General features: G+C 48.2%; 4 protein-coding genes and 1 pseudogene across 5 annotated transcripts; 1 reads left to right on the plus strand and 4 right to left on the minus strand.

Moving 5' to 3' along the window:
• Positions 1-12,882: 12,882 nt before the first annotated feature.
• LOC120661152 (peptidyl-prolyl cis-trans isomerase FKBP15-1-like) lies at positions 12,883-15,813 on the minus strand. Its single transcript, XM_039939876.1, has 6 exons — positions 15,636-15,813; positions 15,492-15,541; positions 14,519-14,581; positions 14,057-14,147; positions 13,865-13,969; positions 12,883-13,278 (listed from the first exon to the last, which is right to left on the minus strand). Exons 1-6 carry the CDS (start codon positions 15,694-15,696, stop codon positions 13,193-13,195), a joined length of 456 nt encoding a protein of 151 aa, XP_039795810.1. The 5' UTR covers positions 15,697-15,813; the 3' UTR covers positions 12,883-13,192.
• Positions 15,814-20,782: 4,969 nt separating this feature from the next.
• LOC120661153 lies at positions 20,783-26,426 on the minus strand. Its single transcript, XM_039939878.1, has 4 exons — positions 26,022-26,426; positions 25,786-25,905; positions 22,654-24,087; positions 20,783-22,095 (listed from the first exon to the last, which is right to left on the minus strand). The coding sequence occupies exons 1-4, from the start codon at positions 26,284-26,286 to the stop codon at positions 21,080-21,082; spliced, it is 2,835 nt and encodes a 944-aa protein (XP_039795812.1). The 5' UTR covers positions 26,287-26,426; the 3' UTR covers positions 20,783-21,079.
• Positions 26,427-35,238: 8,812 nt separating this feature from the next.
• LOC120661154 (probable glucan endo-1,3-beta-glucosidase A6) lies at positions 35,239-39,431 on the minus strand. Of its 2 annotated transcripts, none has more exons than XM_039939880.1 (3): positions 39,234-39,431; positions 37,862-39,106; positions 35,239-35,523 (listed from the first exon to the last, which is right to left on the minus strand). In XM_039939880.1, the coding sequence occupies exons 1-3, from the start codon at positions 39,295-39,297 to the stop codon at positions 35,432-35,434; spliced, it is 1,401 nt and encodes a 466-aa protein (XP_039795814.1). In that variant the 5' UTR covers positions 39,298-39,431; the 3' UTR covers positions 35,239-35,431. The 2 variants fall into 2 exon arrangements, with proteins under 2 accessions (XP_039795814.1, XP_039795813.1); XM_039939879.1 differs by having other exon boundaries at positions 35,239-35,519; positions 37,769-39,106.
• A 3,533-nt stretch (positions 39,432-42,964) lies between these two features.
• LOC120661156 (chloroplast envelope quinone oxidoreductase homolog) lies at positions 42,965-45,230 on the plus strand. Its single transcript, XM_039939881.1, has 4 exons — positions 42,965-43,371; positions 43,819-43,960; positions 44,097-44,185; positions 44,320-45,230. The coding sequence occupies exons 1-4, from the start codon at positions 43,300-43,302 to the stop codon at positions 45,034-45,036; spliced, it is 1,020 nt and encodes a 339-aa protein (XP_039795815.1). The 5' UTR covers positions 42,965-43,299; the 3' UTR covers positions 45,037-45,230.
• Positions 45,231-45,463: 233 nt separating this feature from the next.
• On the minus strand, positions 45,464-46,672 carry LOC120661155 (annotated as a pseudogene).
• Between the last annotated feature and the right edge of the window lie 14,276 nt (positions 46,673-60,948).

Here is a 60,948-nt window from a genome sequence, read left to right on the forward strand (position 1 = left end):
TGGACTCAAGATGTTGAAACCTGTTACTGAGGATTTTAGAACTGCAATTAATTTCTTGAACTCATCTAATCAAAGAATTGCAATGTTTAAAGAATATTGTAATGCTAAGGGTGTTAGACTTAGAAAGTTTGGCTTGGACATGGATGTTAGATGGAATTCCACTTATCAAAGAATGTGGAGATGCTCACCTGCATCAAGGACTGGGAGCTAGGAGCAAGAAAAGAACAATATGAAGCTGATGACACAAAGCTTGAGGAGGCCTTCAAGAATCTCTACCTTGATGAAGAAGAAGCCACTGGTGGTGGTGGAGAAGCTGTGAGCTGAGAGACTTGAGAGTTTGAGAGATGTGAGTGACCTTTTGGTTTTTGGGCTGGCTTTTGCTGTGAGATGTGAGTGACCATTTGAACTCATTTGGGTGGCCATTTGAATTATGTCACTGTGGGCTGTAATGATTAACTTAATTAAGACTTTGAGAGCTGGCTGCATTCTTTTTTCCTTTCTAGAGTTTCTAGAAAAGTTTTTAATGAGGCAGCATTGCACATTAGCTCCTTTTGAGTTATCTCTTTGTGTTGTCTTCTCTGTTTCAATGTTTCTTGATCTGTTCATTTGTAATATGTTCTTGAACTCTTTGAAACTTGGAGTCTTGAACTTGGAGTTGGAGTCCTACACTTATGTGTTTCTGTTTGTGAACTTTGAATGCCTGATTTATGAATTGGGAACTCAATTGTGAGTAGTTTGAGGTCTTTTTTGGGTACTGGGCCGTGGGCTGGCACGGCACGGCTAGTTGGCCGTGCTAAACGGGCTGGTCCGGCACGAAAAACGGCCCATAGGGCCGAAGGCCAGGCATGAAACCCGTAGCGGCACGGTAGGCCCGTCGGCCCATGGCGGCCCGTCCAGTACCGGGCCGTGCAGGCCCGAGGTCGTGCCGGGCCGGGCTGGCCCGTTGGCCATCTATAGTCGGCAAATGCGGCGCGTACAGGACTAGTACAGGAGTTTGTAGGAAAGGATCAAAGGAAAGTGCATGATAGAGTTTTCTTTTTCTCCTTTCTTTTCTTTCTCAGCTAAAAATTGAGTAGGGCAGCGGTGGTGATAAAATTGTTTATTGTGCCTCGCATGATTTGTGTATGGACTAACAGGAAAGAGGGCGCAGCATAGTGATTGGTAGCTTGTATATTTGCAGAGAATTCTCCGGACCAGATGGTTCGAGTCCTAGAGCCGACTCAGACGCCCATGCTCCTCTGTAGTGAATGCGGCACTCCCTTGCGATTTTCGATGGATTTAGTTTATATTGCTTGCGGTATTACTAGGTGACTCACGCCCTCCATACAGTTGAAGACACTAGGTGCAGGCATGAAAGCACCTCCCCCGGCTTCCAAGGATGCAGGCTCTTGCTTTTTTTTTAAAAAAAAAGGAACCCTTGCTTATTGGTTACATGTAGTACCTTTGTGAGTCTTGGTTCATAGGATGGGAAAAAAAAAAGGAGCTCTCGCCAAACCTCCACAAATATGTAAACTTTTCTATGGAGCCAGCCTCGCTGGATGCAGGCATTTACCTAGCTAATGCTATTTAACACACACGATTGTTATGTATCAAGAGCAATTAATGTATTTCAAAGAATATTAAGATACAATAAGATAAAATAAGGGCTATAATAGCGGTAACAAAAATAAATTTCATGGTGTTCATGTGTTATGAAACATATTTCTAGGTAGGCAACCTAACGTCATCTCTTCTCAGCCAAGCTAATTGGATACAGGCAATCTATCACTCTATCAGTGTGCTATTGTATGGACTCAGCTTGGAACCTGCTAAGGTGAGCCCCTAGAGTGGACTAACAGAGATGCAGTTGATCTTGCTCTATTGCCACGGGATGAGAGGTTTTTGTGGCAGCATGTCCGGTGTCCGGTTAACTTAATTTGCATCCATCTTACTCTAACCTTAGACCTCGAATTTGCTGCGCAGCAGCAACAGCCACATGCACCGTATCTTGACTAGCTTGACACTGCTATTACAAACAATTGGCAGGCTGCTACAGTGCTACTTATGATTGCTCCTTTGGGAAAAAAAATATATTTTCTATCCTTACTCGATGGCACATCACAGCCGCACAGGTGCTGCTGGCCTTGGCACCGTGAAGCTGCTGCAAAGAAAGAACAGGGCTGTGTTTAGTTTCCACGGAAAAAATACTGCAGCAAAGTGTAGCACTTTTCATTTGTTTGTGGTAAATATTGTCCTATCATAACCTAACTAGGCTCAAAAGATTCGTCTCGCAACGTACATCAAAACTATGCAATTAATTTTTTTTATTTATCTATATTTAGTACTTTATGTATGGGTCATTTGCTATATTTAATATTTCAATGTGATGAAAATGTGATGGAAAATTTGGAAAGTTTGTAAATTTTATGGAACTGAACACAGCCCAGGTCGCCTAGCTAGCCACGCGCTACTGCTTTCCCAGGCTAGGAAATAGGAATATAGTACCCAGGGTTAGGTGCTCTTTGTGGGATCTTTTTCGTACAAGATCAAATCATGTACTTGTTTAATCGGAATCCTCGGAAAAGTTTAGGGCGGGTTAGGTGAATTCGCCAATCATTTCGTGCTGCTTTCGGCTGTAAAAATCTCCAGTTTTGCCCCCCTGGCCCCTGCAGGCCAGGGGGCTGGGACTCCTTGCTTTCACAAATCATAAATTGCTCTCAGTGTAGCTAGGGGTGGTAAAGGGTTCAATATTTTGATCTAGAAAATCTAAGGACCGGATTCTAAAAGGGCCGGACTCTAATCTTATGTAATTTTGAACTAAAAATTTTAAGGACCTTATTGGGCTGTGAAGATGCCACTAGAGCCATGGCCCATTACCACCCCTAAGTGTAGCATCAGCTGCACAGTAAACTAGTTCAGCTCTAGGCAATTGCCCAATCGATGAGGGTTTTTTCTAAAAAAAAAGTTTTAAACACCTAGACGGTGTCCTTTTTTGCTTCCTTTCATATCTGGTCAGATTCAGCTTTACCATTGTCGTTGGCTCGGTGGTTGTTGGATCTGAGCTAACAGCACTACTGAGGTTTAGTTTGGTGGAGCTCACGCGAGATGACTGCCTCACATTTTCCTCTTGCAAACAGTTCCATGTATTCCATGGAGCGGTTCCCGGTCATGTCCCTCTCTGAAATCGTGCAGCTGTCTCTCACAAGCAAGGAGTCGGCAACTGACGCTAGAAGCTTGCAAATATTGACCTCTTCGGTCACGCTAGCACGCCAAAGGTAATGGCGAGATCGAGGTTAAGTTAAACGCTTCCTACGCACGGGTTTGGGGCTTTGGGCTGCTGATGGTCATGGAACAGAAGTGCAACTCTGGCAACACATGAATCGAGAGGGAAGGTTACTGTTCTTTGCAAACTACTCCATGACCTACCCTAGCGTCTTAACTCTATACAACACTACTCTCTGCTGAAAATGATGCGCAAACTCCGAACTTTCTTGATCACAAAGCGTGAAGCCACAACCGCCAAGTCCCAGCATATTCAGCTAATACCATGGGTCCTGTAATATGAGAACCAGACAGCTACACAACTGAATAGTCTGCAGAGTTGCTCTTCTTTTCCTTGCTTGTACTATTAGCTTCCTAGGCTTATAAAATTAAATGCACCTTACTGCATTGTCATTTTAGTTCTAGCTAACTAAAGTGGATGCCTGTGGGCCCGAATAGCATCGAAAATTTACCATCTGAAAGAGGGCTAGCCCCGAGCCCATCTGAAAGTTTGCTCAAAGGAGTACATATAGTTCTTCATCTCAAGGTGCTAGGAGCTATTTTGGTGTGTGTTTGAGGAACTATGTGAATTTCACCTTTTTGTATGTATGGTTTAAAATTTCGGTGAAATATCGCCAAAATTTCCGAAATATCGCTTTTTTCGCCAAGGACCGAAATTTTATTTATATCAGTATTACCATGGCTCGACGTATTACCGTGACCCTACTTCTATGAGATATTATGTTATTTCATCGGTGTTATATAAATTTGTGATGGATAACTCATTAGAGAGTTTTTCTTGGGAAATGATGCCAAATTTTTTTAAACATCAATTTATTTTTAAAAATAATTGACCCGATATTGCCGAAATTTCCATATTTTCGTATTTATCGTCAGGGACCGACTTTTTTTTACCAGTATTGAATGGGCTTTCCGACCCTGAATTTACACCATTCCTTGTTCTCTTGCTCTGAACATTTAAATTCTTTAGAGGAGTGATGAGAAGCAAGCTGAGTTGATTGAGGAATGGGATCGGTGGACGCAAGTGAAATCTTTCACCCTCGTATATCCTATCCCAGGATGCAGATTAGTGGAGAGAAATGCCCCCATTTCTACTTCATTTGGAAAGTAGGGGATCGCCTACTTGCTTCTGCTGGTGAAATAGAACTTTTGGTACTGGTTCATTGATCTTTTTTTGTTCATAACAGCATTTCTGGCCATGTCTAAGTAGATTCTTCCACCTGCTGTCAGATTGTGCTGTTGGAAACACTAAGCACAATTAGATCTTGTACGATTCTAAAATGAACCATTTAGATCACGTTTCATGTCAGGCGATGTGGGACTCTGGTAAGAACGGTGTGCCAATATATGCTGATGGGGATAGTATAGACTGTTCTTATTGGAATGATCCCATACAAGCCAAGTCCTTGCACCATACTTCTAAGCAATCTTTTTTATGGTTAAAGAACGTACCTGTTGTGTTACATAATTTACAAGTAACCGTGTGAATCTGTAATTTGATTCTCCTCCGATATTAGCAATCTAACTAATCTCTAATTTCATATGCTGGACAGCTCAGTTGTTGTATAACTATTTTGTGTGTTTTTTATTTTCTGTCTTCTGTTGAAATGCAGAGAACATTCAGATTCAGACACTTGCCACATCGCCCCACCTCCAGAAAGACAGTATTTGGGACGCTACTCTGCCCTCAATATCTTCCTGCCCCTGCCTGCCGCACTGAACGGCACCGTATTGCCACTACCATCAGAGCAGCTTAATGCTGGCCCATGTGGCCATTCGGGCTGGCGTTGCAGCTTCTGCTTCATGACATCAAGGAGTTAGCTTTCAAGATGGAAGCATACAACCACGCAGACCGGGTGAATGTGATACAGAAAAGCTTCCTACAGAACCCACAAGATCATATGCAATGGGCAGGCCATGTTTCAGATGCTACCTGAGGATCACACATCAGGGACCTCTTCAAGAAGATGGGGGCCATACTGAAGAGACCAGCCTAGATCAGAGATGTATTTTTGTTAGTCAACATTATTTCTTTCAGCTGTAGTGATGTTGTTTAAGCGAAAATGGCCATTTCTGTTTGACACGAAATAACATTCTTTCTGGATAGCTAAATATTTGTTGTGTGGGAACAGTACGTAAAAAGGTAGAAACTTGTTGGTTCAATCTGATGATCATTCCTTTGCAAATAGAAAAACTGTTTGCTGTGTGCGAACAGTATGTAGAACCTTCATAAACAGGAGGAAAAGGCATAGGTCAACTGTGTTCTGATAGCTTGAGATTCCTGATTTGTAAGGTCTAACATTTATATATCCTGATGAGAAATTTATGTTTTGATAGTTGCATATATGAATATTAATGACAGCTCGCGAGACACAGTGAATATATGGCGAGTTAACTTGTAAGAGTAACTCCAACAATGGTCCATACTCAAACCCCTACCCAAAAAATAGAGGCTGAGAGCAAAAAAAAAAATGCAGTCCAACAGGCCCCCTATTCGGATCCCTATAGTAGCGAGGACCTCAAATTCTCCTCCCGAGCCCCTTCTCCCAGGGGATCTCAAGGGAGGCCCCTACTTTTCTTCGTGGTCGTTTCTTGCCCGCGCTTGCTCTTTGCCCCTTCCTCCGATGGTGTAGCGCCGCCTGCAAGCTCGCCCATTCTCCTTCCTCCGATGGCGTGCAAGCTCGGGGCCGCCAGGAGCGTGCCAAGGAGGAGCCCTACTGGGCCGAGGCAGAGGGCCCCAAGTCCCACGCCGCTCGCCGCCAGGACGACGCCGAGGCTGCAGCGCGCAAGGCCGAGAACCGCTGCCTGGCCGAGGCAGAGGCCGCAGCCGTCGCAGCGTCCGCGCCATACAAGGCCGCCCAAGGTCCCCGAGGCCAAGCTCGCTTGCGAGGAGAGGCTTCCCCTCGAGCAGGAGGCCGAAGCAGCCAAGCAAAATCCCCGTGAAAACAAAGGAATCAAATCCCCTCCCCCGGAACTGCAGCCGCCCAATTCAACACCATAGTAGTCTGATTTGACGTTGCCATGGGCGGATTTGACATCTTGGAGGTCCAATTTGATGTCATGGCCAGTGGATTTGATGCGCCATGGCTCTCGCACAGCATCTGCTCAACTCTCCGGGGCAAGGTCCGTAATTTACGGAGCGACAGTTTTGGCGACCTGGGAGGCGATCGCGAGCCCGACCTTGACCTAGCCCACCACCGTCGGTGATCTAGGCCTGCCAACGCCGCCGGCCACCCCGGCCCAGCGTCCACGCCCCACCGCCAACCTGTTGTTGGTGTCGGCCACCTGCAAACCGCCGGTTAGCCGCTCCGGGCGCCGCCGGCCACAGATTTTCTCTAGGGTTTTGCCGCTTAGGTTTTTCCTAGGTTGGGTTTTGGTGTGGTGGTTGTGCTGGTGAAGCACAGCGCATCTGTTGGTGTTTTCCTGCTTGGATCGCCATGGCGGAGACAGGAGGGAACAACGATGGCAAGGGGGGTTCGTCCCCAAAACTGCCGTCTGTGGAGGTGATGCTCCGGAACCTCAACCTTACGGAAGAGGAAGGGGCGATCATGGACTTCATTGACGACGATGAGGAAGAAGCCCTAGCGCCTGTGGAGTGGGCGCTGGTCGGAAAGATTCTTTCGCCATCGACGGTTTCTGTTGACTCGATCCGATCTGCGATGAAACCAGCGTGGGGCAACCCGGTGGGTCTGAAGATCCGTTCGATAGGGGAGAAGGGAGATAACATGTTCGTGGCGGAGTTTGGGAGTGGCCGCGACATGGAAAGGATCTTGTCTAGTACTCCATGGCTTTTTGGGAAGTATGCTGTCCTGTTGAAGGAGTATGACGAGACTTTGTGTGCATCAGACATCGTCTTTGATCGGCTGGAGCTATGGGTTCGTGTTCTCAATCTCCCTCTTGGGGGGATGAACCGGACCAAGGGAGCAAAGGTCATGGGTCTAATCGGAGATGTGATCAAGATGGATGTGGACGCTGAAGGAAAAGCTAGCGGGGCCTTCCTTCGGGCCCGTGTTGCAATTGATGTGGATAAACCTATTCGGCGGGGAGTTCTGCTACGGATGAACAAGAAGGATGACCCAAAGTGGTTCCAGGCTCAATTTGAGAAACTTCCCTATATTTGTTTTGCGTGTGGAAAAATGGGGCATTCGGAGCTGGATTGTCCAACTCCAGTGGAGCGTGATGCAGAGGGGAAACTCCCTTATGATATGCAGCTTAGGGCTCCAGAAGAACGTCGCCGTCGTGTTCCGTCTTTCCAGAGCGCGGTGGCAGACTCCTTGGGCAGTGGATCATCTTCGGCCAATCAGGCAAGGCACCCCAATCGCTCAGGCGCCAGGGGGTCTAAAGCGGAGTCCCACCGCACTGATGACTATGTTGATGAGTCCGACGAACCAGAGGTGCAATCACCATTGAAGCAAAAGAGCCAATATGAGGATATGAATTATGAGCTGGTGAATGAAACGGGAGCCAGTAGGCGGCTTAATCTGAATGATGAGGCCGCAGGTTCACGCCTACAGCCTAAGAAACGGAAGTCGAAGAGTTCTACCCCGGCTACTCAGCCCCCCGATCTAAATATTCCGGTGGGCATATCAAATGCGATTGTGCCTGTTGGTTTGGGGAATGAGAACGCAGGGCAGTTGGAGGGGGGGACGGAGAGTAGTGGAAGCAGTATGATTGAATTGTTGAAGAAACAGAAGCGTAGCAACCTTCAACTTGATGGATCGGCGGCGGCTGCAAAGGGCAGCCCCCGCCGGGCGCCATGAATCTCTTAAGTGTGAACTGCCGGGGCTGTGGGCGGTCCGAGGCAGTTCAAGAGCTTCGCCACTTGGTGGCGGAGAGGAGACCCGCAGTGGTGTTCTTGATGGAAACGCGGATGGGGGAGGAAAGAGCTCTCGGCTTGAAGCTTGACCTTGGCTTTCCTAATGCCATTGTTGTCAAAGCTGAGGGCTTAAGTGGTGGTTTGATGCTACTGTGGCGGCATGATGTCACGGTAGCTGGACTGAGTAAGTTGAGATCGCATATTGACGTCTTTTTGTCGTGCGATCGGTTGAGGATTTCTCAGTGGAGGCTCACAGGCTTCTATGGTGAGCCAAGGCGAGAAAGAAGAAAGAATAGCTGGTTTCTGATGCGTTTTCTCTATGCTCAGTCGGATGATCCTTGGTTGTGTGTGGGGGATTTTAACGAAGTGCTAGCAGCATACGAGCAGATAGGTGGGAACGAGAGAGAACAATGGCAAATCTCTGCGTTTCAGGATGCTGTCAACGATTGTGACTTGACGGATCTAGGCTTCCACGGCCTTCCCTACACTTGGGATAATCGTCAGGAAGCGGATCGGAATGTGAAGGTCCGGCTAGACCGGGCGCTGGGAGATAATAAGTTTATGACCGAGTTGGGGGCCTCGGAGGTGTACCATTTACCGCTGGTGGAGTCTGATCATGCTGGTCTCCTAGTTGAGGTGAGACAGTGGGATTTGGCCACGCGAGGTGGTCGTAAGCGGCGTAAACCATTCAGGTATGAAAACATGTGGCAAAATCATGGGGAGTATATGGAGTTTGTGAATAGAACTTGGGAGCTGGGGTCGGGTCCAGCTGATCTCTCCTCAATGGCAAATGCTCTCTCATCCCTGCAAACATCGCTGAAATCATGGGATAGAGAGGTTTTTGGTTCAGTCAAGAAGAAAATCAACGAGTTGAGGGCTGATCTAGAGGTGGAGAGAGGGAGCACCCTGTATAGGGGGCCTACGGACAGGGAGAAGGGGCTTATGGCACGGCTGTCCGAGGTCCTATCTCGAGAAGAAATTATGGAGAAACAAAGGTCCCGAATTTCCTGGCTTAGTGAAGGGGATCGGAACACTGAGTTTTTTCAAGCTAAGGCTCGAACAAGGGGGAGAACAAATCGGATCAAACAACTCACAGCTGATGACGGCCGGGTATTCACTGAGCAGGAAGATTTGGAGAGGCTAGCTTGTGAGTTCTATCAGAATTTGTTCTCGGCGCAGGATGAGTTGCAGCCGGATTTAATCTGTACTCATGTTCCACGAAAAATCACACCAGAGATGAGTGACTTCCTAGAGAAACCTTTCATTGAAAAAGAAGTGGAGGCCGCTCTCTTTCAAATGGCTCCTAGCAAGGCTCCTGGTGTTGATGGTTTCAATGCCGGCTTTTTCCAAACGCATTGGCAACTACTGAAGGCAAGTGTTGTGTCGGCGGTGTTGGGATTTCTGAACGGAGGTGAGCTTCCAGAGGAGGTGAATAAAACCCTTCTTGTCCTCATTCCGAAGGTGAGCAATCCTCAAGAGTTATCCCAATACCGTCCGATATCTTTATGTAATGTCCTCTACAAGGTCTGTTCCAAGACCATGGCAAACCGTTTACGACTGATCTTAGAAGAGGTGATTTCGAAGGAGCAAAGTGCATTTGTGCCTGGTCGGTTGATCACTGACAACATACTGATCGCGTACGAGTGCATACATTATCTGAGAAATAAGAAGGGCAAGACTGGAAGCTGTGCAGTCAAGTTGGATATGACCAAAGCCTACGACCGTGTGGAATGGAGATATCTAGAAAAAATTATGCGGACGTTGGGTTTCCCTGATCGATGGTGTGCTTTGGTGATGAAGTGTGTCACGTCCGTTTCCTTCTCGGTCCGGGTTAATCGTGTTTTTTCTGATGTTTTCAAACCCTCGCGGGGAATACGGCAAGGGGATCCTATTTCACCGTATTTGTTTCTGCTTTGCTCGGAGGGTTTATCATGCATGCTCAAGAACATCGGACCATTATATGTGTCGAGGGGTATAAGAGTCAGTAGAAATGCACCTTGGATATCACATCTGTTATTCGCTGATGACAGCTTGATCTTCACTCAGGCGTCGAAGAAAGGTGTGGACAGAATTGCTGCTATCCTTGAAGATTATAACAGGGGGTCGGGACAGCTTGTGAATAAAAGCAAATCAGCGGTCTTTTTTAGCCCCAACTGCGACCAGGCATGTAAGGAGGTGGTTCATAACAGTCTGGGTATTCTCACTGAAGCATTGGGGGAACGCTATCTAGGCCTACCCACCGCGACTGAGCGGGGGGCGGCTGATGTTTTCAAATATGTACCGGCTAAAGTGAGAGGAATGGTCGGGGGCTGGGCTGAGAAAAGCTTAAGTTGTGCAGCTCGGGAGGTACTTTTGAAAGCAAACGCACAAGCTGTGCCAACGTACGCGATGTCATGCTTCAAATTGCCACCCGGTATTTGTCAAAAACTTACCTCAGCTGTGTCTAACTACTGGTGGGGAAGCTCCCTTGATAACCACAAGATTCATTGGTTAAGATGGGAGAAATTAACAAGATCGAAGAAGGAGGGTGGAATCGGATTCCGAGATTTCGCTCTCTTCAATAAAGCAATGCTTGGGAAGCAAGGATGGAGGTTGATCACTCGCCCGGACTCGCTGTGTGCTCAGGTGCTGAAGGGGAAATACTATCCAAATTGCGACTTCCTCTCGGCTACCAAAAAACGACGGAGTTCGGCAACATGGAGGTCAATCTTATATGGGAGGGATGTGTTGACTCGGGGCCTGATCAGAAGGGTAGGCCCGGGGGAGATCAGGGTTTGGGAGGACAATTGGATACCTGGAATCCGATCACTCAAACCGCTATTCAGGATGCCGCAAGCATCTGCCGTGCAGGTGCATGATTTATTCGTGCCAGGAACTCGCATTTGGAATGAGAGCCTGGTGCGCAAATCCTTTATGGCGATTGAGGCTGAAGAGGTACTCAAGATCAAGCCCAGCACACGGATGGAAACTGATGTCTTGGCATGGGCTTTCGAGAAGCATGGTAGGTACTCAGTGAGATCGGCATATCGTTTGTTGAAACAAGATCAAATGGAGAAGGCGATGGAGAAGGATAGGGAGGCCTCGGGCTCTGGTGCTTATACAGCCTGGCCGGCCCTATGGAAGCTTGATGTTCCACCCAAGATCCGTGTGTTCTGTGGCGGGTGTTACACAAGTCGCTGCCCTCGAAAGCGGAGATGAAGAGGAGACACGTTGCGGGGGAGAGCCACTGTGAGATGTGTGGAGAAGATGAAGAATCATTGTTTCATGTGTTCTTCGCTTGCCCTTTAGCAAGGCGTTTCTGGGGTGAAGTAAAAAAGCTGATGGGCATCACTGTTCCCAGACTACATCCAGGCTCGTGGGAATTGGATGTGCTGCAGCCTGGGGTGTGCTCGGTGGCGACAGCTAGAGTGGTGATCTGTGGCGCCTGGGCGCTGTGGACGGGTCGTAATGGCAGGCGACATGGAAGGAAAACCTGGGAGCCGGGAGCCACTGCCAGGTACATCTCCACTCTCTTGGAGGATCTTGAGTCGCTGAAACAACCGGCGCGCTCAAAACCTCCTGTGCCGAGAGCGAGGTGGGAGAAACCTGATCAAGGGTGGGTCAAGGTTAACTCGGATGCCAGCTATGACCAAGACATGTGTTCGAGCAGTGCTGGAGCGGTTATTCGTGATCATGCTGGTATTGTGAAGGGAGGTGTAGCAAGATGGTTTGACGATGTGGGCGATGTGCTGACGGGGGAGGCGTTGGCAGCGAAGGAAGGACTGGAGCTGGCTGCTGAGCTGGGCTTCGACCGGGTCATTCTCGAGGTTGATTGCCAAGAACTGTCCAAGCTTCTGCAGAGTCCTTACTCGTGTACGTCCTCCATTGGCGGCTTATGTTTCGACATAATAGAGCTAGGCAAGAGTTTTTCTGAATTTTCAGTTAGATGGGTGCGTAGAGAGGCGAATTCGGTGGCGCACTTCTGTGCTTCCATTGTTTCGGCCACCGATCGCTGTTCATTTTGGTTTGACTGTATCCCGGATTGGCTAGAGGATCTAGCTATCTCTGATTGTACTCTTGCATCGAATTAATGAAAGCTCTATTACCTCAAAAAAAAAACTCTCCGGGGCAAAGGTCCTCCGCGGGACTCGAACCCGTCCGCCAGGCAACGATCTTGGGCGGGGAGTGGGATGAGCTCGAGGCGGCAAGAATCGCGGTGTATCGCAGGCGGCGCCGTCTCGCTCGGAGAGAGCTTCACGGGAGGGAGAGAAGATTGCAGTAAATACTTTTCGCTGACAAGGGCCCACCTGTCATATAGGAGTAGGGGATCTAAAGTAGGGACTCTTGCTGGAATTGGAGGTAAAAATCAGAGCCCCAGAAAGTAAGGACGACCCTTACTTAAATAAGTAGGGACTCAAAGTAGAGTCCATTGCTGGAGATGCTCTAATGATATACTCACTCCATTTTAAATTATAGGTCGTTTGACTTTTTCAACCCTAAGTTTGACCACTCGTCTTATTCAAAAAATTGTGCAAAACATCACTTCTTTTGTTGTGGCTTGCTTTATTAGTACAAGTTCTTGAAGAATGGTTTAAATTTGACTATATTTGCATAAAATTTTTAAATAAAACAAGTGGTCAAATTTGGTGTCAAAAAAATCAAACGACCTATAATTTGAAACGGAGGGAGTAAGTAGCACGCTTAAGTCTCAGTTGGGACCTGGGTCAATCCATGGTGTAGAAGGACCCCCTCCCGGAGTTTGTAATCCGATTTGTAACTAGCGATTTGGCTGAGTCCATGGTGAAATAAAGTTAGAACCCAAAGTATCAAAAAAAATTACCTTGTAATGGCATGCCTCTATAAAATAACCCGTTCATAAGTTCAATATGAATCTTGTCATCCAAATGAAGCCACAAGACTAGCGATTCCAAAAAAGAAGTCACAAGATCAGGAGTTTACTCCAGAAAGACTAGTTGTTCTTGTGGAATAGCAAAACGAAGTCACAGGGAACGAATGCTCATTTCTCTAAGTGCATTACATTTGCCGAGTTCTGAGTAAAATGGTTTCTGCATTCATCTATCTGATCTGATAATTGTTTGATCTGGATTCTGGAAGCCGATTCTACCCTCCCGCTATCTAAAGCTCACTGTCCTCATCAGATTTGCTGGATGGCTCCCCATTGACAGCAACAAGCTCAGTGTCAAATATGAGAGTTGCACCACCTGCAAGCAGAAAGATAAATGGCTCGGATCAGAGATACTGTAATGAACACACACCTGACAAGAAACTGAAGGAACCCTCCCTCCCTCTTTCACAGCATTGAATGATTGAAGGAATACATTCAGCTGGCAGTGTCAGTAGCATAATGGCATTAAACCACTAGGGGTGTGTTTAGATGCCCCCAACCCCCCCCCCCCCCCAAATCCAAACTTTCCATCACATCTCCATCACATCGAAACATTAAATATAGCAAATGACCCATGCATAGAGTACTAAATGTAGGTAAATAAAAAAACTAATTGCATAGTTTTGATGTACGTTGCGAGACGAATCTTTTGAGCCTAGTTAGGTCATGGTAGGACAATATTTACCACAAACAAACGAAAAGTGCTACAATGTGCTACAGTGTCCGATGTGACTTTTCGCATCCCTTTTCACTCCATCTAAACACAGCTTAGATGTTGTTGCCGTGCACAGTAGTGTGATAATTACCCAGGCCGAATTTATATTGAGTAAGCAGAATGTGACTATCGGAATCGCAACCATGTGCTCATAAGACAAGGAGCAGAATATATCAAAATAGCATACCCGGAATAGTGGGCGGTGATCCTTGAGGGCCATAGCCAAGTTTTGATGGAATCTTCAGCTTCCGCTTCTCACTAACACACATTCCCAGGAGACCCTGATCCCAGCCTATAGTATATAGTAAAGAAATTCAGACGTAGTAACAGAGCACAAGCAAAACAGACAGTAGCCAACGGGTCCATTGCCAATAATTACCTTTGATCACTTGGCCAGTGCCCAATTCAAATTCAATAGGGTCACCCCTTTCATAGCTTGAATCAAAAACTGTTCCATCAGTAAGTTTTCCCTGTCAGAAAAATGACAGAAAGTGAGCATAACCCAGAAGGTAATTATTGTAAGCAGTATAAGAACTTTATGCAGAGGAGGCTGGGTGAATTAACAGTTCTGCTCAATGGTAATACCATCAATAGATTACAATGCTCTATTGTATATGTCCCACTTTTCCAACTCAAACAAAGGTTATTTTAAATGAAATTGGCAAAAAAAAAGAATTGACAAAGGTTATGACAAGCAAGTCGTGCTGAATGGGTGAAATGAAACAATATAGTTGCTACAATTATTCAAAGAAAGCACTACATTAGTTCTATGTAGAACAACTGCCATTATTAATCTATTGCAACATAAGGAAACAGATGAGAAGGCAGACATTAAACTTACACGGTAGTGAACTTTAACTCTGTCACCTTTGTGAGCTTGAATGCTGCAGGATTCAGGCTTGTACTGAATTTACAAATAGAGGCATAACATCAATATAAGAATCTTGCAATCCATCAAGTCTTATGCGGCATAAAAAAAGTGTTAGAGCATGGTTAATGGTTTTAGTAAGAACAGTTGTTCGCTTCTGCTTGTCCAGCTAGATATTCTGTTGTTTCAAAAAAACACTAGATATTCAGTTTTTTAAGAGAAAAGCAGAAACGATTTCTCACAGCATAATGCTTTGGAGTTATGAGTTGTATGAAAACTTAATTCGCTTTCCTGTAGAACTTGAAAAGAGATTTGGGAACATCTCATGTTGATTTGTAGCCGAATCAAAGAGGTTTTAAGGTTCGAACTCAGCTTATACTTTCTATAGGATACATAACCTAATTCAATAAGAAACAAATAAGAAACTAGAACTGCGCATTAACAAATTAAATTAAATGTGAACACAGAATTACACTGACTTGTTGCGCTTGAAAAAACAATAGAATGTTGAGTTTCATTAGACGTCTCTTCTCAGATCATGATCTCTACGTGTTCTTGAATAAAAACACAATATCAGTACTGAAAAAACCTTGGTTTCTTTTAGCCAATAGCCCAGTTAATCCTACCACAAAAATTCGATTCCCGTGCACATTTCTGCTTTCACCATAATATATGAGGGCATTACTCCCATAACATTTTTCCCCCTCAATCTCTATCTTTTCCTTACACTACTCTAGGGGTTAAATCTATTCCCTGTAAACTAAACATCCAATCTGATCAAAATAACATTTTTTATACTACCAAACTACCATCAATCTGCCATCAGTCTATGAGTCCTATCCGAAATCCTAATCAGGGGGGAGGGGGCGGGGTACGGAACATAACAATTCATACACGAAGCAGGCAGAACAACCTAGACCTAGTATGGGGAACCGAAAGCGGTTACCTTGACGCCGATCTGGAGCTCAGTCACGTCGCCGGATTTCTTGGCCGCGGCTGCGAGACACAAAAGTCAGATCAGATCAGATCAAAAGTCGCTGCGTAGGGTGCATCCCCCAGGAAATCGAAGCCGTGGTGGGGGTCTACTCACCGACGAGTAGCAGCGCGGCGGCGGCGATTAGGAGGCAGAGAAGAACCTGCGGCTTCGCCATGACTTGTGCGAGAGAAGACGGGAAGAGAGAGCAATTCGCCGACCTCGGGGTGCAGACGGGATGTGCGTTATAACAGAGCGGCAGGAGTGTGAGTGGCTGTTTGGCCGTTTGGGTTTGCTTGGGTTGTGTGCAAGTACATATAAACCCGTTTTATCCTATCAAAGTTTGATTAAAAAAGAATTGTACAATAGTTTACAATATATGTTTCACTCTTGGTTAAATTTAATATAGTTTGATTTAGACAAAATTAGAATGACTTGGTTTTTTTTGGAGGCCAGATGCTAGGTTAACTTTCAGTTTCATTGAAATCCTAAGAAAGGGAGTCATGTTCTCTCTCCGACACGCTTAACCGGTAACGCCCTTGCTTCGAGCCAGGAGTGTTATCTAGGATTCGAACACCGGCCCTTCTTGTGTGGAGGTTGGCATCTAAGCCACTAGCCAGCCGGACTACCCTCCGTCCCTCCCTCCCAATGACTTGTTTCTTAGATAGAGTAACTTAGAATAATTTATTACTATATTTTTTTCTAATCAAGTTTAAGATGGTTTTGACTTACTCCTAAACTTAAAGAGCATTCCTTCTATGATAGGAGAAGTCCATAATATAGAGGTAAAATTGTTAATAATGATATTGCCAACTTTAATCAAGTATAACATAGGAAATTAATAATAACATAATGTGATAAAAATCAGCTATAAGTTATAGCTCAACTTTAGGTTTGTTTGTAAAACATTTTTCAAATAGGTTCAACTCCCAGTGCGGTGATAAACCTTCACCCTCAATAATATAAGGCATCAAACATCAACACAAACACATTCAATGCAATCCGATCAATCAACAGATGCCTTTACTTTGGAGCTCCAGGCTAGGAGGTCGACCTCTAATGATGCATACACTCTGATGGCATCTGATCCGGTGAGAGCTTCAATGATCTTTGTCAGATTCATTATAATTATAATTTATATAAAACTTGAAACAATTGAAAATAATTTTCACCAAAATTAGGCCCACCTTACCTCTTACGGAGAAACCACTTGTCAGATCCAAAGTTTTGACGAAAGGGGTGGAGACCCATTTTTTGATAGAAGCAAAATGTTTCTACCAAAATCCTAATACTTTTTACACCAAACACTTTCATCTACCCACCCTTGTACCCACTTATTACTTTCCATTATTTGTATACCAGGCGACAATAATATTTTGGTAAAACTTATTACTTTCCATTGTTTGTATACCAGGCGATAATGATATTTTGGTAAAACTTGTTTGACATCCTAAAATCTCTATATTTCTTTCCTTTTGGTTTTGAGGTGATTATCCTTCCTTTTATATTTAACATCCTTTCAATATTTGCCTCATCAATTAAGGGAACATATTAGCAAGGGATTGGCCGGCTATGTAGGAATAAGAGGTCAGATTTGTGTTAACCTTCCAATATTTGTCCCATCAATTAAGAAAACAGATTAGCCAACCATGTTTTCTATCCTTATACTTGCCATTGATACGGGTGGCTCCCTGTGCATATATATCCAGGTAATAGCATTCATGTGTCACACATAGTGCAGGCGCATTCCTTTCAACTCCAAAAATTATTGGTAGTAGTAGTAGTAGAACATGGTTGATGCCCTTGAGATGCCACATGGTTCACGAGTCGGCTTGATCGTGGTTGTTGCTTCTATCGGCCCTGCGACCCCGAGGTGTTCGTTTGATCCGTTCTTCACAAGGGAGATATATCTTATGGATTTCTAAGTTTGAATTTTAAATTTTTCTATGAATTATTATTGATTTGGGTATTAGGTATGTAAATAGTTTTTTTAAAAGTCGTATTAGATTCCTACGCATTGTAACGGATTTTGACCAAACAATAGGTGCCAAACTCATTGATGCTGAACTCCGCAATAACTTCATGAAGGTCATCGGAGTACTTGCCAATTGTGATAGAGGTGAATCAAATCATCACATTGCTGGCATTCAGTTCGTGTAATTTATATTTTATGAACTTTCCTTTTGCACACATATACTTTCCTTTACACATAAATTGACCCACAATTCACGTCATTTTCTCTTCTGAAAGGATAATAATTGACATCATTGTTTATGAAAGAAAAATAAAAATATGTATTAACGTATTACTTTCCTTTAGTATACACATATTTTCCTTTGCACATGCGTTCACCCATAATTCACGATATTTTTTCTTTTAGAAAGATAATAATTGTCATCATTGTTTATGGAAGGAAGACGTGTATTATTTTTAGAAGAAAAATAAATGGCATCATTGCTTAATAGTTTTGGAAGGATATTAATTGACATCATTGTTTTATAGAAGGAAAAAAGATGTGTATTATTTTTGAAAAAAATAAATAATATCATTGCTTGATGGAAGAAAAATTAAAGGCACGTACATCTTTCCTATAATTTATAAACTATTTTCATTGCTACTAAGCAGGATAGCTGTCTTTTGCTGGTCTGCTAGGGAACTAATCATCCATCACCGCGAAAGCATGATAGTAACTCCTGGAGCGAAACCCGAGAATGCTGGATCATCTGAAAATTAGAGGCTCCGGTTTCCGTAGAAGGCACGGCGAGGTGTGCCACTATGGGCTGCATGGGGTGTGATCAATGTTTGGCATATTTTTTTATCAACTTATGTGTGTAGGTTTATGTGAAAATGACCGGAGCATTCTCTAAGACAATACCATCTTGCATGATCCAAACACCGTACAAACTACCTTTATTTAATACAGTAATTAGCGGTGTTACTATTCCTAGAATTCTAGAAAACCAAACAAGCACATCAATGCAAGTGGTGACAATGCACCTTCCAGAACGAGACCCAAAAGGCAGAAAGAGGTTCTGAAGAGGACCCCGGGGAAGAGTGGCAAGCCTACCACCTAATTAGGCTGCCTCAGGCAACTCATGACTAGACGTTGAAACGCCTCGATCGTATGAAGCAATAATATACTGCCTTCGCCTTCTGCATCTCTCCAGATCATGGCCACGGTCCTCGTCATGGTGTGGCCTGTAGGGTTTCAGCACATTCCGCACCTGAAAGACTGCAAAACCATGAGGATATTGCCACAGCGTCATATGATACGGCAGCTCTGGTTGACGGATGAGGCAATGGATCGTCTTCCATCTCACCATCTCGATCACCTGTTCTATGCTTTCATCTCTACGCTTGTCGACCTCAAGTCTATAATTCTGTGCCAGGTCTTCCCACATTCCATGGGGCACGAATCCTGCTGTGACCTTCAGAGGTGGCGACCAATCTAGCATGGCGTTTCTGCCCTCTCCATCAACTGATCTACGAAAGTTGTGCTCTTGCGCTGAAGTGTAGTACTGAAAATTGATAGAGATAACCTGCTCTCCGGTTTTGCTCGACAGTTCTGAAGAGACGGTGTTGTTAGGACAGCTCTCATGCCCATTTGATTTGCAGCATGTTGGATCCGGCCGGCAGATTCGAGTGAGCCGGGTGTATCAGTCCTGAATCCCAAGCCACGGAGCACCATATGAGAGGGAAATGTCATGTAGATCAGGGAGTAGGGTCAGCTCGCCAATCGCACATTCAGCAGCAAGCATGAACTGCAGTGCCAAATGCTGCAGGCATTTAACAGCAGCCCCAACTATGTCAGTGCTTTCTGAGAGTCGCAGCCAGAGCCGCAGATGGAAATTTCTATCTGGCATCTTGCAGTTCTCGTACTGATATGATAGTTCTGCCTCTACGCCACGGTTTTCCAAGCATAGGGGCCATATGTAAATGTCGCGTAGATGGCTTCCTTGAACCATCTCATACCTCAGAGTTCTCCCTTCAAGAAGATGCCTGACAAGAGGGTTGCAAAAGGTGTACTGCCTGAGTGAACAGCCGTGTTCTACATCTCTCACAAACTTTCCTGCACAATCTGCAAACCATTCAAACCTTCGGACGTCGGAGCAACTCAGGTAATCTTTCTTCGCGGGAAGAAAATAGGCAATGGATGATTTGGCAGCACAGGCAATCCGTTTAGGGAGAGAGGAATGCCTTACTGCTCGGCCTTGCTGCGTCTCTTGGTCCTGCAGTGCCCGTAGCTTGCACCTGTGCAGGATATCACTGCACTCCTCGAGGGCGCGCTTCAGGATCTTCCTGCGACGAAGCAAGGATACGTCTGTGATCGGCAACTTGCCGGATCTCTCGATCGCGAGCTCCAGCTCGGTGTTGGCCATCTCCAGCCTCTCGATGTTGTGCTCTCTGGACTCCTCCTCCCGCTTTCTGGAGATGAACGAGGACACTCTGCTGATGGCCTCCTGAACAACAGGTGAACCCAGCATTCTTGCCAAGTGATTCAGTGATGGTAGTCGCTTCGGGGAGTTCTCCTGAACTGTGTATCAGAAAGCACCAGATGTGCCACCTGCAAGACAGTATACAGTTGGAGCTTATTGCCATCAGTTACTGATATGACTATAAAGTTGCTTTGCTTCTTTCTCAGGGGCCTAACCTTTCCTGGTATTTTGTCAATTACTCCATCAGTTACAATGTGGCGGATACTACAAAGTTGTCATGAGTTTTTTATTCATCACTTTTTTGTTGCATTTTAACGTGGACACCAAACACCTCGTAGCAGTGCTCTCCAAAGAAGAGGCAAGATGTTCGTTCTCCACATGTCATTCGAAAGAAATGTTCTTCATGTTGAATAGTCAGAACGTACAACCAGGCCAAACCAAATGAATGAAAGGGGATCGGCAATAACTTGTATTTTCTGTAGTCTGCCTATCTGGAATAACCATACGCATGTGTTCTTGGCCGTTAAGTAGTAACCGAGCCATTTGTCGGGCTTAGCTAGAAGATGAGCTCGGATCACACAGCCTTGTAATCGCACTAGGAAGCACAAAACGGAACCCAAGCCAAGCCACGCCAAGGACTCCTCCCACATGCTGCACTCCCCACGACACATGAGGTAACAAACACCAGCGTTAACAGTGGCAGAACTCCTTCCAGCGAAACTCATTCACCCTTCGCGTCGAAAGAGTATATGCACGCAATCGTTCAGCTGTTTTCACTTTGCATAGTTGATAGTTTGTTGGAGCAGAATTCCCAGGACCAGGAGGCTATTATGCGCTCAATCCGTATTAGATACGAGGCCTGTTCAGTCCAAGCAAACACCATCTGAATCTGAACATCAAGACAGATTCGTGCACAAATGGCTAACGACGACATCAAAATTGCACCAATTCAAAAATAGACCTGATACTACGACAGTGTATCAAACCCATCTTGATTGCACAGACTATCTGCACTGGGACAGACAGCGTTAGTTACAGCAGCACATGTAAGAGTAGTTGTCGACAAAGGCAAATATAACTCAAGGTCGCGAACGGCGTTTCCGTTTCACAGGAAAGGCAGCGCCGTCAGTGCACGGAGTGGCAGCAGATGAACGGCATCCACGGCTGCTTCCTTCCTTTGGAACTCTTGCCAACATCCTTGCGTGGCAGCTTGGCAGGGGAGCTCCAGTGTTGGTCGTCAGAGACAGATTTGGGAGACCCAGATTTCGCCGACGAGTTGCCGTCCTTGGACACCCCGCGCCGGAACGACAGCACCCTCTCCTTGGTGCTGGGCTTCTTCACTTGGTTCTTCGCGCTTGCCTCGGCAAGGAGGACCTTCAGAGGGACGTGGGCTCTTCCTGAATTCAGCCGCGCGCCTGAAGCGGCAATCTCTTCGTTCTGCTTGGCGTTGTTCCCTTGGCGGACCGTGCCGTTTGGCTGCTGCTTCTCTTTGACACTATCTGTGCTTTGTGCTGCAATCATCTCCTTTGCGGTGTCTTCAGCAAGCATATTTTCTTCAGAATCCTCTGTGCCTCCTGCTGCATTCGTCTTCTCTGCACTGGTGTCATCAGTCTCTGTTTTGTCTTCAACATCATCAGCACTAAACCGTGCGTTCATCCCCTTTGCATTTGTGTCTTCAGTCTGCTTGTTTTCTTCAAGATTTCCCATGCTCTGTACTGAATTCACCTCTGTACCACCAGCCTGCTTCTCTTTCTCAACATGATCTGAGTGTTGTTGTACCTCATTCTCAACGGTGTCTTCAGTCAGCTTCTGTTCTTCAACATTAGCTGCATATGCATCATTAACGATAGTACTAGTAGCCTGTTCCATTACAATACCATCTATGTTTCGTACTGCAGTCATCTCCTTTGCACTAGCATCGTTGGCTTGTATATTTTCTTCAACTTCTGAACAGACTGCAGTGCTATCCTGCATAGATACTGTACTAAACTCCACGGAGGTTGCCTGAGATGGCACCAAAATGACACCACTTGTATGTCCATCTTCCTGCAGGCCATGGTCATTCAAGCAAGTCTGCTTCACAAGTTCAGAATTACAGCTGGCAGGCATGCCTTCCATAGCACTTGACGAGGATAATTCATCTGTAGAAATGTTTTCAGCATATAGCCTTGTTTAATTCGAAGTTAAAGGTTTGATTTAGAAAACATACGTTAATAATGTGCCTAAAGAGTAAAGATTCGAAATATCCTATCATATGCAAATACTAAAAAATGAGACTATGATAAAAAGCTCAGGATAAATTCAACTTTTGAGGTGCATTGTCAACTTGCAAGGCAGTGGATTAGATACACTGCATCAATACTGCAGTATTGTGTATTTAATCAACCACAACAACGCCTTTTGTCCCAATCAAGTTGGGGTACTTAATCAACCACAATAGGGGTTAAAAAATCTTAAGCGTTCATCTCCAGCTAAGCACTGACTGATGCTTTACAAAACCCATCAATTAAATTGGCACAGAATTTAGGGGGGGGGGGGGGGGGGAGGCCAATGCAGAGATAATGTTGAATGCATTCCCTACATGATAAGGTTTTGACCTCACAGAAAGCAAAAAGGTATAAAATATGGAGTATACAACAGAGTTCGCAAGTGCAAATTTATATCAAACAATGCGCAATATAAGTGTCAGAAATTCTTACTTGAGTTATGGCATTGTTGCGCTTCAGCCATCCTTGTTGGGTTAGAGACTGTTGGTTGATCCACCATCAGGGATGTAGAGTCAACTTGCTGTCTCAATTCAACAGGATTTGGTACCTCCAAATAGCAGCTGTCAGTGGGAAGTTCAAACAAATCATCATTCCTGTCATCATCTAGATTAAATGGATTCTTGACAGAAAGTGCTTGATCTGTTAGTAAAATGCCATGTTTCTGACTCGGAGAAAATTGATCTTCAGTACAGATCTCGGTGTCAATCTGTTTGTTGCAGACTTCCTCTTTAGCGAATCCATTAGTCTTCTGTACAGAAAGATTTTCGTCAACAATATCTGGTTGTGGCTTCTCCTCAAAGGTGAATTCTGGATCATTCACAATAGTCATAGGAATATTGCCCACAAGATCATACTGAAAACCAACTGCAGGACATTCTGAACTTTTCTTGCAAGAATTCTCAGCAGACTGAAGATCATCTGATATATCAGCAACAGTCCAGTTCTGTGTGAGGAGCTCCATGGAGAAATCTTTGGAAGTATTATCAGTACAAACGACCTTCAGGTCACTCCTAATTGGCATGGCGTCAGTGCTAGGATTGATTATTGTTTCCAACTGAACACTATCTGATCCTACTACTGGTCTTGATGATGCTTCAGACATGGTACACAAAACATGCGATCTATCTTTCATAAAACCTTGCACCTTTTCTGAGCTTGTAGATTCTGATTCTGGTTCCAAAATAAGTGAATGGACTTCCTCAAGGGATGAAGCATTTGAATTACCAGTCACATCACCTTGGCCAGATGTTTTACCAGATTTACTGTTAACCATATCAGCATAAGTGTTGCCAACATTCATAGAGTGTTCACGTGTACCCCCAAGCTTCAGGTTTACTTCAGGCTCAGTCAATCTAAGAGCTCCATCCTCCAAATCATATCCAACTTTGGAGTCAGAAGTTAAATCTCTCATATTGGTTTCTCCAGGAAATTGATCTTTGCATAATCCATTTGTTTCAAAAGAAGTTTCATTTGCAGAGAAACTTGATTCTGATGAAACAGTATTCAAATTATTGATTTCTGTAGAAAGTGCTGCAGTTGGTGCTGCACCATCTTCAGAATCTGATTGATGAAGAAACGGAGATGCATCCTGGTACTCATCAAAACTGTCTTCTCTCTCAGGTGGATGCCCCACTCTAGTTTGACTTCCATTAGGGCAAGCAATCTGTGATTCAGTTTCATCACCTTCATTTACTGTAGAATTGTCACTGCAATTGACAAAGCCATTTTCACTTAATTTACTTGTGATGCTTTGAGTACCAGCATCTTCACGAGAAGCGCTTTCATTGTCACCACAACTAATCAGGGGGTTGTTTTCACTTATTTCAGTGGTGATGACTTGAGCTCCAGCACGAGTAGAAGCATGTGCTATCAAAACAATAAATCAACAAATCAAGACACACCCACTGTGATTTGAATAAAAAGGTAAAAGGTTTCAATATTACTTGAAACAAATGCTGGTGACACATAGAAACATCCAGAAACAAGTTAAATGCTGGCAAAATAAATAGTTTTACAACCATATCTTCGCTGGAAACTTTAGCGAATATCATGAGGCATCTTAAGATATGCAAGGAACAAGTATAAAAGAATAGAGGGATTTTGAGGCACGAAAAATGAATTGAACATATCCACTAGATACTTGCAGTTCACATGGAAGGTAATAAGAGTAAAGTCATATGAGCAAGTGCAACCGTGAAAATCGTAACAACACTTTGAATAGGTGGAAACACAAGAATGGGTCCATAAAGTAAAATAGGACCAACAAATCATACAAGTGAGCTACAGGCTAACAGTTGGTACAGGACTGATACCCTTCAACAAGGGCACATCATGCCATTATTTGATATATTAGCCATTGCAAAAGCTTAGCAAAGAATGAAGTTCTAGTAGAGGACTAAACCCAAAAGCAACACAAACAGTAGCCTGCTGGTAAATTCGAATTGCAGCAGTATACTAAACTTAAAAGACTTAGCAATACAGTAACTTTACAATTGATCGACAAAGCACAGACAACATGGCTGTAAGTCATAACAATTAGGAAATAAATTATAGCAAAAACATGTCAACACCCCAAACGACGGGATCTGTCCTAGTAGATGCAAGAAAACAATATATACTAAAAAAAGATATAAGAAATTATGATGAGATACACATGCAGAGTTGCAGACACAACGAAAGTATTAATCATTTTGTATTTTGCAAATAAACAAAATGCTCATGTGACAAGGACACATGTGGTGGAGGACCACGACGAGCTAGCAGACCCAATAAAACAAGTGTTAAACGACAAGCTCAAAGAAATCCTACCAACCTGCGCAAGTAACGACGGATATGTCTGATTTTTAGGGAGAAAGGCGGTTTACGAAGAAACCAACAAATTCGGTCTGGCTGACTAGAGCGAATCCAATGTATCCATAGACAGGCAGCTAATTCTTACCACTGACCAGTATCAAGCGACCAACTTGCCACAAGACACGCAGAGATAAACAGCTAAGATAAGAAATGGTGGAATCACACATGGATCTAAAGTGTCCGGAGCCTTAATTTACTACTGGCGCGTACGTAGTCACTTCAACAAAGATCAGATCTACAGTTCGGAAGCTACAAATACGAAGGCACTCCAACTGTTCTACATCGTTATCACAAAAGTATCGCCCCAACTCCAAGGAAAACGAGAAAGTACCCACGCTTTCACCTTTAATGCTAACCGAGAACCACGCAGACTTTATTCCAGGCTCCCACGGCCACGGGGGTACCATCTCACTATGCCCATGTGAGTTTTGCACCCCCCCTTCAAACCGGGGATAAGTGAAAAGACAGCCAAACCTTTTGCCTTTTCAATCTCTAGCGAAATGCAGTACGTGCAAAACAACAAAAAGCACAATCTATGCAGATTAGATCGCATAAAATCGTGTTAATCTAACTCCCATTCCGATTTGTAACATCCCGAAACGCAGATGCAAATCAAGAGAGTAACGGCACGCCCCTGAAAGAAGGCTTGGATGAATTTTAACCAGGGAATAAGATTGAACAGCGGACAAGAAGAGAAAGATCAACGATTACCTGGGGCCACCTTGTCCTCCGCCGAAGTGTCAATTCCTCCCGCAGATCCGCGCAACGCAGCGCCTCCTCCATTCGCCTCGCTCGCGCCGATCCCCTCTCGCTGTCCTCCTCCTCCCCCACCTACAGCCGCCGCACGCGCCAGACACGGCCATCGGAATCAACGAACGGAAAATAAACGGAAACCAGAATCCAAACAAAACCAGGCGAGAAGCGGCCGCGAAACCCCGCGCACGTACCGATCGCCGTCCTCCCGTCCGCATTGCGCGCCCCGGCGCCGCCCTCTCCCCGCGCGCCCACGCCAACGGCCACCCGCACGGCGGCGGCTTCCCCGGCACCCGCCACGGCCACCGGCGCCGGCGCCTTGCCGCAGTGCTTGCGGTGGCTGCGGCGGAGCTTGGCGCTGGGGTTCGGGTTGGGGTACTGGTACCCGCAGACGTGGCAGAGGTGCCCCCCGCTCAGCGCCGCCGGGTCCTTCCCCCGCCGGCTCTCGTCGGCCTCCATGCCCGCGCCCCGCCCCGCCCCGTGCCGCGGCAACGATGATGGGATGGGAACGGGACGGCGAGTCGGCGCGGGCGGAAAGGCCTTGCCGCGACTCCGTTTCGGTCCGCGGCAACGGCGGGGTTTGGGTTTGGGTTTGAGAGCCCCCGCTGCGGGTTGCGGCGTGGGGGGGCGAGGGCTTTGGCTTTAACTAGCCACGTGCGTGGCGGGATGACGAGTGGGCCCATGGAAGGGTGGGTCCCAGGCGTCGGTGAGAGTGGGTCGCCATAATGCGGGCCATGTGCGCGGCGGGGCCGGGGGTAGAGCTGGATATCAAGCCAGCTCGGCTCGTTATGGCTCGGCTCGTTATAGCTCGGCTCGTTAACATATTGGCTCGGCTCGGCTCGTTATACTAACGAGCCAGCAGGCTAGCTCGGCTCGGCTTATTAGCGAGCTCGAGCTAGCTCGTTTGGCTCGCGAGCCAATGTAGAGAGACAATATGAACACACATCATCACAGAGTATGTCTCGTTTGGCTCGTTATAGCTCGTTTGGCTCGTTCCAATTCTTGCTTCTTATGCTGCTCTTCTTACCCATTTTCCAGCATTGTTCCAATTCTTGCTTCTTATACAACTATTCTAACTCATTTTTTTATATAAGCAACCTCTTGTTCATACCTTGAGGAGTCATAAAGCTGACTAAAATAGAACTGAATATATATCATTTTGAACTTAGGGTCAAGGATTGTAGCAATAACCATGACATTGTTCTTCTCTTCCAAATATTTATCAAATTTGTTTAACATTGCAGCACTCATTTTCTTCAAATATGAGTCATTAGAATTTTTTGTCTTTAACAATGCACCCATTTAAATTTGCTGGCTTCATAATTAACTGGCTCGTTATGGCTCGCGAGCGGCTCGCGAGCCAGCTCGAGCTGGCTCGTTATAAAACGAGCTGGCTTGTTATAAAACGAGCTGGCTCATTATAAAACGAGTCGAGCTCGAGCCGAGCCATTAACGAGCGAGTCGAGCGAGCTAGCGAGTTACGAGTTTTTCGTCCAGCCCTACCGGGGGCGGGGAGGGAAGAGACTTCCGCTCGGTTTTTTCTAGGGTACTGGCGGAGGACGGAGGAGGGAAAGGTTTGTTAAGAAGAGGGTGGCCCACCTGTAAGCGGCGCAGTGCCGGGCCGGTCGGCGTGGCGCAGGATCTGGCCGTTGCGCGGGCGATGGACGGCCGAGGTTGGGATATGGACTCTGTTCGGCTGGCCATGATCGGTGGTTGGTGCTAATGAAACAACAGTAGTGCTGGCTGATGACTAATACTATTTTATAATTGAAAGAGTACTATTAGTTGATGATTGATGCTAATTTTATGTGAAAAAAATATGGCTGAAAAAAAACCATACGAAGAGAGTGATGATCATGTCGCGAGCTCGTGGGAAAGGTTGGTGGCACGTGAGTACGTGACAGGGAAGAGTCGTGGTATCTGACGGGCCCCACCGGGACTGGCGAACGTGGGACGTGGCAATGCTTCGCTCCTTTTCGCCCCTGGCCAAGGCCAATAGGCCATGCCGTGCGCATCCGGCTCACGTTTCGTCCTTCAGCCTGGTTCCGTGACTTCCTCTCTTTTGGGGGTTTTGAGCAAGATTCTATGGAGTTCATGGATGCTGAACGGAGATTTTTAGCGAAGTTTGCCGTTTACCTGGACGGGGACGCAAACGCCCTCACGGGGACGCAAAGCGAGCTCGCCATTTTTTCAACTGAATGCGTGCTGTACAGCAGTATAGGCATTCACCCTACTAATGGTTTGGGTTGAAATAGATTTAATGGATTGAGTTTTGATATAGAATAGATTTAATGGATTGAGTTTTGATATAGATTGTGTTTGGGTGGATTCAAATGGATTATATTATCTAATGGGGTGGGGTGGAGTGGGTTCTATATAAATATGGATTGGAGTGGATTGTGGTGAGCTGAAATGGATTCTTTATGCAAAACAGTATAATTATATATAAATGTCGGTCCCGTAAAACCCGGACCTTAAAAATAAAACATCGCGTTCACATTATAAATTTTTATCGAAATTGACTGAAATTTATTGGAGATGGCTCAGTATGACTAGCAGCTACTTTATGTAAAATAGTGTGGCTAGAATTACAAGTGGGTCCCACGTCAAGAGCCGGACCCTAGAAATAAAACCTCGCGTTAACACTATAAAATTTTATCGAACTTAACTAAAATTTGTTGGAGATGACTTAGTATGACTAGGAGTTACTCTGTGCAAAGCTGCGTGGCATGAATTACACGTGAGTCCCACGTCAAGAGTCGGACCCTAAAAATAAAACCTTGTGTTCACACTATAAAAATTTATCGAAATTGACTGAAATTTATTGGAGATGGCTCGGTATGACTAGCAGCTACTCTGTGCAAAGCAGCGTGGCTAGAATTACACGTGGATCCCACGTCAAGAGCCGGACTCTAGAAATAAAACCTCGCGTTCATACTATAAAATTTTATCAAAATTGACTAAAACTTGTTGGAGATGACTCGATATGACTAGCAACTACTTTGTGCAAAATAGTGTGACTAGAATTATATGTGGGTCCCACGTCAAGAGTCGGACCGTAGAAATAAAACATCACATTCACACTATAAAATTTTATTGAAATTGACTGAAATTTGTTGGAGATGACTCGGTATAACTGACAGCTACTCTGTGCAAAATGGTGTGGCAAAATCTACACTATAATTTGTTTTTTGAAAAATAGGTTTTTATTGAGTTGTAATCATAGTTTGGCTAATAGTTTATTATATTATGAGCTGAAATGTTTGTGTTGGATTAGTTTGTGGTGGTGGTGGTAGGGATGGCAACGGGTACGAAATATCTGCGTACCCGCGGATACCAAACCCGACGAGCGCGGATACGGGTTTGAGTTTGTGCCCGCGGGTACGGGCGCGGGTACAACTCTAAACCCAATGGATATCTTCAAACGGGTTTGAAAAATTGATACCCGAATCCGCAAACCCGCAAATAATGACTTTTGTGATGTATTATGTATGAGACTAGTTTATTATTTGCTAAAATTTATTTGTTTCCTCAAATAAATGGTGTTGACGTGTTGATTATTAGGTTATAATTTATTAATATTAAGATATAGAGGTGCATATTAATATTTACATGCTATTAAAATGTGTTTGTGTGCTTGATTTTCTAAAACTTGCGGGTATGCGGGTATCCGCGGATAGCGGGTACGGGTATCATTTTCTACCCGTTGCGGGTTGCGGGCGCGGGCGCGGGCACGGATTTTAGCACACGGGTACGGGTTTATGAAGTTGATATCCGCGCGAATTTTACCCCTTGCCATCTTTAGGTGATGGTTTGGAGTGATGTGAGTAATATTAATTTCTCTAATAAAAATAGATTGGTATAGATTTAAACGTATAGTTTGGTTTCCAATCCATTTGCAGGATGAACAGGCATCTAGCTCAATCAGCTCCACTGGCACTGAGAACGGTCACTGCGTCCTACGGAGATGAAAACGTCTGAACAGCCAGGCTTTAACGCGTCGTTTGACGAATGGCGGCTTCCATGATTGCATCGCATGTTAGAGTTGCTGCGTCCTACGGAGATGAAAACGTCTGAACAGCCAGGCTTTAACGCGTCGTTTGACGAATGGCGGCTTCCATGATTGCATCGCATGTTAGAGAGAGTTGGGACTGGCTGGGTGCCTGGGTCCAGGGTTCCCAAAACCGGTGGGAACCCATCCGGTTTGATCGGTTACCGGTCAAATTGGTCCGGCCCGGTTTCGGTTTGGACCGGTACCAAACCGGTCCAAATTCAAAATTTAAATTTAAATTCAAAAAATTGAAAAATTCTCAAAAAATTTCTAAAAATATTTCAAGTAGCGACGAATCTAATGGTGTCAAATTTTCTCAAAAATTCGATTTGAAGTTAAAAAAACGTGCATACAAAAATGTACAAATACAATGTAAAAGTAGTAAAAAAAGAATTGGAGAGTTCATTTAGACTAAAAACATGTTATACAAACATTCATTTAGTATACTTTGCGGGCATTTGAATTTAAACCAAAAAAGAAAAGAAAAAATTGAATTTGGCCGGTTACCAGTCAAACCGACCGGTAAACCGGTCAAACCGGCCGGTATACCGGTCTAACCGGCCGGTATACCGGTACGAACCGGTTGTACTGCGAAATTTGAATTCAAATTAGAATTCCACCGGCACCGACCGGTTTCCGGCCAAACCGGACCGGTATACCGGTACCGGACCGCACCGATTTGGCCGGACCGGTCGGTAAGTAAAACCCTGCCAGGGTCCGGCCAGGCCCGGCCACCGGCCGGAGGTACACGGAGGCCACCATCTACCTTGTCATGACCTCCCAGTCTCCCTCCCCTGACCCAACGCCAACGGATAGGTCAAGGAGCCATCATGCACGGCGCTCGCGTTCCTTTTTGCAATCCCCTCACATCTTTTTTCAGAAGGGAATGGCCCGCGTATGTACTCTGCTGCCACTGCCACCGGTGATAGCTGCTGCTTCGTGATTGATCTCCTAGCTTGTTGTCTGCACGGCTGTTCGTGCTGGAAAAAACGCCGATCGCCGTCTGATTCGACCATCATCATTCGGATCAGATCGGGAAGGGATGGGGTCGCCAGGCACGGTTTCTCTTTCTCTTGTCCGGCGCAATCAGTGTGCCATGTGTGCGGGAAAAGGTCGGAGAGAGAGTCGGAGAAGGAAAGCTCTGCACCTTTCAGTTTCAGCTATAGATGCACACTGACACTGTTCACTGCCATTTCAGTTTCAGCCGGGGAGATGGAGATGCATAACTAAAACGGCAGATGCGACGTCCTCCGAAAGTAGCTCGTCACCGCACTAATCGGCGCACTAACGAGTGTGGAGGGGTTCAGTAGTGATGCCAATGCCAATGCCCATCTAGCTAGCTGCTTGCTGGCCGGGTGACGCTTGGTCGACCGATTTACTTGGATTGGAAGTGATTTCTCGGCGGGGATAAGCGGCCGGCCGGGGTGGTTAAAGATGGCGAAGCGGTTGGAAGTGGGGGTGGTTACTGCCTTACCCGCGCGGGACGGGAAATGAAACAAACCGGTGACGCACTAGGTGGCGGCGGCGAGCCGGCGAGGCGAGGGTCGAACGTCAAGTGGTTAACCGTGCTCGACCGACCGAGGCCATGATGCCGGCCACTCGCCCGGAGCCGGAGGAGGAATCTTGTCGAGCAAAGCCCTCCCCCCTCCGTAGCGCCCACGCCAAGCAAAGCCCCCCCACCCCCACGCCTTTCCGCAAAAGCTCCCTCCTCCCCCCGTGCAGGTGCAATGCAACCAACAGTAGCTGCTGCTGCTGCTCCGCCTCGACTCTGACGGGGCACGACGCACGACCACGGGCATTTATCGCGACGCGCGAGGGCGGCGAGCGGTTGTCGGGTAACCCAGCACGGGGGGGCTGTACGCGCGCGGACGTGCGTCCGGGGGCGAGGCGGCGGCGCCGGCGGCGGGGAAGTCTTTGGGCGGCGATGATGTGCCGTGCTTGTGCGGCAGGGTGGCGCATGGGCAGAGGCCGTGCGCACGGGGCCACGGCGGGCGTCTGCTCGCCCCGTGCTAGATGCCAAGGATCGTTCAAAACAAAATGCCAAGCTTTTCAAAAAAAAAATGCCAAGGATAGTAGCAACAAGTCAAGGACATGTTCATCCCAGTGTGCAGTGCGTGTGCTCCTGGCGAGGTGTCGTCATGTGAGGGGCTAGGGAGAGTAGGGAGTGAGACAGTGAGTGATGACTGATGAGACTGCCTTCTTCAAGGCCTTGCAGCTCCTCTGTCCTCGGCTCCTCCGCAGACAACCGCGGCGGAGCGCGGCAAGTTCTCGGTGACGCGGCCAAGCCGGCCCACGGATGTGTTTTGGCCTGCCTGAAACGCTCTAGCCCACCCACGCAGTCGCGCGATCTGCAACTCAAATAAAACTGGGTTATTTTGATACGTGACATTACAATTCTTCAATTTTGGAGATCTGTCATTACTATTTATGTATTTGGACTCACGCCATTACAATTCTCCTTCTACTAAAGATATGCCACTGTGTACACATCCGATACACTCGGGCCCACGTGCAGCGTATGTATAGAAGCATTGTCTCCGTATTTACAAAAATGCCACCACCATCTCTCTCGCTTACAGCATGGGCCCATACGTCATATTCTTCTTCTTCCTCCTCCCTTCCTTGTTACGGTCTCGCCGGGCACATCAGCTCCGCCGCCTGGATCTCGCAGCTGCACGTGGATCTCGCCTCCGCGCGGGCCTCCTGCTCGCCGCCGGAGAGGAGAATCGGCCAGCGAGGAGGCGCGGAGGTGGAGGCGCCACCGCAAGCCGCTAGGACGCCGCGCCATGGCCGCCGCCGCCGCGCAATGGGGTGGAGGTAGAAGGTGTGGCTCCTCGGCCGCAGAGGAGCAGCTCGTCGTTGCGGTTGCCAGAGCCGCATGTGTCGCAGAGGACGACGTCGTAGATGGCCTCGCGCGCGCGGGCGGCGGGGGTGGTGCGTCGACGGGGCGCGAGCGGTGCGTGACGTCGTCCATGGAGCAGAAGCGACGCGGCGTCGGGGGCTCCGTGGGCGACGCCGCCGTGCGCTTCCATCGCAGCTTTGGCGAGCTCGTCGACGGCGGCGCGTTGCGGCCCATGGCGGCGGAGGGGAGGGGTGGGGTGCAAGGGGAGGTGCGGGCTCCGTCCACAGCCACGCCGGGGCTCGCACAGGCTGCTGCGCCAGGCTCCGGCTCGCCGCGCGCTGCGCCTCCGCTTCGTCCATGGGCGTCGTGGCCGCCTCGGCCAGGAGCGGCGAGCGGAGGCCGGCGAGCCCGGCCACAAGGAGCGGGACGGCGCGGAGGCTGAGTCGGCCAAGCGCGAGCCGCTCCAGCGAGCTCCTGGCGACCGGAGGAGGTGCTGGCGGCGACCGGAGTAGGGAGATGCGGAGGAGGAGCGGCAGGGGCCGAGGACCAGAGGAGGATGGAGATACGGAGGAGGAGCGGCGGCGACCGAGGACCAGAGGAGGAGGAGGGAGATGGGAGGAGGAGCGGCGGCGTACGAGCTTCTCCACGCCGCGGTGCACAGACAAGGAAGGGAGGAGGAAGAAGAAGAATCTGACGTATGGGCCCATGCTATAAGCGAGAGAGATGGTGGTGGCATTTTTGTAAATACGGAGACAACGCTTCTATACATACGCTGCACGTGGGCCCGAGTGTATCGGATGTGTACATAGTGACATATCTTCAGTAGAAGGAGAATTGTAATGGCCTGAGTCCAAATACATGAATAGTAATGGCAGATCTCCAAACTTGAAGAATTGTAATGGCACGGATCAAAATAACCCAATAAACTAGGCTAACATAAGAGCACCTCCAACAGTCTGCCAAATCAGATTGGCATCTTTGAGTTTTGACAAAAATAACAAAAAATACCTCTCCAATAGTTTGACAAAGGACTTGACATTTTTTGGCAACTTGAAAAAAAACTACCTCGAGCGTGCAAATATACGCGAGTGTTTAGTTTCCAAACTTTTTTGCACAGTATCCATCATATCGAGTTTTCGAACACATGAATGGAGTATTAAATACAATTAAAAAAATAATTAATTACACAGTCTAGCTGATTCATATGAGATGAATCTAATGATGTTAAGACCATCTCCAAGAGTTTACCAAATTTTACTTGGCAAATCTTGTGTTTTGCCAACTTCTAAAAAGATATGCCAAGTAAAAAAAGAGTCCATCTCCAATAGTTTGGCATAATTCACTTGCCAAACCCAGATATAACTTACATCAGGAACCTGAGAGTGAAACAAAATTATGTTTATGCCCTTTCATCTCATGAAAACTTACATAAGGAACCCTGAGACAGAAACAAAATTATTTTTATGTCCTTCCACCTCTTCTGATACGGACGGATGCGCCGCGGATACGAGCGCGCATATATATGCGCGCGGAGGCTCTTTTTCCGAACTTGGCATAAATGGCAACTTGGGATGTGAAACTGTTGGAGAAGATTTTTTCTGTTTTTGCCAAAAAAAAATAAAAATGGCAACTTGGGATGGGGAACTGTTGGAGAAGGTTTTTTCTATTTTTGCCAAAAAAATAAGAATGACAACCTGGGATGGGGAACACTTGGAGATGCTCTTAATTAATCCATGATTGGACATCAATTGTCAGGTAACAACGAAATGTGCAAGAGTATTCAAATCCAAACTTTTTCACTAACTAAATACCCCCTTAGAATCCACCTTCTCTAAAGCCATAGCTCGCAATGAAGCAGTTTCTTTAGCGCTAGGGTTTTTCTTGAGGGGCTAAAGTTGAGTGCTAAACTTTAGCACCTATTAGCATTTTATATTTTTGCTAATTTTTTGATCTTGGCTAAACTTTAGCCCATCCTATTAACACTCCTGTTTAGATATATCAATACTAAAGTATATCACTTTCACCCATTAGCACTTAGATGCAAAACAGAACTCTAAACATGGGTGTGCAGAAATATGTCAGAGCTTCATACTGCTTGGAAGTGATTGTCAACATTCATTAGCAGAACTTGTATGCATACTCCATTACTCCTCGATCCTAAGGGAGATTAAAGCAAGGAGTGGTTTGTTTCAAGAAGTAAATTTCAAGCATGAGAAGCTCTAATAGTGAGGCACATGTAGGGGTGGTAATGGGCCATGGCCCTAGTGGCCTCCTCACAGCCTAACAAAGCCTTTAAATTTTTTAGTTCAAAATTGTATAAAATTAGAGCCCGGTCCTTTTAGAATCCGGCCCTTAGATTTTCTAGTTTAAAATGTTGGACCCTTTACCACCCCTAGGCACATGTTCATGTTCTTGATGAAAGTGTTTAACCTCGAGTGTCCAGAAATGATGCATGTACCTCAAAATATTATCAAGTAAATAAAAGCCTACTTTCCTCTGAGAAACAAACAAACAAACACAAGCATGGCAAATTGGCAAGCGAACTTCCACCTCCCGTTTCTGATTCTGAAGTGAGCACCGAGCAACCGAGCAAAGTCTCCGCTGTTACAGCCGAAGTCCGAGTAAGAAGTGAGGGAACATCTATGGTGGCCAGAAGCACGTCCCCTCCCCTAGCTCCCAACCAAACCCGTCTAAACTAGGATTACACAAAATCAGGAATCACATGTTTCTATCCCACTCCGTTCTCCCAGGCAGTCAGTCAGGAGCCCAACGAGCTGCGGAACTTGCAGGATCCATGGCCTGAAACAACACAAGGGGGAAAAAAGTCATCAACGAGCCGTGAACCGTGGTAACTAATGCTATGGCCTATATGTCAAAACATTATATAGTTACTTGAGCAAGCAGGAACAAAGGAATGTAATTAAGGTGAGCTTCTGGCACTATCATCGTCTTGTCAGTATTGTACTGTTCAGAGATGGCAATGTAAGCGCACTGACATTTTTTTTGAATGAGCATAAGCGCACTGGTATTTTTTTTAATAGATGATCGCAGCATGCATTTTCTCCAAAAAGCAATTCCATGAAGAACTTGATTTGGTGATCAAAGTAGCACCGACTGAAACCCTCTTTTACCAATTCAAGCAACCAAGCTAGGAGAGGAACCAAAGAACTGAAGAATGAGATGCACAAGCAAGCAATCAAGGATGTGGCTAGATCTGATGGGAAACCTTGCATAGACCTCTCGCGTAAGGCTGTCTATGTAGAGAATGCTGGTGCAAATACAAGTCACAACAATTTCAGTTTACTAAATGCCTATTACAGGTATGCGCAGCATCAACGACATTGAAATCAGTATAAACACTGCTCGACTGCAGCTTCTTTTTTAAAAAATCAAGCATATTGTTCCCATAAGATTTCTTTTTAACAAAGACACTGTACTCAGTTCCACTAAATCTGCAAAAGCTAACATACACGCAGAAGTTCTTTATGCATTCGCCTACTACCAGCTGGTCAAATGCATCAATTACCAGATAAGTAGGTAATAAGAAACTCATATAGGGAGTAGCAGGTTGTACGTGCAGGCTTGGAGTTACTGACTTCACCGCAACAATCCAAAGATCATGTGAAATGTGCAGTTGGGCTTTCATCCAGTCGTAAATGGGCCACAAATGACTAGTCATGCCCTACCATATCACTGCAAAGTACAGTTACTATGGAGTTATGGGCCTTATGGCAGCAAGAGCTATCTGCATTATTACTGCATCAGTCTCTTAGACCAAATGCAAATGCAAGCCTGCAACCTGATCATTTTGGCCCACTCAAAAAAAAAACTGATCATTTTGGCGCATCTTTTCACAGCGAGCCCAGCAACAGACTGACACCATAAATGTAGACAGTGGCATTGTGGGAATCTCTATAGAATCCTAAGAAAGACCTCTGTTGTAATATAAAATTATAAATAATGCCTTTCAGGTAAATCTGATAGCCACATCATCTCATTGGCTTGAATACGCACATATGCAGTGCTATGCTAGAGAATAGCTCTTCAGTTTTACTTCTAGGATAGGGAAAAGTCCGCTTTACACCCTTGGATATGACTCGCAATATAGACAACAATAGCAAAGTGGTCAAATTTACAATTTGGTCCACTTTAGGAGCCTTCCTATTATGTTAAATGATTTCAGGTACCACATACTCCTAATTAAATCCTACAAGGAAAACTATTTTCACATACTTTTCATCCCATTTCAAATATGAAACTTGTCAGCAAACAATGGCCTTTCTGCATATGTTCAAAAAATATTCAGGGTAGTATTTGATCAACCGGATTGCTACTATTTGACGCATGACCTCATCGTCCACATTTTGTGAAAATTGATATCTGTTATGATCCTATCCCTCAAGTGTCAATTGTCAAGTGGCTGGTGCAACTCATTTTGACAGATGGAATGAGCATCTCAATGACAGTACATTACCAGTTATAATCATATACTATACTAGTAATATTAATAGAATCGATCAACATGAGCAACACAAAGTTGGAAGTTTCCACGCAAGATGCAAACTTCTTGGGATCAGTAAGCATGTGCAAAGATCTACACAAGAAATATTTTAGATTGATCTAAACAAGCTTACTTCACTGGATGGGCCGCAAATCATTCATAAAAAATGCAGTTATTTAATGTTTTTCGGCTCTCCTGGTTGACAAGGGGCAATAGCCTCCAGAGATTTGATCCTCTCGATATTCCAATATAATCCTTGCGAAGACCCAAGACTATCTGATCTGATGACACTAATCATCATAAAAGACACTAGAGGTTAGAGTTGACCTGGTACTGTACTGTATCCAAGATGCTCACAATATTCATTACTCCTCTACTCACATTTGGTGAAATGTTCCATCAACTTTTCTCCAAAACTTTTTAGATCAGCCTAGTTACTTGAATGAATTACAGATGACCAATCAAGAACTAACCACTCCAAACAAGTACGAAATGGTCTGTAATTTCAGAGGAGCTGAAGGGGGGGGGGGGGGGGGGGGGGGCGTACTTGGGTCTTCGATAGTCTGCTCCGCGAGGTTGTTGAAGTAGCACGTCGCTCCAATCTTCCTGAACTGCTGCCAGTACGAATTGAACGCGTAGCTGGCGTGAGCCACCGTCGTGTTCGGCAGGTAGCACTGCTTCCCGGGTTGAATGGCGTCGCAGGTCCCATTTCCTTGCCCGCACGCGTAGGATAGCGCGTTCCCCACCGCCGTCTCGTTCCGCTTCTTGCTGGCGGCGGCCGACACGACGCACCATATTGGCCCCTTGTACGGTGTGTTGTTCTCCGGCGCCGGCAGTGGCGGGTACGACCACAGCGGCCGCCGACCGGTGAGGTCGATCTCGTAGACTGCCGTACCGTTGGCGTAGTACAGACCCCAATGCCGCTCGGTGCCGGGCCCGCCCTTGAGGTCCTCGTTGTAGAGAGAGAACACGAACACCGGCATCTTCGCTCCCGGCCGGAGCGGCGTGCCAGGGTTCTTGGCCATCCGTGCCGCGAGATTCCTGTTGTAGATGGCGGCATTGTGGACGTTGCCGCCAATCTGGTCGAAGTCGCAGCCGTTGGGCCACCCAGTCTCCGCGACGGCTAGCTTGACGCCGCCGTACCCGAGCTTCGCCATCGCTATGGCCACCGCGTCAAGCATTTCGTCGAGCATGTTGGTGTATGTCAGCCCGGTGCCCGGGTCAACGTAGCGGGTGCGTCCGCCCTGGAAGAGCGCGTAGTCGAGCGAGACGGTGAGGTTGTTGCCCGCCCAGACGAAGTAGGGGTAGGCGTCGACGAAGTAGTAGGAGTTGGTCCCGTTCAGGAAGTGCAGCAGCGGGCGCACGACGGACTCGGCGATGTCGGGGCGGAAGGCCGCGGCGGACGGCGGGCGCGGGAAGGCGCCGTCGGCGAGAGCGTCCATGGCGAGCGTGGTGCCGATCTTGACGCTGCTGATGCCCCGCTTGCGGAGGCTGAGGTGGATGTTCTCCATCGCCGGGACGAGGCGCGTCCAGGTGGAGTTGACGATGGAGTAGTCGGAGAGGATCTCGTTCCCCACAAGCAGGAACTTGACCCGCGTCGCCGGGTAGTACGGGACCAGGTTGTCGGCGACCCAGCGGCCCGCGGCGGCGGGCGAGGCGGCGATGTCCGGGATGATCTCGTTGGGCACCATGATGGAGACGGGCCAGCGCGTGCCCGCCAGCGCGCGGAGCACGCCCGGGTTGGCGTCGTAGATCTTGACGGACCCGGCGCCCGCCGCGCGGAGCAGCTCCACGGACCGCCGCGGCGAGGGGATGTCGTCCGCCACCCGGCCGTAGTTGACGCCGAGCCCGTGGCCGCCGGCGCTCGCCCCGTGCGCCGCTGCCACTGCAAGGGGAAAAAACAAGAAAAACACGAGCTTTAAGCTCTGCTCGGTTCGCCGTAGCTCAAGCCTTCCGCCGGCGAGACGACATGGCGGCGGAGGACAGAGGTGGCTCGCGTCGCGCGCGCTTACTGTGGACGGAGAAGGCGGTGCAGAGCAGCAGGAGGAGAGCCCGGAGCGGCGGGGCGGCGGCCATGGATGCTGCCACGGCTCCCTCTGGCGTCTGCTCTGTTGGAGGCTGCCTGGCGTTGGTGTTCTCGCCTTCTCGGAGCCCGGGTCAACCGTTGCTGTCTCGGGGATGGGAAGCGGCGTCCTCTCGTAGAAGAGCGGTTGTGGCGCCGTTTCGTTTGCAGCGTAAAGTGAAAGTTTGACCACTAATTACGAGGCAGTTTACAAAATCAACTTCAGAATCCTGCGCTAGTGATTTGAAGAATCTAATAATGTCTTTGATCGCACGATTAGAGAATGGTTACTGTAGTTTAACTGTAGCGAATCAGCAATTAATTAACGTTATTAGATTCGTCACGAAAAATTACACTCATCAATAAAAAAATTTTACAAATAGACTTCATTCAGTCCCAGGGCCGTATCTAGGCCCGTGCGAGCTGTGCGACCGCACAGGGTCCCCAAATTTTAGGGGCCCCAAAATATAACGAGTATACTAGTTATAGTTATATAGCAAATTTTGTTTTAGTTATATTTTGATCCAATACGAAGTAAATTGTAGCCCAAATATGTCATAGAAGAGGAAATATGCCGCTTGATCATTGTCTTTCAATCAAATCTGCAAATCGCAGTGCAATCTTTTTCGCTTCCACTATAACCGCTCGCCAGGCACGGCACAAGTCACGTCTGCACTTCCACCTTCCGGATTTCACTGGGCACTCGCAGGCGCAACGATGGTACTAGGGTCCAGTTCATAGTTTCGCACAGGGCCTTCGAATTTGCCGGTACGGCCCTGTTCAGTCCTTCATACGGAAAAGATTCTCTTCTAGCGCTAGGATCGTCCTGCGGTTGCCTTTCCTCTACTAGCTTTGGGTGAAGTTGCCTTTGCAAATCGCGAGTATACGTTTCTGCAAAGCGCGCGGTTCATGTTGTTTCAGGCTGGAGGCTTTTTCTTTTTTGAAAGAAATTCAGGCTGGAGGCTTTTTCTTTTTTGAAAGAAATTCAGGCTGGAGGCATGCTGTTAGCAGTGAGGTGAAAGGCCGATTCGCTTCAAAGTGCTGCACATGAACCAGTGCAGACATGGTACGTTCCCCGGCCACCGTCGTGAAGGGCACTTTTCCCCTTGCTTTGGTGTGCTCAGAGCTAGCCCTGCCCTGGGCATTCCGTTAGAACCGAACCGATCGGTTCGGTTTCTCGGTTCCCACAGAAGTTCGGTTCCAAGAAAATAAGAACCGATCGGTTCTTTTCATAGTCAGGAACCGAGCAATTTCGGTTTCGGTTAGTTCGGTTCGGTTATGATTCTATCCGAAGGAACCGAGACCATCTCTCAACACAGTCCACAAAATCAAAAAAAAATAAAAAAAACCCGGGCGGAGGGATCGCTGCGGCGCCGCCGAGCCGTGCAGGAGCTCGCCGCGCGCCTGCCGAGGTAGGCGCTGCCACGGTGCTGCCGAGTCGCACACCTCGAGAGGTGTCCGCCGTCGCGCCCGCTCTGGCCGGCGGGGTGTGTGCCGCCGCCCCTCACCCGAGCGCCGGGAGAAGGGTGGAGGATGAAGCGGTGGCGGCCAGGCGGGAGCTGGACGCGGGTGCCGGATCCAGGCGGGGATCGACGGGCGGTGGCGGCCTGGTGGAGAGGCGGGGCTGGAGCCGGACGTGGCGACGAGGCCTCGTGGAGGACGAAGCGCTGGCGGTCGGCCGGGCAGGCATTGGGCGGAGCTGGCGGCGGGGGCGGAGGTGCGGTCCGCGGCTCCGTGCGGACGCCTGACGGGATGGGGGTCGGCGGGGATGCCGGGACCGTGCGTCTCTTCCTGGATGATTTCGCCTCTTGGGTCGGGGAGAGAAACTTGTCCTCAAAAAGTCAGACCTTGTTTAGATCACTTTGTATTTTATATTTTTATATTTAAAAAAATCTCAACATTTAAAGTATTAAATATAGACTAATCATAAAACTAATTACAGACCTCGTCTGTAAATTACGGGACGAATCTAATAAGCCTAATTAATATATCATTAGAGCATGTTTACTGTAGTATTACTGTAGCAATTTAGTGTCTAATCACGTCTTAATTAGACTCATTAGATTCGTCACACGATTTACAGTCTATTTGTGTAATGCGATTTATTTTTTTGATTACATTTAGTATACCATACAAACGATTTATAAAAATTTTGCATTTTGTTTTTATGCATCTAAACAGGGCCTCAAAATTCTGGGTCGGGGAGAAGCCGAATTCTCCAATCGCCTGCGCTGCGCAAGCCGCAGCCGGGTACCATGCGATACTGCCATAGACGGGACTTCCCCAGTCTACTGCTGTGTGGACTGTGAAGTTTCCATCGCCCCCTGCCCTTTTTCGCTTTGCAGAAAGCGAGGAATGTTTGGATCTTGGTACCTTTTTCCGGTCCACGTCAGCCGCCACCGAGCTCGCGGTCTGCGCGCACGTCGCCGGGAACGAGCGTCACGAGACGTCACGGCGGGATGAGAATGAAATGGGAGGAGGAGCCTGGGGAGGAGAGAAGAGAGGAGCCGAGCCGCGCCGCGCCGGCGAGAACGTCACCACCGATTTTTAGGCGACAAAACCGCCCCGGTGTTCGGTGGCGCGTCACTACCAGACGGCAGCGTTGACGAACCGGCCTGCCCGCACACTCCGCCGCACGCCGCGAGCCGTCGCGACTCGCGTCAATCGCTTGTCCCTTTTTTTCCCGAGCTCCATGAGGGAAGGACAGTGGACAGACCAGCGGAACAGCGCATCAATGTGAAAGCTAAAGAGATTCGCTCCAAGTCTCACAGGTTGACCGGAAACTTCCGTTCCTATGTGGCTGAGGTCGTTGCTGAGGGCTTGATCAATTTCTAGTTCCACACCTCACCTGGAGAGCCCGTGCCGAACTTGACAAAGTCAGGCAGCTCCTCGACATGGTGACCTTGCAACAGGCCGACGATCGCCGAACCTCACCGCTTGCTGCAGCAGACAACGTCCTCCGGGCTGGTCCTGTGTATCGCCTTGTCATGACAACTCTGGGTGCCCCAACCAGCCCCTTCTCCACTTTTGTCTGGGAAAACAAGACACCGCCGCGAGTTCAATTCTTCATCTGGCTCTTGGTGCAAGAACGAATTCAGTGCAGGGCCAACTTGGTGGTGAAAAATGTGATTGATTCAGCCACTTTGTGCTCTCTGCCAAGCCGCGGATGAAGACTGCAATCACCTCCTCTTCTCCTGTCCTTTTGCAGCAAAAGTATGGTAAAACGTCGGCTTTCGGATTGACGAGGCTGAGGTCTCCACTCTATGGTCAATCCAGCGGCCGGGCGGGATACCGGCGAAACACTACCACACCCTGCTCCACCTCCTCTGCTGGCACATCTGGAAGCATAGGAACGATGTGGTGTTCAACAGTTTGCCTGCCTCGCACGCTCGACTGTGGCAGGCCTGTAAGGAAGACGCACGGCTGTGGAGCCAACGCTGGCCAGCTGTCGATCGTGTCATTGCTGATTCCTGGTGCTCACGGTTTCCCATTATGTAAACCCTTTTGTAAATCTAGCCTTCCCCTCAAAAATTGTTGAAATTCCAGTTTTTGTAATGGCTTTGGCTGCCAAACAGCCCCTGAAATGAATATTAATAAGGTGGGGATGCTCTCCTCCGTCGACCCTAAAAAAAAACTCCCGTTCATCGAATCACGATCAGGTGAACACCGGAGGTCGCCGCCAGCGGGCGGAGCCGGGACTTGTCTCCGCCTCCTTCCGCAAGGCAGCAGCAGCAGCATGAGGAGCTCCTAGCCTGCGGCCGTCCGTGGCCACAAGCCCCGCGGACCGAGCCCGCGCGCGCTTCCACCACGGCACCCGGGAGCCGGCAGCGCACCGCGCCCGTGCGGCGCGGAGCCAGGCCACGTCCCTCCCGCCGCGTCGGTCAAACTGCGCTGCTGCTCTCGCTCCTGCTGGTGCTGGCCCTCCCTGGCGACCTATATGAACAGCAGGCGCGCGCACGGTGACTCCTCACCAGCCACCAACTCGTGCCAGCGCCGCCGGCGAGCTAGCGGCGGCCATGGCAGCGCCATCCGGCACGATGCGCGCCGTGCTGTACGACAGATACGGCGGCGGAGCACAGGGCCTCAAGGTACATTTCTTTACGAACCGAACCTGACGTGGATGCACGATCTAGCTCAGGTGTGGGCGCGTTTAGTTCACCATCCAAAAATTTTTGGATGTCAAATCACCACTTGACCGGATGTCGGGAGGACTTTTCGGACACTAATTAAAAAACTAATTTCAGAACTCACTTGGAAACCACGAGACGAATCTTTTGAGGTATTTGACGCGTCATTAGCACATGTGGGTTACTGTAGCACTTATGGCTAATCATGCACTAATTAGGCTTAAAAGATTCGTCTCGTCATGTACATCCAAACTGTGTAATTAGTTTTGTTATTTAATTATATTTAGTGCTTCATACATGTGTTTAAATGGGAGGTGAAAATTTTTGGGTGAAAATTTTTGGGAACTAAACGCGCCCTGTGTCTCCGAATCCATTGACCGTGTTCTGCATGCCGAGTTCCCCTTCCAGCACGCGGAGGTGCCGATCCCGTCGCCGAGCAAGGGCGAGGTGCTCATCAGGATGGAGGCGACCAGCGTCAACCAGGTCGACTGGAGGTTCCAGAAGGGCGTCGCCTGGCCCGTCATGCCGAGGAAGTTCCCGTTCATCTCAGGTAACACACGCGTGGCGCTTGGGCAGCGGGTGACCACTTCGATTTCGATCGCCGGCGGCTGTTCGACGGGCGTGGTCGAGTGGCTTCGAAGTTCAGAGTTGCTGGAAACCTAACTCGCTGACGCGTGCTGGAACAGGTTTCGATCTAGCCGGGGAAGTCGTGGAGGTGGGCGCTGGGGTGAGCGAATTCAAACCGGGGGACAAGGTCGTAGCCATCAACTTCCCGGTAAGATTGCGAGATGCTTGATTGCAACTTGCAGCGATTCGCTTACAAGGCTTGATCTTTTTTCTCACCAATTGTTTGAGCTGCTAGTTAAGTTCCAAATCCAAGTACTAATGCACGATCAACGGCACCGGCAGGGCGGCGGCGGGCTCGCGGAGTACGCCGTGGCGTCGGCCTCCCTGACGGCGTCAAGGCCGCCGGAGGTGTCCGCGGCCCAAGGCGTCTGCATCCCGATCGCCGCGGTCACCGCGCTCCGGGCCCTGCAGAGAGCCGGGGTCAGCTTGGACCCCGACGCCGGCGACGGCACCGGCCGCAGGATGAACGTGCTGGTCACCGCGGCGTCCGGCGGCGTCGGCCACTTCGCCGTGCAGCTGGCCAGGCTGGGCGGCCACAACGTCACGGCCACGTGCGGCGCGCGCAACCTGGGCCTCGTCAGGGAGCTCGGCGCCGACGAGGCGCTGGACTACGGGACCCCCGAGGGCGCCGCGCTGCGGAGCCCCTCCGGGAGGAAGTACGACGCGGTGGTGCACTGCGCGGCGGCGGCGGTCCCGTGGTCCGTGTTCCGGCCGGCGCTCGGCGCCGCGGGCACGGTCGTGGACATCACGCCCGGGTTCGTGGCCGGCGCCACCGCGGTCCTCCAGAAGCTGACCTTCTCCAGGAAGAGGCTGGTGCCGCTCCTGGTGACGCCCAGGAAGGATGAGATGGAGCTGCTGGTGGGCATGGTGAAGCAGGGGAGGCTCACGGCGGTGATCGACTCCAGGTATCCGTTGAGCAGGGCGCAGGAGGGCTGGGCCAATAGCATGAGCGACCACGCCACCGGCAAGGTCGTCGTGGAAATGGGAGGCCCGGAGTGAGGACGGGCTGTATATGTACTCATATTTTAGAAGTACTGATGTCGCGTGATATACACTGACACAGTAATACCATTGTCAAATGTCATGGGACCAAAACTCAAAAAGATTGTCGTACGCATTTGTTTTGAAGGCAAGCCAACAACCGACGATAATTTCACAAACGTTAATTCCAAAAGAAGACAAATTTGTTTGTACAGTCACATGTTCTGAGTAAATTTACAGAACTGGGTAGCCACATTTTAGCTTCTGAAGCACTATCATAAAACAGCAATTTCGACCATGCTTATACTCTGTAGTATAATTTTCCAATCCTATTATCAAAATTCTTAAGCTGGAATTAAATTGAAATCTATAACCGGGTATGAAACTTGTCTCATCTATCTTATGCTACATTAATAGACACATTAGTTTGTCACAATATAATAAGTGTGCAACGCTAATAGAGGTTCTAAATAAGCGGCAGGAGCCAGACAAAATAACAGCTAGGGTCTGCTGCTTACACGGTTAAAGCAGCAACCACCGGCAAAGGAAAAGCCAAATGACAGGATGGATCACGCAGTTTGTAAATCTGCCTTTGCTCCTTCACCACGACAACCGAATCACCACCAGGGAGTAGCTGCGGTGAACAATGCGAGCTTTGTCCAGCTTGGCCTCTGGGCCTGGATCAACAGACCGAATGTCGAAAGAGGAGAATCTACCAATCCCCATGGCGCACAAGAGCTGCCCCGGCACAATGCCCTTCGATTCCACCGGCAGCTCAATGATGGAGATGGACAGCTCCGTCCTCCCCGTGGGCTTGGTGGTTCCCTGCCCTGCCGGGAAAACCTCTATGCGGTATACTGCAGCGGCGCCGCCGCTTGCTCTGGAGCAGGCGACGAAGCGGTGGCCGCCAAGGGGCACGGCCTGGCCGGCGAACGGCAGGTTCCTGCCGTCCACCATCTCCCACTTCCTGGCGTCCACATCGAAAGCGCAGGTGCCCCTGTCTTGCTGCACGGAGAGCAGGATGTGGGAGCCGACCAGGGCGTAGGCCGCGACGCGGACCTCCGGCGGGTCGCGGTACTCCAGCGGGTTGAGGCGGCACGGGAAGAAGGGCGGCGGTGGGAGGGAGCGACATCCGGCGGTCTTATCCAGGTCAAAGCTGAAGAACCAGGGCATGAAGTCCGCCCCCAAGAAGACGGAGGGGCTGCGGGAGAGCGCGAACAGTTTGCTGCCGTGCGGGATCAGGATGGGGTGCGCCAGCCGCCAGTCGAGGAGGGGAGACCATTGGACCTCCTTGGAGGTCACGGGGTTGTCGATGAGGTTCATGTCCTGTCCGTGGCCCGTACCGCATCCGCACCGCGGCAAAGAACATACCGCGCCTGCCGTGGAGCAGGCGGCGGGGCGTGGCGCCGGTGGCGACCTGGAGGATGGAGTGGGTGGGTTCCTCGACTCCATGCTCCACCACCAAGTACACCGGCTGCTTCGCGGCGGCAGCCTCGCCAGGTGACCTGGAAGTAGCTTTCTTCTTCTTCCCTCGGCGAACGCGAGTAAGCCGAGCTCGAGCTCTCGCCGCCGCCACGACGTCCTTGTCCTTGCTCCTCTTGCTGCCTGGCGTCGGCGTCGGCGTCGGGGTCGGCATCTCCTCTGTGGAAAACTGGAAATCGGATCCTTGAGTTGCCTTCTTACCTTTCGTTTCCACAAAGATAATGGACCAGAAATAACATGGGCCGAGCCCATACCCATTATGTAACGTCCGAGGCCCATATAGTAAAATGGGCCGATGAAAGCGTGCCCAGGTGCCCTTCCGTTCTTCAGAGAATCGGAATCAAAAGGCGAACCACAACTCCGTTCTTACCGCACCAACCCTTAATCAACTTGCACGGCGGCGGACGGAGATGCCACGCCGGGGCAACAAGCGGAAGTTGAGGGAGACGGCCGTGGATCCAGCCCCCTCCGAGATCGTCCGTAGCAGCAGCAACGATAAGGAGTCTTCGTCCGTGTACCTGGTGGTAGGCCATGAAATCTGTCTCCCGTCCTACTCCGTGTACAAGGTCCAGGTAAATCCCTTCCCTGATGGCGGCGGCGTCACTCCGAGGCGCATTCGGCGCCGGCTAAAACCCATCGCCAGCCTCTACTCCAAGCACAGGATGTCTTTCGTCCCCTATCAATCGAGGTTCGGCCCGTGGATCGTCGCGCTTTTTTTATATTTTTTAAAAATAAAAATTTCAAAAATATATGTCTGTTTTGAAATATTTCAAAAATATCCCCCGGTTGCCCTCCATAGGGCGACAGGCCCTAAGCGTATTTTTTCTTCAAATTCGCAACGAGGTCCTGGCAAAAAAAAAGGGGCATGTCGCCCCCCGGGCGACAGGGGCCTGTCGCCCACCCCAGGGGCGACAGGGTCCCCTTTGCCCTATATAAGTCATGGCCGCTATATGCCGCCATCCCCTTTGTCATTTGAGCCTAAAAATTCAGGAAAAAAGAGAGGGGTGAGGAGAAGAAAAGCGGCGAAGCTCTGCCGAATTGCGTACTTGTGATCTACCGGTAACTTCCGTATGAATCCATTGATATTGTATAAAAATTTAATTTAATTAGCGGATTAGCTGAATTAGATTTGGTGCTTTAGAACACTCGTTTAGTATTACAATTTCAGTACTATTACAGACTTGTTTTTAAATTAATTATGAATTAGAATAGAATTATGAAAGTACCTTATTGATATTGCAGCATAAGGCAATGGTTGCCTCCAATTGTGGAGGATTTTCATGGACCGAAGAAAAATCTAGTATAATACTTGATATCATGACCCATCTTGTTATCAGTAAGAAGTTGGATCCGTTAGCGGATGGTACGATAGAGATGGTGTTGTCCAAAGTAGTAGAGTTTAAAGATTTCACATTATTTCGAGGTATTACGACGCAAGATGTAAAGGGACACCTGCTAGAACGTCGGAAGATATACATGAGAGTATGTGAACTAGCGAATCATCCTAATATCATTGGATTCTTATAAAGTTCTTGTAAGATATGGATGCGGTCAGAGGTGTATGAGATGCACATTAAGGTAACTCTCATTCAGTTGTAATCTCGTCCGTCATTTCGAATCCATATTTATAAAACAGTAACATTGTTTTTTTAATTATATGTTAGGATTACCCCGAGGACACGGAGTTGATTAACAAAACGATACCAAATTTTCGTAAATTGGTATGTATCTTCGGTGGACTTATGCCGCAAACTAGACGAAGGAGGCAGATAAGATCTTCGGGTGATAGTACTTGGCCTGCGCAAGAACAGATGCCCGGAGGTTCGTCGAGTCATGCTTCACAGCTTCAACACCTCAACCACCAACTTGTGTTAACTGGGATGACGACATGGATGACTTCATGCCCCCCAAACCATGGCCTCCAACACATGATGTTCCTCCCCCTGTACATGAACCTAGAATCAGAAAGGAGGCAAAGGGAAAGGCAAGAGGTTCGTCAAGTCATGTTGCACCACCTGCAGCACAAACTTGTGTTAACTGGGATGACGACATGGATGACTTCATGCCCCCCAAACCATGGCCTCCAACACATGATGTTCCTCCCCCTGTACATGAACGTAGATCCAAAAAAGAGAGAAAGGGAAAGCCAAGAGGTTCGTCGAGCCATACTACACCACCTGCAGCATCACCATCTGTCAACTGGGATGACGACTCAGATGATTTCATGCCATGATCTATAACATATGATGTTCATCGGTTTAAGATGTATTCGCATTTAGTATTGTTAATGTTGTATTATGCTTGTATGTATGTCTCGTACCTAACTTGCATTCACTGGACATGTACATAATGTCGAGTTTGAATCGTACTTAGCCGTAATGGAGCATCGAAGTATAAACATGTCACTAGAATACTAAAAAGCACATATTTAATTAATATAACGATAAGAAATAAGAATTAAGAAATACATTACATAATGTGAACCATCAAATTTTACATCATAATACAACGATAATGAAACACACATCACACATGCAGTGGCATGGAAGAACCCGTTGCAAACTACGGTAAACAGATTCCGGACTAACCTAACATGCCTTAGGTAAATTAAAAAAAAACAGAACAAACACAATGATGCAGCATGTCACTACCACTAGGGTAGTCCTAGTAGCCGTACCCCCACGTAGCAAACTGCGTTATGCCTTCTCCGCAGTATCCACCCATTGCAGGTGGTGCAGGCGGTGGTGCCAGAGGCGCAGGGCCCTTCTTCTTGTGACAAGGACAGTTGCAGTAAGGAATAGTGCATGGTTCATCCTGCGAACCGGCAGCATTGCTGGTATCATCAACTTCGTCGTCTTTGTTACCCTCGCTCACTTCCTCATAATGGTTCATCTTGAATTCCAGATCAAAGATCTTTATCTGGAGGTACTCGATAAACTCCTGAACAGAATCAATTGGTGCAGGATCGACCCACCTAGTAAAACCACAGTTTTCTGGAGCATCGGAAGACTGCAAAATAAATTTCATGTAAGGTGTCTCATTGAAGATAAAGAAATGAAAGAACCGAGTATTACCCATGCGTGTGGACATTTAAAGAAACGCCAACCGCCATCCATCCCGTCGGTGCACATCTGCACTAAGCAGTCCTCACCATGTCTGCATTTTGGCCATAGTTCTCTACGGTTATCGTATTGTCGAAGAGGAGTTTCATTGGTAAATTCACTCTTGTGCTGTGGCGGAAACTCAAACACTGGTTCCGGAAAGGAATCAGGTCCAAGAGGCCCCTCCCATATTATGGGGTCTCCCTTTCTTCCACCTTTTCCTTTCCCAAAACCGTAGTAATTCTTCCCGCTAGACCCACCTCCAGACATTGGGCATACAATGACCTTTGGTGTTTAAGTGCTGCTGGGAGTTCACAAACTTCGGAGTATTTATAGGCGCACAAAGGTCTGATACCCGGAGTGTGGAGTGTAAATGCACCTAAAAAGCCTACATGACAACACAGTGAAGAGGCTAGCTGACCTAACACTGAAAAGGCTAGATTCGATTCTCGAAATGACTACTCGATGCATCTCTGTGCATGCAGACTCACAGCGCTGCATTGATGCAGCTCGGTCGATCGCGCCAAGATGTCGCCTTCCCCACTACACGCCATAGACCTGCGCTGTACAGTGACAGGTTCGTCGTCCTCGGCAGAGAGACTGCTTTGAAGATGAGCTGCAGTGGTTGCCGTGTTGTCACATCTTTTTAAAATGGTGGAAGGGCACTGCTAAACCCGTGATCGCCGTGCTGAGCAGTGGCAACATGTGATCTCATACTCGCAGCTAGATACACCAGGGTTCCTATTTTGAACTATTCGAGCGTGTAGTCGTCATCATCGTCGGCAGGATCTCGGCCGCTAACTCCTACCGCACCTAACTTGTCCTTCATTAAATCACGGAAAAAAATCGCAAGAACTTCCCTTATTTCACGAGCATTATGGAACCCACAAACATAACAAGTTCACATCAATAGTATCTATAGAAACAAATGACAAGTAAACTAGCACAATCATAAACATCGGATATAAATAAGCGGTCCACAGCTATCTCATTACAAATAAACATCAGAGATACAAACATCAGATATATCTAACCACCCCTAGGGCGTCGGACCCTCTTAGCCCTTTGCTGGGCACGGACATGGCCCTCGGAGTAGGTGAGAACATCCGGAGACCTCACCTGTCGATTAGGACGCGCAAGGGGCTGCGGTGTCTGCTGCTGAGAGATCCCAAGTGGTGCTCCTCCTAGATGTGAATACCCCAAGACATCGGGGTCACCTTGCGCGGCAGGCTCTTCTGGAGTCAAGCTGTCGAAGTCGTCTAAGGTGAAGGTTTCGTTATCTGGTCGAAAGGAGGAAGAAGAAGGTCCGGCGCCCGCATCGGGGTAGAATCCTATGCAAAAAATGTGGATGTTAGCGTACGCTCGTATATTTCGTAATGATATGTAGAAACCAAAATACGAAACATAAACTATCCTGTGTAGACCGGTATCTGTGGCCCCGGTACCATACCTGGATACGGTCCGCCAACTGGTGCTGTCCCTCTAAACATTCCAGTATGGCCGAACGCAGTAGCTGGATCATATCCTGTATGTGATATTAGTAAATATGTAGGAACACTTGATCTAATTTTAAAGAGATATGTACGTTACATGCACTTGGGAAGAACTGCGATGTCGGCCCGTGCACGGTCGACGGACACGGGAACGACGACGAGGCCTGGGATGACCCGTGGCTGTCTTCGTACTGCACACGGCTTCCCAAGTTGTGCACTACCTGACGCAACTGATCACGCTGCCTCGACCATGCCTCTGTCTGCTCAAACTGGGTCATTGGGGATCTGGCACGTACCCTCGTCAGGTAAGTCGAGCAGTCCGTCTCCATCATGTTGTAAAGGCGAAACTGCATCCATTCAGTAAAGGTACAGTTAGAAACACATGCATTATCTTACAAATATATATATATATATATATATATATATATATATATATATATATATATATATATATGCAAATATGATCAAGAGACTCACCGCGCCAGCTAGTGCCTCCACGTGGTGCCGGGCATAGCCATCCTGAGGCCTCGCCTGGTGTGGCTGCGGGTGAGTGTCAACATAAACCAGACGAGCCCGAGTCCGGGGTAAGTACCAGGTGAGGTAAGCCCTAAAGGAGCTGTCTGTGTGTGGTCCTGTTGGATGGACCAAGTGCTCATATGCCTGTTCCCATTGGTCCACCCACGGCTGCATTTTGGTGAGCCAATCATCAGAGCACGACAAGACACTCCTTGACAACCTTTAAAAGTGGACCACAAAGAATCGTTAGATTCGACACGAATGTATGAGCCAAGTTCATTCATAATTACCTGTGGTCCTGACGACTGACACGCTCCAACGCGCTGGGCACCGGAAACTCCTGGCCCTGCCTAAACTGTCTCCTGACTCTCCAGGGGCAATATGCTTCAACCACGATGTCATAAACCAGGACGGCGGTAGTAAGCCACATGCTCGCATTCGTGGAGCAGTGCGAAGACAGTCCTGCTGGTGCACGGGTAGCCACAACCTCTAGGCTGTAAGGCTCCCAGACAACGTCCTCGGGCGTCAGCATGTCGAGCTCCGAAACAAATTCAGGATATGCGCGTCTAACCTGCGCATGCGCCCAGGACCTCTGCATTCCGAATAAGTAAAATTAAAGTGCGCTAATACATCATGTAACAATGAATAACAAAATTAGATTTGTTGCTAACGTACCTGACGCCAGATCCAGATAGTTCCCATAGTGGGCCTCTCGTCCTCCTCGTCGCCGTACATGCCCCCGTGGTAAGGCTCGTGGCTGACTATGGGCCGACCAACGGCTAGCCTCTCGTACGACCAAAGCTGTAGCAGTAGTGGGTAGCCTGCCAGGATAGCGTTCCCATGTGTCTTTATGCAGCCGTCGCAGAGTCCACGGTAAGTGACTGCAAGTACCGCCTCACCCCAGCTGTAGGGCGATACGTCCTCGTCCCCATCCGCAATCTCCCGTGCATACAAAAGGAGAATACTATCGACCGAGTTGCCATGAGTGTTGTTGAACATGATGTAACCAAACAACCAAAGTAGGTACGCCTCCAGCGATCTGGTCACAATGTACAAATCGGCAGCCGCAGCCAACAAGGCAGGCTGCATAAACAATTAAGATTAATGGTTTCAATTGTCAATGGAACATGTGAATTGTAACAATTAAATTTATATATGGAATGAATACGTACTGTAAACTGTAGGAACCAGGTCTTCGAAGGACCTGCTGCTCGCGGGTGTGGGTTGATCGGACCTGCTTCTTCCACGCGGTCAACCAGGGCAAAACGGGCCTCCAGGTCATCCTTCCACGAGGCCGCCACCAAACGCGGACCTACAGCCTCCCTGGCGATAGGGAGGCCGAGGAGGTAGGCCACGTCCTGCAGCGTAGGAGTCATCTCCCCACACGGGAGGTGGAACGTGTGTGTCTCCGGCCTCCATCTGTCAACGAGCGCCGTCAGGAGGGATCGGTCGAGCTGAATAGGCCCAACCTCGACAAGACGGCTCAGAGTTAGTAGACCGGCCTCACGTAACCTGCAAAAAAACAAAATTGTCGAAACAAAGGAATACCGACGAATAGATAAGTGATAAACAATAATATTTCATTACATACCGGTCACACCAATCGTGGTGTATAGAAATCGCCTCCCCGGGTGGACGAGGACATAGCACCTCTAGGCCTCGGTGCTCAACAGCTGCAAAGTAAGACCTGTGGCTCGAGTCGATAACTGGGTCTAGCAAGGGGTCCATCTCCATACCTACATTCAAAAATATATGAGAACACATAGGTAAATATATATTTCATACAAACTAGACACATAGGTACAATAATACTTCATTACATACCTGCAATATTTCATTACTACATATTACAAATAATGAAATACAATTGTGGATCATGACACCGGATGCCTTCCACGAGCAATTCTCGCCGATGCTCATCTGAACGTAGGAGGTGCTCCATCTCTGGGATTTCCAGAAGGACCGACGTCAGCAGCATCGTGAAGTGCATTCTGAGGACACTTCTTGTAGCTGTGACCCAATGGTCCACATTGGCTGCAATGCTTTTGTGCCTTGCTTGCTTCCGACTCGTCCATACCATTCCGAATACGACGTGTCTGACGGCGGCCTTTGCCTTTCTCAGTGGCTGGATCAAGAATAAACATCTTATTCTCATTATCCTGAGTGAAAGGCCCCACAATTCCAATCCCGTATACCTCATGTCCCCAGGTGGATACAGCTGCTTCCTTGCTGAAGTAAGGTGAAACAAATACTCCTGGCTGCAACGCAGACTCTGCACATGCCGCAATGAGATGGGAGCATGGCAAATGCAATAACTTAGGCTTCATGCAGGAGCAGAAGGCTTTGCCATCTACTGTAATCAAACTCTCATGTACCACCCTATCTCTACGGATACCACGACCACTTCTATCCTTGCATAGAACCTCAAATCTATGCTCCATTGTACCTGTCGATACGACGCGGTGCAGTTTGACCTTTTCAATCTTCTCTTGCATATATTGTGTCACTCTTTTGCAAAACTGAATTTGGGGGTTGCTGATGTTTATGCTTGCAGCCGTGTAACGCTCTTTGAAATACTTCATGCACCCATATATGATGAACTCAACAATTCCCATAAGAGGAAAGGCACGACAAGAACGCATAACCATATTGAAACACTCTGCATGGTTCGTTGTCTGAATACCATACCGTATTCCGTTGGTATCATAAAGGAATGACCATTTCTCCTTAGGTGCACCTCGAATTCAGTGTGAAAATGGCATTTCAATTGAATCCCTAGCCTCTGCAGCCTGACTCGTGCCTGCTCCTGATGCCCTTACCTTCACTAGCACTACAGTCAACTTATCAAGCATCTGCCCTAATGCATTGAATTTTCTCTGTTGATTTTGGGTGCACAACCTCTTAAACAGGTTCTTAAGATCCTTGTTCTTGAAGTGGTCATAGAAGTTTGCACCCATATGCCTAATGCACCACCTGTTTTGGACATCGGGCCACAATGGAGGCGTTGTCGCAGTTCCACGTTGCAATTTCAGTATTGATTGCAGCAGACCTGCATGCCTATTACTAATAAGGCACACATCTGGATGTGTAGCAACAACATGAATCTTCACTCGTTCAAGGAACCAATACCAACTGTCTATGTTCTCATTCTCAACAAATGCAAATGCGAGCGAAACTATTTGGTTGTTGCAATCTACACCGATTGCGGTGAGTATCTGACCTTTATACCATCCAGTCAAAAATGTGCCATCAATGCAGATCATCGGAAGACAAAACTGAAATGCTCTAACACAAGCACCTATGCAAAAGAAGGCTCGTTGCATAATTCTTTGTCCCCTAGTCACGGCTGGTACGAGGTATGTGTCATAAAAGCTTCCAGGATTTCTAGCAGCAACCTGGGATTACACTTCTGACAGCAAACAAGTGTGCTATGTCACAATGGAACATTTCCAGTTTGACTTCCATTTTCCCTTCAATGCATGTACTCGCCATGGACATCCATCATTCACACACTTCACCTCATATTCTTTACTGCCAGACTTTACGACTCTGAATTCTCGTTTCAATGATATTGCCCATAGTCTCACAGCATCTTTTACGGCTTCAATATTTGGATATGTTGCACCTTGCACTACCTCATTCCCTCTGTACTCTCACTCCTGATTTCGTACATCTTCTGCGACATGACTGCCAAAACCATGCTCCTTCCACTCTTTTGGCAATGAGTACTGCTCGTCATCAGATGAGCCCTCATATTCTTCCATCACTATTGCGGTTTGGTCTTCTGCCTCCATCTCGTCCACAATGCTATGTATCCTCTCTCTCCCTCATCAGCAAGGCCCTGTGGTCCCATGTTTTGGTTCTCTGTCTCTTCTGACTCATCTTGCTCAACATAATTGGTCTCTCTTCGAATACTCGGAGTTCTTTGATCTGCACAATGTTGGATTTCATTTTGTGTCTTCTCCCGGATTTGAACAAGAATGGCCAGAGGCCACCCACGCTCTAGAGCTGCTTGCATGTACTTCTGCCAGTCATCAGTGCTGTGTATCATCATCAATTCCCATAATTCACTTTCTACCTCCCAATTAACAAGAGACTGGACGGTGATCACATGTGTCAACGGATCAACACAGAACCCACGCTGCAGCCACTTACATATGAAACCAAAACTCCTTTCCAGAGGTTTATCTATGGCACTAGATGTGCACTTAAAGGCAGAAAGATCTACTCCATTTGGCCCATACATAACATTGTAGTCACCATAAAATACTTGAAACTGCATCTTGCTCGACATATATGTATATCACATAATACTTATCGAGTTATACTCTTTACTTCACTACCTTATTCAATAATCCGTAAAAACTAAGTATGAAATTCAACTACAACGTATAAGTATTCATAACTACGTAATGACACTCAAATTCTATACTGCATATGCCAAATTCTATTCTAAATCATAATTAATTTATAAACACGTCTCTAATAGTACTGCAATTGTAATAATAAATGTGTAGTACTAATTTTCTAAACTAATTTACTACTACGTAACTACAAACTAAAGTATCATTAAACTCCTACTTAAATGGTTCTACTATAGCACTAATTAAATTAAATTACTCACCCCTACTTAAATTACTCCTACTTAAATGCGTAGTACTTAAATAGAAAAATATATAAACTAAATGTACTAACCTGCAGATCACAAGTGCTGAATCCGGCAGGGCTTCGCCGCTTCCCTTCTCCTCACCTCTCTCTTTTTTCTGGATTTTTGGTGGAATTTTCGGGCTCAAATGAGGAGGGAATGGGGGGTTGGATCTTATATAAGGGGGGTTACCCCGGTCGCCCGAGGGGGGGGGGGGGGGCAACAGACCCCCCTGCCGCGCCCGTGGGCTGGGCCCAGTGGTCGCCCGAGGGGGGGGGGGGGGCGACAGGCCCCCCCTGTCGCCCGTGGGGGGGCGACAGGCCCCCTTTTTTTTCCAGGGACCTCGTTGCAAATTTGAAGAAAAAAATTACACTTAGGGCCTGTCGCCCTAGGGGGGCGACCGGGGGGTATTTTTGAAATATTTCAAAACGGACATATATTTTTGAAATTTTTTATTTTTTAAAAATATAAAAAAGAAAAAAGCGCTGGATCGTCGGCGTCGGCGGCAACTATGCAAACGAAGATTCGGCCCGGAGACCATCGCCTTCGACACCAAGACGCAGGCGGTGATCGCGGGACCCAAGCTCGTGTCCACCAAGTCCTATCCGGCCCTGTTCCCCGTCGGCGACAGGATCTACGCGCTGTCGAGCTGCCCCTGTGTGAGGGGGGGTCTGCGAGACCGGTCTGACAGGTCGGCCCCGAGATGGTATAAATACCTCTCACCTGTCCCCTTGGACTAGTGAGCCTCCAAGCCACGAGTTTTTTCTGTTTTCTCCTTCCTCCTCTCTCTGTTCTAGGGTTAGGCCGAGGTCTCCATGGAAAAGTGGTCTAGATTATAGCTAGGTCCACAAATTTGAGAGGGTGGATAAATGGGTGGAGGTCTAGCTCTTGTATAGGTGATTTTCTCTGTAAATCACGATGAATTTGAATGAAATCAAGGACCCGTTTGAGCAGCTCTCTTGTGTTCCCGTTCATCTTTCGTTCTTGGATTGATTTCCTCTCTTTTGGTGGTTTTTGGGATCAGAACTCTCTCTTGGTGGGTTTAAGGACTCCGTGATTTGCATCTCGATCATCTAGCCTAATGGTAAACCCCCGAGAATCACGAGTCTCTCGGATTGAAGTTTTTGGAGTTTTTGGAAAACCCTCTTTTGCCTCTTTCCCTCTCGAAATTCTAGTGATCCTTTGCGTTTTGGGTTAATTCTTTTTGTGGAGTGGTTCGTCTCTATCCCAGGAACCTCCCTGCAAATTTTGAGACCATTTGGTGATGATTTGAACGAGTAATCTTGAAATCACATCGAGTTCGCGGGCTGGAATTCTGTTCTGGGCAGAAGCGGTCTGACGGTCGGTGAAACCAGTCTGACCGGTCTGGAATTTCAAATTCAGCCCGACCGGTTTGACCGCCCAGAGTGAGTGGTCTGACCGGTCCCTGACTGTGAGATTTGTAGTTTTTCTCGATCGCTTCCGTATTTTCTCTCGCTCGTTCCTAGGGCTGATTTGTGTTGGTTTAGCTCTTCTATAGCTACTCCACACTTCATCTTGGACTTAAGAGTTTGTGGTGATTTTCGGGATATAGGCGAACGGATCGATTTCGAAAGAAATTTTGATCGGCTCCCATTCACCCCTCTCTGGTCGCCAGTTTCGGTCCCTCAATCTGTGTACTAAAAGGTGTTCATTATACATGTTGCCATGCCCGTGTAAGTCAGGGGCGGACCTGCGACTAGGGCCACCCGGGCCGTGGCCCTAGTTGTGGCCCAATAAAAATTCAAGTAGCACTTTAGTTTTAGGCCCAAAATGAGGTGGTAGTAGGGCAAAAACCCCAGCAGCCCAGTCGAGCAGTGCACACAAGCAACCCCAGCAGAGCAGGTCAGCATGCGCACCCCAGCACGCGCGGCAGCGCCGGCGCCGGCGCGACTCCTGCCTGCGAACGCAGGCGTGCAGCAAGCCAGCAACGCACAGCGGCACAGGCGGCCGCACCCGCACGGGCACGGGCAAGCCCTGACGCCTTGTTGCCGCCAGGCCGGCCGCCGCCGTCGCCCGCCGCCGTCTACGCCCTGCGCAGCACCATCCACTGCCGGCCGTGGAGCTGTTGGCCTGTCGTCGGCTCGCCGCTCGCCCATCATCGTCTCGTCGGCAGGTGCCATTAGTGATTCCTGATTCGATTCCCCTTTTTCTTAGTTGTTTATCTACACCCGTTTTAATTTCTATTCAATTTCGTTAATTGGAATATTAGATTGAAACATGAAGAGGAGTAGAACTTTGGCATCTTATTTCTCTCGTGTTTCTGGCACACAACTGAATGAAGTTGATGAGCCCCCTTGCACCTTCAGTGCCTTAACTTTTGTATCACACTGTTATAGAAATTTCTCAATTTGAAACTTTTAGTGTAGATTTACTATTACTTTATACTTTGTTATTATGCTATATATATGTGGTATTTTTGGCCGCAGAATTTTAGCCCTAGTCTTACTAAAAACTGGGTCTGCGTGCAAGCAACGCCGCCCCCGCTCGGCCGCCCACCCACCATCGCCTTTTCGTCACGGCTGCGTTGCTTTCAGCTGCAGAGCGAGCTGCTGCTGCTGCCGCCGCAGCTGCATGCAAACGTGAGGCTAGCCAACGTTCGGAAGTCGGAACCGGCCGGTTCGGCCACCGTGGCTTTTGTAGCTAGCTCGGCGGTGGTTGGACAGTTGACCGCCGACGTCGACCACCACCGTGGCTATCTAGCCTTTTCTAGATAGCTACCCGTTTCATTGTGAGGAGAATTTCATCACCATAAAACTAATGTGCTACAACTACCTAGTTCCCAGTATAGGTAAATATACCATAAAACTATACACTAAGACTGACCTAAGCCTAATTATTATTGGGCACTCAACAGCGGTCCACGTTCGCAGCCCGGTCGTGATCTGTGTTCTGTCTGATCCCGCTGTTTCCGCTGTGGTTAGGTTTTTTAGGTGTAGTTTCCACCACTGTTGGTTATGTGAGGGTCCGTCCCCTCCACTATGTCGCTCCGCTCGTATGGGTGGTAATGGGTAATGATTCTAATGCTCTCTTCACAATTCAACTTGTCTTTTAATATTTTTAGCTTAAAATTATATAAGATTAAAGTTCGGCTCTTTTAAAGTTCGGTCTTTAGACTATCTAAGCTAAACATTAATGTGCTTTACCATCCCTATCTGCCCATGCCGTGCCGTGGGAGATCCAAATTTGGAGAACATTGTATTCAAATCTACATGCTTAGTTTTCAGCCTTGGAGTTCATCTACAATTAAATAAATGACATCAGCCTTTCCACTAGTTCGTCTCGGTGTGCCAGCCCAGTTTTCAGCGTGAACCTTTCTTCGCCAAAATCAATGCGTCATCATGCCCGTCTTCTCAATCGGCAATCCGGCAGTAAGGTCCTGTTTTACTGCTCCGTTTAGTTCGCAAAAAAAATTCTACAGTAACTATCACATCAAATCTTTGAACATATATATGGAGCATTAAATACTATTAAAAAAGAGCAAATTGTACCCCAAGTCCCCGAATTTGTAGCTACATTAATTCCGCTTAGGTCCCCAAAACTCTCAAATCGTTTAATTGGGTCCCTAAAGTTCTTTATGTGGTTCATCCCAAGTCCCAAACACGCCACGAGTGCATCCGAAGCCGATGTGGCATGCCACGTGGTGCCACGGTGGCGAACATTTGCAAACAGAGCCCCCTAATTTTTTTATCTTCTCACATTTACTCCTCTCTCTTCCCCTCTCCATCTCCAATCTCTCACCAGAGCTGGCCGCCGCCGCGCCACCACTCCCGGCCGCGCTTCCTCCTCGCGGCTGAGCGAAGCGGCGGGGCACGGCCGGGCAGCAGCCCCAGCGTGTGTGGTTGAGCAGCGGTGACGTGACTCCGCTCGGCTCCAGGGGCCTTGAGCTCGGTGACCATGGCGGGTCCGCGCCGCGTACGCCGGGTCCCTCCTCCCTCCGCGCTGCTCTCGCCGCGAGCTCGAGGATCCAAGCCGGCACGCCCCTCGCGGAGTTACGGCGCAGAGGACGGCGGCGCGTGGGCATTGGGTCAAGCGTGTGGGTCTCCTCGCGGCTGCCACCGCCTGGAGCTGTGGCCCTGCGCTGCCCCTTCCTCCCTCCGCCAGCGACCCCGGTGGGCGAGGCCACGCCGGCGGCTAGATCTGGGCATGCGGTCGAGGCGGCGGGGCGGATCCTCACTCTCCTTTCTCCTTGGTTGCGCTAGGGGCGGGGGCGGTGTGGCGACGCGCGGCGAGTCGGGCCGCGGAGGGGTGGCGAACACGGCGAGGCGGAGGCACGCGCGCGGCGGCGCGGCAGAGGTGTGGCGCACACGGTGGCAGCGGTGGGCTAGCGGCCGCCATGGCCAGGAGCGCGCCGTGGCCGTGGCGCTCGCTGGACGGAGCAGGGGACGGCACGATGACGGGTCCTCAGGACGTCGACGAGCGCGCGACACGACGGCGGGCCTGCGGGATGGCGGCGGGTGCACGAGGCCATGGCGGCGGAGGAGCAGGGACCCCGATAGGCCACCATCGACGTGCAGCGCGCCGCGACGTCCAGCCCGTCGCAGGGCCTGGCACAGGGGCTGCTCATCGACCCGCCGCTGACCGCCGCGGACAGCCCGGAGGACGACGACAACTGCGACGCCAGCCTCCCCCTCTTCTAGCGGCCGCGCGCTTCCTCCTCCCGGCACTCCCTCTT

Source organism: Panicum virgatum, chromosome 2N, assembly GCF_016808335.1.
Source record: "Panicum virgatum strain AP13 chromosome 2N, P.virgatum_v5, whole genome shotgun sequence".
NCBI lineage: Eukaryota > Viridiplantae > Streptophyta > Magnoliopsida > Poales > Poaceae > Panicum > Panicum virgatum.

What these genes read in the sequence shown, in the direction of transcription:
- LOC120661152 (XM_039939876.1), bottom strand. Translation starts at nt 15,696, where the DNA reads ATGGCGAAGCCGCAGGTTCTTCTCTGCCTCCTAATCGCCGCCGCCGCG. An exon ending in AGCTCCAGATCGGCGTCAAG is followed by an intron (nt 14,582 to 15,491) that starts GTAACCGCTTTC and finishes TTGTAAATTCAG; the next exon opens with TACAAGCCTGAATCCTGCAG. An exon ending in GAGTTAAAGTTCACTACCGT is followed by an intron (nt 14,148 to 14,518) that starts GTAAGTTTAATG and finishes TTTTTCTGACAG; the next exon opens with GGAAAACTTACTGATGGAAC.
- LOC120661154 (XM_039939879.1), bottom strand. Translation starts at nt 39,297, where the DNA reads ATGGCCGCCGCCCCGCCGCTCCGGGCTCTCCTCCTGCTGCTCTGCACC. An exon ending in CACCGCCTTCTCCGTCCACA is followed by an intron (nt 39,107 to 39,233) that starts GTAAGCGCGCGC and finishes TTCCCCTTGCAG; the next exon opens with TGGCAGCGGCGCACGGGGCG. An exon ending in GCAGACTATCGAAGACCCAA is followed by an intron (nt 35,520 to 37,768) that starts GTACGCCCCCCC and finishes GTGTTGTTTCAG; the next exon opens with GCCATGGATCCTGCAAGTTC.
- LOC120661153 (XM_039939878.1), bottom strand. Translation starts at nt 26,286, where the DNA reads ATGGAGGCCGACGAGAGCCGGCGGGGGAAGGACCCGGCGGCGCTGAGC. An exon ending in GGACGGGAGGACGGCGATCG is followed by an intron (nt 25,906 to 26,021) that starts GTACGTGCGCGG and finishes CGGCGGCTGTAG; the next exon opens with GTGGGGGAGGAGGAGGACAG. An exon ending in GCAACAATGCCATAACTCAA is followed by an intron (nt 22,096 to 22,653) that starts GTAAGAATTTCT and finishes ACATTTCTACAG; the next exon opens with ATGAATTATCCTCGTCAAGT.
- LOC120661156 (XM_039939881.1), top strand. Translation starts at nt 43,300, where the DNA reads ATGGCAGCGCCATCCGGCACGATGCGCGCCGTGCTGTACGACAGATAC. An exon ending in GCGGAGCACAGGGCCTCAAG is followed by an intron (nt 43,372 to 43,818) that starts GTACATTTCTTT and finishes TTCCCCTTCCAG; the next exon opens with CACGCGGAGGTGCCGATCCC. An exon ending in GAAGTTCCCGTTCATCTCAG is followed by an intron (nt 43,961 to 44,096) that starts GTAACACACGCG and finishes GTGCTGGAACAG; the next exon opens with GTTTCGATCTAGCCGGGGAA.